General features: G+C 33.2%; 3 protein-coding genes, 1 non-coding gene and 1 pseudogene across 4 annotated transcripts; 2 read left to right on the top strand and 3 right to left on the bottom strand.

Moving 5' to 3' along the window:
- Positions 1-403: 403 nt before the first annotated feature.
- Positions 404-8,379, bottom strand: LOC120277776 (annotated as a pseudogene).
- An 18,186-nt stretch (positions 8,380-26,565) lies between these two features.
- Positions 26,566-26,704, top strand: LOC120278350. The gene has a single exon (XR_005541684.1). It is a non-coding gene; the product is annotated as a small nucleolar RNA Z247 (small nucleolar RNA).
- A 5,421-nt stretch (positions 26,705-32,125) lies between these two features.
- On the top strand, positions 32,126-35,814 carry LOC120277079 (DUF21 domain-containing protein At2g14520-like). Its single transcript, XM_039283824.1, has 11 exons — positions 32,126-32,509; positions 33,356-33,432; positions 33,520-33,603; positions 33,743-33,856; positions 33,938-34,024; positions 34,104-34,243; positions 34,338-34,425; positions 34,569-34,642; positions 35,094-35,215; positions 35,317-35,570; positions 35,646-35,814. Exons 1-11 carry the CDS (start codon positions 32,332-32,334, stop codon positions 35,688-35,690), a joined length of 1,263 nt encoding a protein of 420 aa, XP_039139758.1. The 5' UTR covers positions 32,126-32,331; the 3' UTR covers positions 35,691-35,814.
- A 19-nt stretch (positions 35,815-35,833) lies between these two features.
- LOC120277078 lies at positions 35,834-39,724 on the bottom strand. Its single transcript, XM_039283823.1, has 2 exons — positions 39,494-39,724; positions 35,834-37,848 (listed from the first exon to the last, which is right to left on the bottom strand). The coding sequence occupies exon 2, from the start codon at positions 37,768-37,770 to the stop codon at positions 35,968-35,970; it is 1,803 nt and encodes a 600-aa protein (XP_039139757.1). The 5' UTR covers positions 37,771-37,848; positions 39,494-39,724; the 3' UTR covers positions 35,834-35,967.
- Positions 39,725-41,971: 2,247 nt separating this feature from the next.
- On the bottom strand, positions 41,972-45,934 carry LOC120277524 (squalene monooxygenase SE1-like). Its single transcript, XM_039284385.1, has 8 exons — positions 45,577-45,934; positions 45,253-45,364; positions 44,884-45,058; positions 43,801-43,969; positions 43,342-43,560; positions 42,918-43,193; positions 42,503-42,781; positions 41,972-42,311 (listed from the first exon to the last, which is right to left on the bottom strand). The coding sequence occupies exons 1-8, from the start codon at positions 45,772-45,774 to the stop codon at positions 42,207-42,209; spliced, it is 1,533 nt and encodes a 510-aa protein (XP_039140319.1). The 5' UTR covers positions 45,775-45,934; the 3' UTR covers positions 41,972-42,206.
- Between the last annotated feature and the right edge of the window lie 15,014 nt (positions 45,935-60,948).

Consider the following 60,948-nt stretch of genomic DNA (forward strand, 5'->3'; position numbering starts at 1 on the left):
ACAGGGTTGCAAAAGACATACCTGCCTGCAAACTTGCACATGAGCGCACAAACAGAAGCACATCAACATAACTCTATTCAAGACAGAGGAAGAAAGTTCATAGTAATTTGTTTCTTTTAAACAAAAACAAATTTCTGAAACTTGAATACAATGACAAAATTACTGAACAATTGAAAAAGCAGTGCTAGATTAATACCTGTCTTCTTGAACTTCAAATCATCACCTTCTTATGAACACACGGATGCATGCCAGACCGGCCCTGATCCTGCACCTATCATCGTGTTTCCATTCATTAGCTTTTAAAGGTAAAGCTTATATAGATGAAAAACATCAACCTCGATACCTCTAGAAGGTAAACCATACATAAGAAAGAAACATCAGCCAACTTGGCAGTGACACCATGGAATAAATTTCCTCTGGATTCATATGTTATATTGTTAACATAATTTTCACAAATAGATAGACTAGGTTCATAAAGGAAGAAAAATAAAGCAAAGTAAAATAAAATAAATCAGGCTTTCTGGCAATCTATCTAGGTTAATGGCTCAATTGCAAGGCCACTGATTTCATCATAACTTAAAAAAGGGAGCTAAACAACAAAACTGATCCTGCTCAAGCAAAATTATCCTTGTACACATTCGAGAAATTCCATGCCTTCGTCAACATATCTAAGGTGATTTTCTTCCTGAATCACCACGAGCTGAACTTAAAAGGTTTCTTCATCTAATAAAAACAGTTTTCAATTTCTCTGATCAAGTATAGTTTGTCGGCAATCAGCATCCTCGAGTGACTAATAAACAAAATTTAAAAAAAAAACATTATGAGCGGATTGAGTAGAGAAAAAAAAAATGTAACAAGCAAATAGAAGTAAATGATCAGGCAGGAGGCCACCTTCTAATGGCATGTGCACATTGTGCAGAATCAGCCAGAAATCAATCTGTATTGGACTAGTAATGCCAAAGAACCGCAAAAATAGCAACAAATATGACTTTGAATAACCACTTGGCCCCCGGTTTAGATGATGCAGTCGAGCCTGACGAGGATTGGTGTGATTCTAGAGTCCGTCCTTTCAACTTAGACAATAATCTGGGTATAAGCCCAACCTGCTTGGAGTCTGTAACAAGCATTAAGACAATAAGAATCACAAACAACATAATACGGCTGTTCACAAAACTAAGAAATTGAATATTCAAGATGACACCATCACTTCTTCCCAGTGTCAACTGTATGGCACAAATTGGAAATTATAGCATTTCCACCAGCAAACAGAAAAAGTATTAGGAACAAGGTTATCATTATGGTACTAAGATCCAATTGTCAACAAACTGAACCAAGGTAACGAGAGTAGCTCTTGGCAACAACAAATTAATCCCACAAAAATCTCAATAAATAGTGTTCATGACTGCCTTGAAAGGAATGCCATCATAATGAAATAAAGTAGGTCACATTTTTTTTAAATTGTTTTATATTGCTCAGCAAGCTTAGTCATGGTTTATATCACCAGTATATCATATGCATTTATCAACAAATTACACCTTCCTAAATCAACATCAAGGTTGGCAATTGATAGCACTTTATGCCTACCTAGTGTCATATAATTTATACACCTTATATTAGAAATACAAATCCGTATTGTATTTACTCAAGAATGCAAACTATTGAAGCAAAATAGCCGCATGTGTAATATCAACTACTAAAATTCACCAAGTGCTCATGTATCTATAGCAATGACATGTCCAATTAGCACAAAGTTGTGTGTTTTTCTTTGCCACATCAAACATCACTCTAATAGAAATATCTTCCAATTTTCATTTATGATATTTATGACTTACATAGAAGTGTATTAGGCACCTCAAACAAATAGAGGTAGCAACAAGAGAACGATAGAGACTAAGTAAATCGACCAAATCAGTTGTCTCTCACATTATATTCATTTTTGAAATTTCCTTAGCATCCAACCCAAAAATAATTACAATAGATTTGTGTTTATGTCTTAAAGCTTTACAGTTTTACTAGTTTGGCGAGGTATTTAAATGATATCACAAGTCATCAATACGGTATCATTGGTATGAAGAACCATCTTTCACTTTTGAAGATGAACTTACACATTGCAAATGTTGTGAGTTTTATTCTGATTCCAAATGGTGAAAAATTAACTATCAACATTCCAATTAGAAAAGGTTACAAGTAAAGAACCAAAACTTTAAACCAAAAATTTTCAGTTATGATCTTTTCTCTTGAAATCATTACATAAGACATATGTCTGATTTGAAGGAGGCCTCAGGATTCACTTTCATAGATGTACATGGTACTAATAAGGGATGTTAATCAACAAAAGAGCACAAAATCCACTAGATCATCAGGATGCAGAATTACCTTTGCTTTTTAGCAATCGCTCTTCCTCACCAATCCTTCTCCGCAAGGCATTGAGCAATGATCCAAAATATAATGCCAATACAGTGCATGTGAAGGTGATCACATTATAAGGCATGCCAAAATCAGGAGTGGTCAAAGGCACAAGCAGAACTTCAGTGTAGGACTATAAGACAGTTCTCTTCTGCAGATAAGAAATTCAAAATTATAAAGAATTGACATTAATGGGGTATGAAATTAATAAAAAATTATTAGTCTTTATGCAGGCTTTCAAAAAGATAACAAAATCAATATTTTTTTCTCTTGAGCAGCAAAAATGTCAATGAGATACCTGAAGTTTAAGGAGCAGAGGGGGGTGTTTTAAGCAGTTGCCTTCAAGATAGCTTCTGCTTGAATAGAAATCAGGAAAACTAACTACAGCTGATGGAATGTCAAATCCCTGATTAGCATCTGGTGGATACTCATCAATGTGCAAGAATCCCTGTGACAAAAGCCAGTTCAGAAAAGTTGCATTATCAATCTTGCATTACAAATGTAAGAGGCTGTGAGTCAACAAAAATTAAAAAAACTGAAATGAGTGCAAATCACTAGAGGATTAGCCAAACAATGACCATTTATCCAATGCGTTTGTGGGCATGAAGGGGCTGGGACATACAATCTAATCAAATAATCATACCTTGTCAAAGTCCATTGCCAATGCAGCTGAGTTCATATCACAAGGGAATCTAAGCATCATTTGCAATGACCCAGGAGAAACCTTGTCTTCAGAAGGGGATACACTTATCTTCTCAAGCACATCCGCAACGGGCACATACCTCCCATCTATAAAAATTTGAAGTGTATGATAGTAAACTTTAATATACCAGCCCAGGGGACGACCTGAAAAATAACAGCCCAAACTGTACATTTGTGTGAATCACTTAAGAACTGGTCACGAGATTGAGTTGGCTGCAATGAGATAGCAATGGAGCCCCTCTCATTTCCACTTCCCATTAGAAACCTCCTTGCATGGAATGGTGCCTCGGGGCATGACCAGACTAAAGGAATCTTCCACTTAATCCCCACATCAAGAGGTTCATACTTGCTGTATTTCACAACTTTGAACTCATACAGTATTGAACTGCTTTTACCTTCCACAGAATTGTGCTCTTTAATCACCCTGTCTGGTGCAACAGACAGGTCGAAAGCTAAATTATTCCATGATTCTCCAGCTCCCAGTTTCTCAAGTTCAGTAGCCAAACCATCTTCTAGTTCAATGAATATTGAACTAGCTTTAGCAAGCACACATTGTCCAGTAACCTTCTTTTTAAACATTGACATAATAGACCAATTTGGTTGAAGGGATCTATCATAAGAATTAGGCATACCATTCCTTTGCACATTGGGTTGGAGAACTACGTCCAGTGAGCGTTTGATCAAGAATTATACCACTTGCGGCAGATGAAAACAACTGCAATCTTTGAGAGTGGTAATAACCTTTATAAATAGAAGGCCAGTCTAACAAAGAAGCTAAACCAGCTTTGTCTCGGCAAGGAAGTAGTTTTAACCAAGGAGTCAAATTCTCCGTACAAACTGCTTCACGGGGCAATGCCCCATAACGCATGGAACTTGAATTCGTATGCAGCCCCCAATGTGGTGCAGAAAATGCTGTTGAAGACTCAAGAAAATTGACAGAAGAGCAGAAGATGCCTGATAGAGCATGGGTAAGACCTTTCCAGTTCTCATCAATATCATTTACTGGAAGATCAAAGACAGCCCACATCTCAACTCCAGGGGGCTTGGCATTAATGTTTGACATGGGATCAGATCCAACCCAACTTTCATAGTTCTAATGACCCTGGGTGAAAGACAACTCAAGTTCTCTGATATGGAACTTCTTTACCTGTTTCAGCATCAAATATGTTGCATATCAAACATTGTTTGTTTTATAGCAGATAAGAAGTAACAGAAGAACATGCATAGTACCAAAAAAATAAACTTTACTGTAAGAGCTATTAACTACCGATTATCAACAGCATCATTACAAAAATGAAAAAAAAGTCTCAGATGCCTGAGTGTATGGGCGCAGATTTCAATACGCAGAATAACATACACCAAAAAAAGATAGCAATTAGCATATGCACTCAATCCATATATCACTAGGGAATTGTTAATCAAAGCATGTCAAAGTGCACCCGGTTAGATTAAGATAAGCACAACAACAACTTTCTGTGCCTATTCTTTTTTATGGTTTCCCATACATAATTTTTACACATCTCCAAATATACAAACTATGTATGCCTCAATCTATTTTCAAGAATTCTCAAATTGGTAAATATTTTTTCCAAGTAGTTCAGACTTTAAATAAGGGCATCAATACTTGCACCATAGTAGCCCTAAGAACTTGAAAGTTGAAACATAGTATGTATTCATTTATTTTGGTTTAAGGTACCAACCATGAGGAATTATTGGTTGTCAAAGTGAATGTTTTGCAAGTGAAATTTTGTATGCATAAAAATCCTCTAATGAAGTTCAGTTTGCCCATCCAACACTAAAAGGATTGCTTAATCATATTCATGTGGCAAAAAACTTTTAACTCTTAATGGCATGCCAGTTTTGTGCAAGTACAGTAGAGATTATTGAAACAATGACTACCATCTAAACTAAAATCTGATAACCAAGAGAACTGACTTGCAAATCTATGTAGTTTTACATAAAAAGCTCCTCTGAGAATTTGTTAAGCTGGGCAGCAACAAGTATGTGCAGACTCTAATCAAATAAAAAGAACAAATTTAGACAAAAGAAAGAGAGAAGATAGTCTCTACTTAAATTTCTAGTTAAGCAAAAATTAATTCCTCTAGAATTTTAAACAAAAAGAAAATAAACCATCAATGGAAATCCACACCAAGAAATCAGAACAAAAGCCATAGAATTAACTATCAAAAATCTGAAACTCACCTCAAATTACTACTAATTTCTAACCTAAAGATCAACGTAAATCCAATAAAACCACAGAAAATTGAATCAATTAAACCCTAAAAGAAAATTTAGGAAAAGAAATAGGGAAGTGTACCAGCTGTGCGATAGCCTTGGGGAAGAGATGATGGTGGTCGCCAATGGAGTCAGAAGGGGGGACTGTGCTCTGGAAGTGGAAATGGCACAGGATCTTCTTGTCCAGCAATGGCTTCAGCAACAGCTCCTCGGTGAACTCTTCTTCCCTTACCTCTCCTGCAGAAGCGATGATCCGGTCGAAGAGATCGCAGGACAAGAGGATTACAAGTAGGAGGAGAAGGGCAGGGGCGTGGATGGTCGCGGGCTCCCTAGCGGGCACCGTCGCCGGCTCGCCGCCATTGTTGGCCGAGCTCGAGGTCGAGCTCGGCCAACAATATTTAAAACTTTAATTTTGGTTTTTTTTTAATTTTTCATTTAATATTATTAATTTAAAAGTATTTCAAGTTGTATTTATTTATTTATATATTATATTATTTTAGTTTTTCAAAAAATATCAAATTATAGTGACAACAATCAACAAATATTAGTAAGCCGGCCCGCACTTACGCTGCGGTTTTATATAAATATATTAATAATTGGTTTTTATAAATATATAAATAATTATTTTTTAAAATTAATTAAATTAAAGATAGATAAGGTCAGTAATATTTAACATGAATTTTATTTTTAAATAAACATACACAGTTTTTACATAAATAGCAGTGATTAAATATTATGTGTAAATATTTTATTTCCTTCACAGATGTCACCTGAAACCACTAAATCATAATAATTATACTCTAAAATATAACCTATAATTATTTTATGTGGAAATTGCCAAAAACACCCTCTTAGTTTGCATTATTACCAAAAACACCCTCTAGCTTTTAGACTCCCTCAAAAACCCCTTCCTTTTTATTTCCATGCTTTTCAACCCCCAAAGCATGTAAATCGGATGTCAACCCGTGTTATTTTTAAAAATTTTATGAACAAAAAATGCCCTTGCATGTGGGAGTCGTGACTCAGTACCATTTTCGGCAGATGAGAGGAAGTGGGGGTTTTTCCAGTAGGGTAACCCCAAGAGAGGAATTTCATCTGGAGCCTTTTTAGCTATTTTTTTCTCAACTAGAGTCTTCGCTAAAACCATTTTCGTCGCCTCCGAGTTGTCTCTCACCGCACGAGCCTTTTGTAATCTGCAGCTTTTTCCCTTTCCACCAAAGATCTCGAAGGAGAAGTCCCCTCGCGAAATAGTTGGCATTTCATCGGGCTTTGTAAACTAAGGTATTGAGTATGGTTTTATGTTAACTGCTCATATAAAAGAAAGATTTTTTTCGGTTTTGTTTTGTGCTCCCTGCTTTTTGTTGGAAGATATCAAGTCTCGATGGGATTTCTCTCGGGGTTTTGTTAGTCCGATGGGAGATTTCTGCTAGGGTTTTGTGTTGTTTTTGCGCTTTCGTCTCAGATACACTATCTGAATAGTTTTTTTCGATTGTTATGATTTGTGTAATATTTATAATGTACAATTCCCCTTTTCATTTGATATGGTTTCAGCTTTTAAAAATGAGGTTTACGCTTTAACAAATGAGATGTTACAGTTTAAATGTTGTTGTCTATGTTTAAGTATTGTTGTCTCTGTTTAATAAACTAGTTCTCTGTTTAACAAATGATATCTCCATTTATTAACTGAATGTTACCGCTTTAAAAATCTTATATTTCCGCTTAATGTGTTGTTATTGTCGCAGGCTTTTGACTATGGCGGTCAACCTAGTTAATGGGCGATGCTATTTGACACCCTAGAGTGGAGACCTTAGTCGAATTGAAAGATAACATGACCCCTCGACATCGGGAGATCATCCCGAAGGACACCGCTTTGCAGACTGCATCGAACTCGAAGCTATCTACCAAGAGAGGGCCCTTCTTGATTCTCTATTGCAAAGGTACGATGGCCGCACTAATAAATTCGGGATCGGGGAAAGCTTCATCGAGTTTCAGTGCCTCAAGATGTGGCCCTCGCTCTTGGTCTACGCCGTGATGGCGACGCAGCTTGTGTTTAAGAAGAATAAAAATCCGATCGTTGTTCAAGGTAGGTATTTATCAAAAACCTATGAGAGACATACAGACTCCATCAAGAGCGCTCTTGTCCAACTTGTTCGACAGATGGGGGAAGAAGAAAATTTTGTCAAACTCCCCGATGGTGTACCTCATGGGGTACAGCCCTCTTCCCAAATACATCATGCTCGGTTCGAACTTGATCGCTGATTATGTCGATGATCTACCCGCCATGGGGCGATACGCACGGGGCGCAGCGACGCATCAAGTGGTCGATGGAGGACATTCCACAAGCAACCGCTCGAGTGCAAGATAGATACGCCGGGAAGAAGACCAACACAGGATATATTAAGGGGTGCTCGGTCGCGCTTAACGTATGGTTTTACGAGCTGACCGGAACGGGAAAGAAAGTCCGATTCGGCAAGATCCCAAGGATGCTGTGCTACGGTGAAAGTAGTTACCGGAAGCAAGTGACGGTAGAAACCAACTTGTCATCCCTCGAAGGAAAAGAGGTAATAAATCATGGACAATGTTTAACATAAGTCTTTAATGTTTAAACATTTTATTTAGCGTTTAAATGTGTTATTTACTGTGTAAAACTTATTAATAAAGGTTTAAACATTGTGTTTTCCGTTTAAATAAATTCGATAATGTTTAATATATAAAAACTATGTTTAACTTTAAATGTTATAGTTGAAACTGAATGATTTCGCTGAAATTGTTTGGTTTACATATGTTAGTTTCCGAGATGGGTTCCGTGAGTGTCAAGAAGAAATATATGTTGGGGCCAACCAACGGATGGATGCTATTGCTCCCGAACCACTTGCTCAAGGCGTGATGAGAGGGCGACCTCATCGTGCGCGCTCAACCCCCGCTCTCGTACTTTCCACCCCACCATGTGCACGCATTCCTCGACGCCGAGAAGCCCTCCCCACCACGCCAGATCGCAACGCCCCCTACCACGACAACGACAGTTCCCTCGACCATGGCGCACTCGCATCGCGGGCAGCTCCCACCGGCGACATTAGGCGAAGATGTCACTGCAACTCTTATGCATGCGTGCCAGATATTGATGACCGAGTTTCCTCGGCTTGTCGCTCGTATTGAGGCTTTGGAAGGACGTTCACAATCGACTGCGCCGTCCCTCCAAACAACTGAAGCACCCGGGACGAACGAGGCACCGGAATTTGACGATGACGACATCATCGGGGTGGTCATTCCAAGACGGCCACATTCGAAGATACTTGCGAAAAAAAGGAGAACAATACTGCCTCTGTCTCCACCGCCGGCTAACGATAAAATAATAGCAAAACCATCGGTGGCTGATGCTGTTACTGAGTCTGTCGCCGTTGATGACATGGCCATGACGGTGGAGGACATCGTAGATGATGTGGTCGTCGCCGCGGTGGAAAAGATCATCAACTCTCTTGTTAACGAAATCCCCGACCCGGTGGAACAGGCTGCCGAGATTGCGGCATCAAAGACGGACACAATCCCTGAAGAATAAGAACAAGCTAAGGATTTGTCTCCCGATGATGATGTTGCCGTGGCCACGGCTGAGAAGATAGTTAATTCTATTACCGTGGTCGTGGCCGTGGCCGACTGTACCGCATCAAAGCAGGACACAATCCCACAACAACAAAAACCATGTAAGGATGTGTCTGCGGTTGATGTTGTCACCGTCGTCCCCGCATCGAAGCCAGACACAATCCCATAACAAGAACAACCACGTAAGGATGTGTCCGTGGTTGATGTTGTCGCCGTCGTCCCCGCATCGAAGGAAGATGCGGCTGGTGCTGAACACCTTCAAGGCTCAACGACAGTGCTCCATGAAGACCCCGACCGATCAACGCGAGAGATGATCAAGGCCAATCAACAATGGGACAAGACGGCTCGGCAAGTCTTCGTTCCGAAGAAGAAAAAATGGGTTGGTCAATCTCGTCTTAACAAGTACGAGCAGGAGTTGATGAGGATCTTCCTTAATTGCCGTATGGACAGGTAAGTTTAAAGTTTTCATGATAGTGTTTAAATTTTGTTTATAGTGTTTAACTTTCTATTGATATTGTTTAAATCTTTATATGTTATCGTTTAAGTTTTCTACTTAACGTTTAATTATTTATAATATCATTTAACTATTTAGAATATGGTCTAATTATATCTGTTATCATTTAATCTCAGCACTGTCGTGTGGAAGAATGATGTTGTCAGCACCACACGGGCCAATTTATACACTCTGCTTGAGGGGAAGGAGATGGTCACAGATGATGTGATGGACGCTTTTTTATGCATAATACAAAAGTCGATGAGCAAAGTGCCATATCCCTACAAGAAGCGCGCCTCCATCATAAGACCGTTTGCGCTGTTTATGTCAAAACATGACGACGCACATGAGACAACTATGGCTATGATCGGAGATGTTGTGCGCAGCTTGCATAAAGTTCAAATTGTCATCCTCCCGATAATAATGAATGGCCACTTCCATATCGTCGTCCTTGACAATGACAAACAAGAATACAAGCATTATTCTTCATGCGCGGGGTACGAAAAAGACGCGTCGGACATGGTAAGTTCTTTAATTATTCCGACTGATAGTGTTTGTTATTTAATTCGGTATGTCAATCTCAACTTGCATATCTCGACAGCGGAATCTATTCGACACGGCTGTCGATATGGAGTTCGGCGAGTCGGCGACCGCAAAGTACCCACTCCTGTACGACATGGAAACCCCACGGCAAAAACAAGGAAGCGTCGATTGCGCCGTCTATGTCATGCGGTTTATAGAGCAATTACTTTGGGGTGAGAAGCTACGGCTACCGCAAACAGACGTTCCTTACCTGAGATTAAAGTATGTTACCCGCATACTTAAGAAGGGGAGGGCAGCCGGTATCCATGAGAAAGGGGGGTCGTCCGAAGCGGGTTAAATTTTGTTTTCGCAGAACAGGACTTGTATTCAATTCATTGTTTTCATTTTTCGTTGAACATGACTTGTACATGTCAATGTAAATTTTGTTTGTTTTCAATTGTAAAGCATGTTAAATTCCATTCAGTTTCATTTCATTGTTTAATCTACAGTGTGATTGTTTACATTTCAGTTTAATTATTTAACTTTACCATATATCGTTTAAATATCAGTTTGAAACAGTTAAAATTACAGGTTCTCTGTTTAACATAACACTAGCTCTATTTAAATAACTGATAACACTGTCAAGAATAAGAGTTTAAATATATGAAAAATTGGCAGTCAATTCAAATTGTTTCTCTTTAGAAGTCAGCTTTCCACAATCACCGTCTCTTTCAACGATCGCAACGCTGCCGGGATTTGTCTCAGCCACCTTATCCACATACCAAAGCAAACAACATGAGTGGAGATGTCACTGCGCCGAGGACCACCCGGGCATGCTCTTTTTCACAACCAAGCCTCGCTTGTATGGTATGTGGACACCATGTTCCCGCAACATGTCCTTCCCGAATGTCGATGGCCTTGCATAAGGGCGGGTCCTTGAGCTTCGAATCACTCGTGCGCTTACCCATTTTTTTGGACGCTTTTCGGATGTGCACGAACCTATGCCACCACCGCAAGTGTGTGACGGGTTGATTGTCTTGATTCTGAAAGTATTTTTATTATACTCTTTTGAAGCATGAAGGCGCCAATGACAACCATCGGCAGCGCATTCCACAGTCACCCGATGTTTCTCGTTCTTTATGAATTTGAAGTCAAAATTCCGTTTGATTGCATGATTTCGAAGTACGTCCCTGAAATGTTCCACACCGTCAAAACGTTGTCCAATATCCAACGTTAGCACTTCAGAATGGTCTGACGAGGATGGAAGACATCCCACACCGTCAGGGTCACCATGGGATTGAACGGGAGCACTCGCAGAATCTGAATTCCTGCCAACACTTCAGTCAAATGAAAAGATCAATATATTAAGCGGAGAATATAATATTTAAGGGATAATGCCAATATTTAAACCGTTATCAATTAACGTAAACGAATAGTCTAATATGTTAAGCAGTAACTGACATGTTTAAACAATAATGAACCCATACAACTGGATCAAATAAAAGAGAAGGAACTTACAACGAGTAAAACTCGTTTTCATTAGGATTCCGCAATGGCACATTGTCTGTCTCGACAACAAGATCAACTACACCGCATTTGAAGATGGAGTGCACGTGACACATTCGCTGGAAGTCAACATCGTTTTCTATTGGACAAACCGTTTTATATCCATCTGGTGTGATAAACTTCACCCTGACAAGGGAAACTTCGAGACCCCATCGCTCACATATCTCAGCTAACACCAACTCCCAAGAAGTCTGAGCCGTGAACATTAGCACTCTTCCCTCCCCGTTGAATCTAGCAATACCGCAAAAATTCTCCATAATATACCAGCCGAAAACCAAATCGTACGAACCAAATGAAATGAAGAACAAAAAGAAGACGAAGAAGAAGAAAAAGAAGATGTAAACAACAAACAGCAGTCAGATAGGCAAACAAAAAAGTGCACAGTTGTATACATAGAGGATAGACTAGACGTGATGTGATGTGATTGGGCGGTATTTTTCCCTCCATCCCAAGGGCAAAAAGAGAAATATATGTCAATGTCGCGGGGAAGACATATTGTCATCGCTCGAATGAAAGTTCTCACCTCAACATGAGTCTCGTTTTAAACGTCAAGCTTTTTTTATGTTTAAACAGATACATATAGTGTTTAAAAATAACAGTTTTACTTTTTTTAACTAAAAGTCTATATAATGTAAATAATATGTAAAAATTTTTAAACATCTTTATGTATGTGATTAAACACCGTTGTCATTGTTTAAAGAGTAAATCGATTATTGTATAACTCGTTTGTATTGTTTACAATGCCGTTCTTTGTTATGTCTCTGCTTTAAATTTGAAAAATACAAATCTCGATAACATTCTTATTCAATATTAACTTTATTTTTGCCCTGTTTAAATTTCATTTTTATCGCGTTTAACATTTTTCTTATGAAGTATCAACGTAATTACAATGAAATATACTTAAAAATCCAAATCTCGATAAAAAAATACATTTAATACTAATACAATACAGACATTCATTTTATTATTAAATATCGGTAGAATTACAAAATGACCATCACTTAAAAATACAAATCTCGATAAAAAAATAGAATGTAAGACAATACAAAAAAATTCTCGTTTAAGCTTCAAACTCTCCGTTTAACGCACGACGTAACCATCACGGGACGATCATTACTTTTATAGATCAAGTACACCTTTGAATACGGTGTCCACAACACTCGCTCCAGCCAGACCACATTTTTTTATTGATCAAGTTCTTTTTAAAGGATATGTGATGAACCTTCTTCTGGTAATCATCCGCAATCAACTTGTAGGTGAAACTTTTTCTTCTTGACCCAAGGCGAAACGCACTTCCGTCATTGCTTACCCGTAGAGTAGAGCAAGAAGGCGAGCATTTCGACTTGGGCAAGAAAAAAAAGTTTTCACCTACAGGCTGTTTAGGGATGACAAGAGGAAAACAATCATGACACATCCTGTAAAAAGTCTATGATCTTAAAAATGTGGTTTGAATGGAGCGAATGTCGTGAACACCAAATGTTCGACTCGACAGGATGACCATCACACAAGAAGAAGAGGAAGAGGAAGAGGAGTGGTTGCGCCAGTAGAGTATGTTCAACGAAATGGTTCTTCCTTCCCATTTATACTGCGAAATCCAACAGCCTGCTGCCGCTTCGGCTTCCGATTTTTATGTGCGACGGCAGTGGAAACGCTTGGGTAACCGAGCGTGCATTAATTACGCTTGGAGACCGCTACCACCATCGCGTTGTATATTTTAAGCGGATAAAAATACAGTTTAAACGATAAAAGAACAAATTTAAACATAGAAGCCAATATTTAAACCATAACAGATATATTTAAATCTAAAGTTCAATATTTAAACAATACTAAGAAGTATATACACAATGCCTACTCGTGACAATGATTCATTCAGCGATCTGCGATTGTGACCCGGGAGCGTGGTAATGGCTACAACACAACTTGCGGACGGGGAAGGGTGGCAATGGCTAAAACGCAACTCACCGTCCCCGGGACGCTTACGACTCGATCCTTTTTGTATCTAGCAACAGAGACAAAAAAACTCTCCATAATTTAATCGGAAGAGCTAAAAATTGAGTACACCAAATGAGAAGAAGAAAAAGAAGAACAAGAATAAGGACAAGAACAAGAAGAACAAGATATGAGCACCCTAAACTTTGTTTGAGAAAAAGCAAGCAGGAGGCATTGGAAAACTATGCATAAAGTTCGGACATGATGTGATTGGGCGTCATTTTTCACTCCTTTTGCAAGGGGAAAAAAGGAATTTCATATCATGGACCCACTTCAACTTACCGGCGGGGGGTTAAATGGAATGTAAAATATAACGGAGGGATGTCCGGGGTGTGCAAAAGTTGGAGGGGGTTTTTGGGAAGTTTTGAAAATGACAAGGGATGAACAGTAATTTTCCCTTATTTTATTAATTTTCTAATTATTTATATTATATATTTCATTAAAACATATTTATTTCATAAAATGTTAAATATAATTATTTAAAATAATTAAATCATATATTTTTAAAACTGTATTTCAAAATAAATATTTTTAAAAATTTATAATATATGAATAATAATAATACATTATTATATTAAAATTAATAAAATAATTAAATAATATGTTTTTTAATGGGAGATAGTAACCCGCCATTAAACTATCTTTCATAATAATTATTCTATAAAATATTACCCATAATTATTTTATTAATTTTTTAACTATTTATATTATATATTTCATTAAAACATATTTATTTAATAAAATGTTAAATATAATTATTAAAACTAATTAAATAATATATTTTTAAAACTATATTACAAAATAAATATTTTAAAAAATAATAATATATGAATAATTATAAATTATTATATTAAAATTAATAAAATAATTAAATAATATGTTTTTTTAGTGGGAGATAATAACCTCGGCATCGGGTTAGTTTAATGGGAGATAGTAACCCTGGCATCGGGGTTGCCGGGGTTATCAACCCCTCCCATATATTATTAACCCCAATGCCGCGATTATCAACCCTTCCACTATACATTTTTTTTTATTTCTTATTAGTTAAATTCTGGTATATGGGTTATTAAATTTTTAAAATTTTCTTATATATATTTTTTAATGTAATGTGGTGATTATAATTCTTATCTCAAAATAATATTATCTTAGGTATAGTAATTTATAATTTTATTTTGTGAAATAGAAGATATTTCTTATTTAAATTTAATGTTAAAAATTATTTTTTAATTTTGGGTTAAATTAACTTTTAAACATAATATTTAAATAATTAGTAAAAACTTTTTGTTTAAAAAATCCTTGATAATTTAAAATCTTTTAAAATAAAAATTTTAAATGAGTTAACATTTGAATTAAAAAATTAAATTAAATGTTTATGTGTGTATTTATATATATATATATATATATATAAATGGAGAGCATTTATTAAAAGAGAGGACAAACAGCTTTTTTATTTTTATTTAACACATGAAGACATTTAAGCAAAACCAGGAGGAAAGTCACAAATCACAAGTGTTCAATTTTGTAGGATGATTCATAACTAAATCTTCATTGCCCCCTAATTGTTCAGAAATATCTTTTTTCATCTTAATCTTCAACTCCTCCAGCTCATCAGTAATTTTAAAAAGTTTAGCAGCCAAATTCTCATTTGCATCTTTCAAATCCTGAATTTCATATTTAAGGTCATATAATTCTCTTTCACTAACATCTTTAATGGCAATATTATAAATATTCTGAAGATGTCTTATAGCCCGCAAAGTTGCTTCATTTTATGCTTCTTTTTTTTAAATACCCAGATTGCTCATGTTTTCCAAGTTTGTCTTCAAATTTCACCTTCATGACAAAACTTGGTCCATGATCTAACCCACTTTTTTTACATTCATAGCTTGCTGGTGGTAATTTTAATTTCTGGAGTATTTCCATCAACATTACTTTAAATTGCGTGGTAACAATAATAACTTCTTGATTTTCCATTTGTAAAAAAAAGTATCTACAAATAAATTCAATTATCATATTGTAATAAATAAATATTAATAAAAAAACCTAATGATAATAAAATTGAATTTTTTTACGTATAAAAAATAATATATTTACTTTTACACTACTTGTTTTTAAATAAATAACACATTATTCTTTAAAAAATATCCAAATATAAACTTAAGTTTAGAAAAAAAAAAAACAGTTTTTTTTTATGTAAGTGTTGAAGAAAATTGACACAGGGGACGTTAATTTATTAAATAAATTTTGGTTTAGAAATTGGTCTGATTTTAATTATTTTAAAATTAAATTATTCTGAAAAATGAATATGAAATTAGGTGGTTGAAGTTGGAAAGCATATACTTGATTTTCAATATAATATTGGAGTATATTTAATTTAGGCTATTTACTGGTTTATTTTAAATCAGAATGTAAAAGAAGTTAAATGTAAATATAGATATTATATGTTAAATTATAGCAGAATTATTTAGCCTTTTATGAGAAAAATGTTGCATTTAATTTTAGATTATCTAGTTTGCTGTAACTTTAAAGATCTATATACATGAATGGTTATGAATTTTAAAAATATATAAATAGCTTATTGTTAATGTCTTAACTATATATAATTTTAAAAAATATATATAATAAGATATTATAAAAGCAAAATTTTAACTGATGGTTCCGGTGGGGGTGTGTGTGTTAAGTTTACTCAAAAACTCACTCAAAGATTAAACACTCACACACAATCAAAGTAAGATAAAGGAGACAAGCAAATTGGTAACCCAGTTCGGCACAACCTTGCCTACATCTAGGGGGCCAGGCCCGGAGAAACAATCCACTAAAAGAAGTATAAGAACAAGGAGTACAACACTCACTCACTCTCTCAATACAAAGAATATCCTCTCAAGATTGCCCGACGGCCACACACTCAACTCTCACCGAAGAGTCTCTCACTTGTTGGCTCCATCCTAAATCTTCGAGCAGGATGTCTTATATAGACGCACCGACGTCTACAAAGTTACCTCTTTTAGAATTCTCCGCGGCTTCCTAACTTGGACACCTTCCAAAGTTAGATGTTGCAACACCCAGTTGCAACATGACCCACCTTACTGAACATGACTGAGTTCTAGCCAGATGCACCCGAATCTGCGACCTTCAACCTCCCGGTTCCTTCAGTCCGCCTCGTAGCAGTTGACTCGACCCGAGCTCCTCCTTCTTGCAGCTGCTTCCTTCCTCACATCACTTCAGAAGGTCTCCCTCTCCCGAGGGACGTGCTCACCCAGGCACACGTGACCATCTCACCAAAGATAGCCACCGAAGATCTCTCGATCTTCCTTTCCAAACTTGGCCCAAGTTTGGTCTTCCAAATGATCTTCGTTTGACTCATGGAAATATTGTTACTAAACTTGATCTTGTCTTCATCCAAGTTTAGTCTTCAATATCTTCAAGCATGATCTTCAATCATCAATGCTTGGATCTCCAAATCTCTAATCATATCACATGCAATCTTCAATCAATCTCCTCATATAACTAGTCTCCATGAATAGTTCCGCCCATAGATAGCTCTTGGATCTTCCTTTAATATAGTAATGCTAAATATGGTCTTGATGATCTCATTGGTATGTCTTTACCTTATTTAGTTTGTGTCTTCAAATAGCTTCACACCAAACTAAATCTTTGTGTCTTCAAATAGCTTCATACCTAGTTTAACTTGTGTCTTCTAATAGCTTCACATAATCTTTATGATCTTGAACTCTTGCCAATAATAGAATATTCCTCTCTCTTCAAATAGATCTTTCTAAAAAGGAGCTCTATCAAAGATATGAATAATCAGTCCGGATATTACCAAGGATAGATAATCACATCAAAAATAAAACTTGTCTTTCTAGAAAAGACCCTATAGTCTTGATGCACTTTCCAAAAATAGTTTATCATCACATGATTGTATTGAGAGAAATATCTTCAATATAGATCTTAATCAAATCTCCACCTTGATCTCCATTAAATGTCATGATAACATCTTTTGCCACATCATCATCCTAGTCATCTTTTCCTTTGATGAGTCACCACATGCCACGTCATCATCCTCTTGCCATGTCACCACTTGGCTTGTCATATAATGCCAATCCTACGTCATCAGACTTAACATTAACAAAAGAAATCCACACATACCTGGCTATTGTTGAAATTGGTTGCATGAAAAATCTTTAACTCTGTGTGTGTGTATATATATAAAGGACTCAACTGTTTTAAAATTATTACTAAATAAAGGAAAGTAAACTGTTTTATCACGGGTTTAATTGCATGCTTAATAATTTATATATGTTTTGACTTTTCAAACACCCTACTAATTTTTATCAATGCATAATGCATTGATTGTTAGCAACTTAGCATGTGGGTGAAATTAGATTAAAGCCAACTGATATGAAAGCAAATCTTTATTTGTATTGAAAAAAGAACCGTCTTTATTTGTATGGCTATCTATGGTTAAAATTGATGTTAGATAGCATACATGTGTTTGTTTTTTTTTTTTTGTCAAAAAAAAATTATTATTAAAAAATTGTTTTTGTTAGTATCTCCTAAAAACTAGAAAGTGAAAGGTTTTGATTATTTATTTTTATTTGACTTATAAAATAATATAAAATTACTTTTTAATATAAATTAATATATAAAATATGAAATAATATTGTTCTAAAGTATTGGGTACATCTTACATAACTAACAAAATAAAGAGATTTATGATTAAATAACTACTACTAAAAATAAATAATGCTTTAGCAAAGATATAGATTTTTCTTTTTATGCATCGAAAGTTCAAGGCCACCTTAGTTTTTTATTTTTTTTAATATTATTTTTTGTTAAAAATAAATCAATAAAATAAGCCAACTTTTGGCAATTGAAGAGTTGTAGCAAGTGGGCATAAAAAGTAACTGAAGTGGATATAAACATATTTCAAGTACAATTATATTGATTTTAATCATATTAGAATCATCAGTGAAAATTTTTTTTGGTGACAATTTAAAAAAAAAAACTTTGTTATTATTTAAAATTAGTATCATTATGAAATTATTTGGACACCGAATTTTTTTAAAATATTTTAATTTATTCGAGAAACTATATTGAGATTATAAAATAAAATTAATATGTTAGTAATTATGGATGATTTATGTTTTGTAATTAAAATAAAAGTTTTTTTCCTATGTATTGTTTATTCATGTTGAACATATATATCCAAATTTGAAAATTTGTTTTAAATTACTATGGTATAAAAACACTAAAGGGGCCATTTGGTTCGCTGTAATGTAGAAAGATTACCGCATGTTATGCAGTAATCTAAAAATATTATCACGTTTGGCATTGTACAGGTGGTAATATAGATAGTAATAGCACATTACCAACTTATAAATATTACCAAAAAAGTTGGTAATCCTATTACCACCAAATTTGGTGTTTATCTTGGATTGCCGTGGTAATCTTATAACTTTATATTTTAGCATATTGATTATCATGGCAACCAAACACAGTAATAAACTATGTTAATCTTGTTATGTGGTAATATGTCATTACCACAAACCAAACGGCCCCTAAACTCAAAATAGGGGTAGGAATTGATTTTCTTTTTAAAAAAAATAAATAAATAAATTTTCATTCATTAATTTCATGACTATTTTTTATGTATATTTGAAGAGATGATTATTAAAACGAAAAGAAAATCAAGTAGATCATCAAATAATAAAAATATGAGAAAGTATATCTAAAAAATAACTTACAATTACATTGAAAAAATTTCAGGGGATAATAAATAAATTAAACAAATAAAAACTTTCTCATTAGTTTTGTCATTCAAAGTAGAAAAAGTTAAAAAAAAATTAAAATTAAATAAAAGATATTTAAATGAAAAAAATGGTCTTAGCAATCTTTTCCTATCCAATCTAATAATTGTAAACAAAAATATAAAACAAACAAAATAAAATATTGTATTCAACTTTAAAAAAATAAAAAAAAAATGGGAAAAATTGGTAGTACTGGACATGGAGTCGAGACGAACATCTTCAGAGACTCTAGAAGAAACTCCTCTTCATACGATTCAAGAAGTTGGTGGCCTCCATCTTTTGCACCATCTTCATTCTTCACACAAAGCTACCCTCTCACCAAACTTTTTAATCTTATCCTCAACTTCAAAAAACAAAAAACCAAAATCCAACAAACTCAAATCTTAATTCAAAATTCAAACAAAAAAATATTTAAATGAAAAAATGATCTTAGCAATTATTTTTTAGCTATTTTTTGTTAATATTCTGCCCCAGTATACCAAAAAAAAATTAAAACAAAAAACTTTAAATTCAAATCAAAATTTAAACAAAAAAATGAAGAAGAAAAATAATACCTTGCTTTATAATATTTTCTCCATAATTTTATACCTATAGAATAAATGTTATTTAAAACAACAAATTCTATATTTGAAATTTGAATTAACCATTGGAGATACTTTGACTTAAAATTAATATTATTTAATTTTAATTATGATACCTCTTAAAACTTAGGCTCCTCAATACATCTCGCAGTTGTTGCTCCCCGTGACTACGACAGTGAGTGGAGTGTTGACGTTCCTGTTTGGGGTAGTCGCAGAAGCGGGTGAAGAAAAGGGAGCTCGTAGTAATGATAGTAGCATGAAGAGTGCAAGCATCAAGGATTTAGTTGACATGTGAGGAGGCAAGGGCAGAGGAGATAATGCAATGGGCGAGGGAGCGGAGAGCGAGGGTGTCATCCGTCGAGAGGGCGAGCAGCAAGCAAACGATGCAAATGGAGTCGGAGAAAAGGGTTGGGTTAGCAAAAGAGACGAAGGGGTGATGGAGGTGGAGGTGGAGGTGGAGGCAGAGGCGGACTCAGAGCCTGCGAGTGGTTTGACAGTAGGGCGTGAGGAGATACGGTCAAGGCGATCAATTGTGAAGGTGTCATTGTTGTTTGGGATGTGATTATAGATAGGCATTTACCGGTGGAGAGAGAGAGAGAGAGAGAGAGAGGCGGCGTTAATTATTAAGAGAGAGAGAGGGAAGGAGAAAGAGAGATGAAGATTAGGGTTTGGAAAGAGTTCTACGGTGTATAAGAAAAAAAGCAAATAAATTGTTCTTGCATGACACCACATCTCTTCCTAAGAATGCACCATGTGTCATTTAATAAAAACATTAGGGGATGAAATTAATATAGAATATAGATTAACTCAATTTCTAAACTGGCAACAATTTGATATATTGTTATCAGGTTCTCTACTACGAGGAGTGATTGGTTTAAATCCTAACACGCTCAGGTGGAGGGTATAAGCATTATAAAACTTAACTCTTCGCTTGTCCCAATCCTTGTCACGTGGTTACTGGTGTATTCAAATTTATCCATAAAAAAAATTGTAAATGGATCTTTTGTTAAGTAAAAATAAAATTAAAAAATAAATAGATTAAATAAATATTAATATTTTTAAATAAAAAATATAAGGGTAATTATTATATTTCTTGATGATGAATATAATTTTCACTCAATTATATTCACTTTTTTTAACTCATGATTAATGAAATGTGAATTATTTTGAACTAATTTTACTCTTAATGTTAATGTTATTGCATTGTAAGAATTTAAAAGAAGAATATATCAAAAGCACACAAATTAGAAAAGAAATGAGCAAATTCTAATAAAGAGTAAATAAATAAAACAAAAGTCTAGCGCCTAGGCGCTAGTATATAGTGTGTAGTTACTATAATATTAAGAGGTACAAAATAGAAAGTATAGCGTTTAGGCACTACACTCTTGGTTTCCTCAATATTCAACTTATAAAAAGAACTATGGTTTGATATGAACGGAGGAGGAGAATTTTGGAGAACAAAAGGCTGAGAGTTAAGATTCTATGAAGATTCATTACCAAACTTTAGTTTTTAGTAATTCTTTGTTTATTTGATTATGAACTTTGATAATATGTCGAGCTTTGCATTTATCATGTTCTAAATACTTTTTCCTAAGGCTACTATGTAGCCAAACTATGAAAACCTAAATTCATTTTTGTTTAATTTAATTGATTTTTGTTTCAAAGTTATGTTGGATATTTTAATCTACATGTGCATTTGGTTCGGAAGTAGTCCACCGAGGTGGTGAAAGTCTTGAAGTGCCACTTCGGTTAAAGAAAAAGTTTCAATTGAAGTGTTCAATTCCATGTGTTTAGTTGAAAAGAGACGCCACTTCTTTTGTTTGGTTAGTAGAAGTGAAAAATTAGAAAATGATGGAAATCACATTCTACTCACCATTTCATCATGGGGTGAGATTACCTCTTTGTACTTGTTGGGTTAAGCTTATAATTATTTAATATGATAATTTTAAAAAATATATTTTAAATAACAATAAAAGAGAAAAAAGGAAAAAGAATTAAAAAATTAAAAAAGAAACCATAAAAGATAAAAAAGAAATAACAATAAAAGATAAAAAATAAAAAATAATAAAAGATAAAAAAATGATAAAAACAATAATAGATAAAAAATTTAAAATAAAAATAAAAACAATAAAACATAAATTAAATAAATAAATAAATAAAAATGGGTGATTTTAATCACCCACATAAAACTGCGTGACCGAAGTGGGATACCAAAGTCCCACTTCAACTAAAATTTTCTCGAAGTCAAAGAGCGAAATGAAAGATTTTGAAATTGGTCACTTCCGCATTTCGGCCTCCACTTCAGTGAACCAAACAAGTAAGAGTGTCACATCAACTCCCACTTCCGTCACTTCGGCCTCCACTACAGCGAACTAAACATGTTGTTGATTGTTTTATCAACAATTGCATGATTGATAATTCGATTTGAGACCAAACGATGATAATTGAATTAGGTCTTGATTGAAATATCATATAATCATCATAAGTCAGAGATATTTATGAAATTGTATACATTATAATAAATTTTTAGAGTTTAATGAGTTCTTTAGATCCATGGTTATCTCAAAGATGATATTAACTTATCTATTGGAATATGTTGTTGATGCTGGAGACAGGACAAACTAGGATTATTTGCATCAAATGTTTCTTCTTTTATCAATAATGTGAATGTTGTTACGAATAATTAGGGAGTATGGCATATGACATCTAAGCATGCCAATATCATATTATAAAATCAAAGTAAGACATTTAATATGTCACTGTAATTAATCAATTAACAAATAGTGAAAACATGATCATTTACCTCTAGCTATAGCAAATTAAACAGGACAAATAAAAGGAATAAGATCAACTCTCAAAGTAACTAAAGGCTCGTCTAACCTATCATGTTCTCTCCCATGGGATATTTTAAAAAACGTTAGATAGGGGACTCTGGTTCATATATAATCTTTTTCATCAAAGAATTAACTCACTTTAAAATTTAAAGAAAATCACTGTTAAAAATATGATTAATATAGGATTTAAATGGTAATGTTGTGTACCACTATAGTATAGTTATTTAAATCTGTTTAATTTTAAATTATCATGAAGATTATTTAAATCAAAATTAAATTTAAACTAACGAATATTAAAAACTTGAATCAATTGTTAAATCCATGTTTGTTTGTTTACAAGAACATGTTGTATCTTTAGCCATATTTTAAATTATATCGATTGTGAATATCAAAAACTAAAATCAATTGTTAAATGCAAGTGTGCCAAATAAACTCAATACAAAACAATGAAAAATGGAATTCATGTGAAATTTCCCATTACTTAAACATGAAACACATGTACACATGCTCATTCACAATACTATCAACAGAGTGTATAGTTAACTAAAAACTATTATCATCTACAAAATAGCATCAAATAAAAAAAAAGCATTAGTCATTCTTTATTTATCATTTATTATTGAAAGCCTTAATGCTTATGCTCTAAGTTAGATGTCATTTTTTGTTTATCATCTATTCACAGTTCAAAAGCCTTGAAAGAGTGGGATGAATTGCAGCCTCTAATGCTCTTGGTCTTCTACATCTTACAGCAGCAACAGTCTTCAACATCAATTACAACAGCAACACCAGTTGTGTGATGAAGAACACTAACTCAGTGAAAGTTGTATAAATGTTGAAAAAGGTCTCCCATTGCTGGCAGGGGACTCAAATAACTCCAAAACAGTGTTAGGGGCTACAGCACTTCACTAACGTTGAGATATAGAAGATGGGAACTTAAGAGAGAAAATCTAGTGGGTTATTGATTTCAAGCTATGGAATTGCATCCAGATTATTGAATTCATTTCTAGCAAATGCTTCAAATATTTATTTAGCTTTTTTAAGCTTAACTCAATGATCAATTTAGAGCTAGAGAATTTGATTTGTATAACCTTCAATTTCCTCCATTAGCCCAATGAAAATTTTTTTTCATTGAATTATTAATTTGTTTGGGTTGAATTCAATTCTATTATGATTTTAATTTCGTCAACATTTAAAATATTTAAAATTAAAGACAATGGAAAGACACTCAAACATTTTAAACCAAAAAACAAAAACCATGTAGTTGTTCATGCAATACTTATTTTTGTTCATTTCCCTCATACTTTATTTCATGAGATTTTGTTGGATGTACTATTTATCAAAATTATAGATTTAATATATTTACACACAAAAAAAACTAGATTTGATCCAATAATATTCACCAATTAAGTTTATTTTATAAATTTATATTATATAAAAAACCATGGGTTAGCCCACTGGTAACTACCCATACTTGTATTGAGAGGTATTAAGTTCAAACCTCTCAAATTACAACTTAGGATATTTGTTTGTCCTTTATTTTGTCACGTGTGGACTTTATCAAAAATAAGTTTATATTATATAAATTTTTATAAGTAAACATAATATTTACCACTTATTTTTGTTTTTAATCTAACATAATTGGTAAAAGATTAAATAATTTTGGGTCTTGTGCTTTTTTTTTTTTAAGGAATTCTAAATTTATGTACATATATTAAACCAATATTAATACTATTAAATAAAAATATGAGCATATTCATTATATTTCTTGGTAAGCTTAGAAGGATAATAGGTGGATTTTTATTCTAATTTCATTTAAATTTTAAGGGTTTTAATAAATAAACTCAATAACACGTGCTTTTTAAAAAAAATCTAGATTTGAACATGTAATATTCACCAATTGTTTAAAGTAAGTTTTGTTTTACCAGCTTATACCATAAATATATCGTTATATAATTAAATATGATATTTATTTTTTTAATCAAATATAGTTAGCAAAAAAAATTTACAATGTAATTTATTTGAAGGGTACTAATAAATAAAGACAATAACAGTGTTTTTATTAAAAAAAAAAATCTATATCTGAACATTAAAATTATCCAACTGTTTAAAATAAGATCTTATAAAAGCTTATACCATAAAAATATTATTATAAAATTGAATATAAAATTGGACGTGTTTAAGGTAATAGATTAAATCATTTTGAGCCTCCAACTTATTTATATTTTAAAATTAGTAAATGTATCATATCTCAAAATATTTAGCAAAAGATTAAATTATTTTGCATCTCTTTCTTATATTTAAAAATAAATAATGTATCATAAACTACATGTCAAAGTCCAAATGCTTCAAATGCCCATATAGTTTTTTTTTTCAATCCTCCATATAACCCCCAACAACCCTACTTTACATATAATCTTGGATCCAAGTAAGGGTTGGTCAATAACATTCCTTTACAAAACCTTCATTTACCCATTCCCAAGCAAGCCCTTAATTTTGTTGGAAACAATCCCACCTAGGATGTTGATGAAAAAATATATAAATAAAACAAAACTTTATATAAGAAGTGAGAATACCCGATCGAAGATGGAACTGAGGCATGTAAATCACACAGTTTAGAACGGATTCTTTAGTCTCCTGTGCTTGGGTTTGAAGTAACGTCTATCTTCCATAATACAACGGTCTCCAGTTGCAAAGTAACACCATTTTATAACTCCGGCGAACAAAATTATATGAGCTCTATTACACTAAACCTAGAACTTAGGTTTTTTAAAAAAAAAAGTGGAAGAGAAAAGAAAAAAAAACTTCTCTTGTCCTAAAATTAAAGAATGAATTTTCTAATAAAAGCATAAGAAAAAGAGTTAGTAAATCATTGAAACTCCAAACTTAAATTCTAGAGTTTTTATACTTATATACTTTTCAAAATCCAAATTAATCGTAAAATTTAAAAGATTTGAAACCTTTAATTTGTTCTTTTAGAATTGTAAAAGAATTCTAATAGTGGAAGGAGTTTCAAATCCTATAATAATTATTTAATTTGTTGAAATATTTTTTAATTCTGTTGTAACTTATTTGCCTAGTCTTCAGTTTTGACCGAGTATTCAGGTGTAGTGGATAGCTAATGTTGTGTAGATCCGATTTTGTTGGTTGTACTGTTACACGTTCAGCAGTCTTGCTGGGTAATATAAGGAATGAATCGTGCGCTGTGTTTTGCGTGGGTTCTCTTCCAAACTTCTCTTCTCATATCTTCATTTTCTTTATGGTATCAGAGACAGGCTCTCTAATCACGAATCCATCAATACAAAACCAAGATGTCCACCACAAGCGCGACGACGAATGCCATCTCCACTACAACATGCTCATCAGCACCTGGCCTACTACCCACACTTTCATTTGGCCATCTCATCAACCTGAAGCTCACGGAAGACAATTATCTACTGTGGAGAGCACAGTTCCTCCCTTACCTCCGAGGACAACAACTATTGGGCTATGTGGATGGCTCCATTCAATGTCCACTGTCGATCATCACCCAAGTTTCAGAAGGCGGCCCCACTCAAGTTCAGAATCTGGCATATCTGCAATGAATCCAGCAGGATCAAATGGTGTTGAGTGCTCTTCTATCCTCTCTGTCAGAAGGAGTGCTCGGTCGTGTTCTCTTCTTCACAACCTCTCAAGAAGTTTGGATTTCACTGGAACATATGTTTATATCTGATTCTAGGGCTTGAACGATGCAGATCCGGGTTCAATTGGCAAATATCAAAAAGAATGACTCATCAATGAGTGAATACTTCAACAAGGTAAAGAAACTTGCTAATACTCTGGCTTCTATAGGGCACCATCTTCAGGATGAAGAAGTTACCACGTACATGTTGGCCGGACTGGGTCCGGACTATGATTCACTGGTCACCTCCATCACAACCCGAGTTGAACCGGTGTCTCTCACTGATCTCTATGCCCACATGCTAGGTTTTGAGATGAGAAAGGAACAACAGAGCAATACCCTACAGATTTCTGATCCATCTGGGAACTTGATTGTCTGCAATGGTGGATGTGGAGGAAAATTTTCTTCTCATGGTGGCAAGGGAAGACAACAGAGCAATTCATTCATACTTCTACTAGACCTCTTACACTTCGCAATATTTTGCATGTTCCAAAAGTTTCTAAAAACCTTATCTCTGTACATCGTTTTGCTGCTGATAACAAAGTTTTTCTGGAGTTTCATCCGTCCCATTTCTTTGTCAAGGATCAGGCCACAATGAGCATTCTTCTTCAAGGCAAATGTGAAGGTGGGTTATACCCACTGCCTTTTGCGAGCTTTCCCTTGAGAAAGAACGCTTGGTCCAGCGTCAAGGTTCCTCAAGATGTGTGGCATTGCAGGCTTGACCACCCATCCCCTTCTATTATCCAACGTGTTCTACAAAATAATAATCTTCCTTTCTCCACAAATAATTGTGACATTTTCGTCTGTAATGCTTGTCAACAAGAGAAATGTCATCAATTGCCATTTTCTTTATCTACCAGTGTTTCCTCTACTCCACTGCAACTTGTATTCTCTTATGTCTGGGGACCAGCTATAACCTCAATTGGGGGATATAATTATTATATTAGTTTCATAGACGATTTCAACAAATTCACTTGGATTTACCCTTTAAAATACAAGTCTGATGTTTTCTCTGTCTTTCTTCGTTTCCAAAAGCATGTTGAACGTCTACTTAATACTAAGATAGTCAGTTTTCAATTGGATTGGGATGGAGAGTATCACAAACTAAACAAATACTTTCAGGAGAATGGTGTTAAATATTTAGTGTCTTGTCCCTATACTCATCAGCAAAACGGATCTGCCGAGAGAAAGCATCGCCATATTGTATAAGTGGGTTTGTCTCTCCTTGCTCAATCTTCTGTTCCTCTAAAATTCTAGGATGAGGCCTTTACAACTGTGTGTTTTCTCATTAACAGAACACCTAGTCGAGTTATAGGATTCTCACCTCCCTTAGAAAAACTTTTGGGAACAAAACCTGATTATAACATGTTTAAAACTTTTGGATGTATTTGCTGGCCAAACCTCCGACCATACAACAAACATAAACTTCAATTTCGTTCTCTGCCTTGTGTTTTTATTGGCTACAATTCACTGCACAAAGGGTATAAATGCCTACATCGTTTGACAGGGCGTGTATATATATCCAGGGATGTGATTTTTTATGAAAATGTATTCCCCTTTGCACAAGGCATCAACATTTCTTCTACAATTCCAATAAATTAAAGCCTCTTGAATCATCAATTCTTCTTCCTGTAGTCACCATTCAAACAACCCCTCCTTGTTCAATGAGTAACTGTGTTAGGGAAGGTAATCACACTGATTCTGCACGTACTATTCTTGTATCTACTGTTCTTGTGCCCGCTGTTTCTGAGGATACTTTGAGTCATGAACCTGCAGCTACTACTAAAGCTACTACTGAACCTGCACTTGGTGATTAATCTGGTCCAACCGGAGGAACTGCTGCAATAGGAAATAAAGAACAAGTACAACTTGGAGTACGTACAAGGTTGAGGGATAACATTCACATGCCTAAAGTGTTCATTGATGGCAAGGTTCGGTACAATCCTTATGGCCGTAAGGCGTTTGTTATTAATATTTTATCTGTTACAGAACCAACAAATTAAGTTGAGGTAATGACAATGAAAATCAGCTCAAGGCTATGCATGAAGAGTATTCTGTTTTGCTCAAGAATGATACATGGAGGCTTGTTACTCCCAGACCTGGTGCAAATCTTATTGATTGTAAATGGGTTTTTAAGTTGAAGAGGAAACAAGATGGCTCCATTGATCGGTTCAAGGCCTGATTAGTTGCCAAAGGCTTCAAGCAACGTTTTGGTATTGATTACGAGGATACCTTTAGCCCTGTAGTCAAACCAGCAATGGTGCGTCTTATTCTTGCTCTTGCGATTTCTCGCGGCTGGAGTCTTCGACATATGGATGTCCAAAATGCTTTCTTGCACGGGGTGCCACCAAGCTTTGTAGATTCCAAGCGGCCACAGATAGTTTGCAAGCTTAACAAGGCTATCTATGGCCTTAAATAAGCACCCCGCACCTGGTACTCTCATCTTAGTCAAAAGCTACAAGATCTTGGTTTCACTTCTTCAAAGGCAGATACTTCATTATTTATATTCAATTATGATGGTGACACAATTTATGTGTTAATTTATGTTGATGACATCATAGTGGCCTATTCATCTAATGAAGCCACTGGTCGGTTACTAATTCAGCTTCAAAAGCATTTTGCCATCAAAGATCTAGGGGAGTTACATTACTTCCTTGGCATAGAAGTGACCAAGAAAGGAGGAGATATCAGCTTGTCACAGTCCAAGTATGTTCATGATATTCTGAAGAAAGCAAATATGCAGCTATGTAAACCAATCTCAACACCAATGAGTATTTCAAATAAATTGTCAAAAACAGTTGGTAAGCCTCTTTCATCAGCAGAAGCAACTTTATATCGAAGTACAGTATGAGCATTGCATTATGTTACTATTACTCTGACAGATATTTCTTTTGCTGTCTGCAAAGTATGTTAATATATGCAATCTCTAACTACTGAACATTGCCCAGCTGTGAAACGTATTTTACGTTATCTCAAGTATTCTGCTCAAGCTGGACTTCAGATTCATCGATCAAGCTCAACTTATCTCAGCGCCTTTTCCGGTGTGCTCCGACAACCGCAGATCCACTAGGGGTTTTGCTATGTATTTTGGAACTAATTTAGTCTCTTGGAGTTCTCACAAACAAGCAACTGTATCGAGATCTAGCACTGAGTCAGAGGACAAGACCTTGGAAAATGCAATAGCTGAACTTATTTGGCTTCAATCAATACTTGGTGAGTTGTGCATTTCTCAGATGAGAGCACCTACATTATGGTGTGACAATTTAGATGTAACTTACCTCTCTGCAAATCCAGTTTTCCATGCCCGAACAAAACACATAAAAGTGGACTTTCATTTTGTAAGAGAGCGGGTTGCTTGTAAGATGTTGGACATAGAGTTCATCTCTTCTTAAGATCAGACTGATGACATATTTACCAAACCATTGGCAGCAACAGTGTTTTCTAGACTTCGGCGCAATCTCAACTTGGTGTTACCAGCTGAGATTGAGGAAGGATGTTGAAATATTTTTTAATTCTGTTGTAACTTATTTGCCTAGTCTTCAGTTTGACCGAGTATTCAGGTGTAGTGGATAGCTAATGTTGTGTAGATCCAATTTTGTTGGTTGTACTGTTACACGTTCAGCAGTCTTGCTAGGTAATATAAAGAATGAATCATGAGTTGTGTTTTGTGTGGGTTCTCTTCCAAACTTCTCTTCTCCTATCTTCATTTTCTTTATAATTTACATTCACTATTAAATTTTCTAACAAATTTTATGATAAATTTAGATAAATTTAGGGTTTGAGAATTTGATTTCCATAACCTTCAATTTCCTCCATTATGTCAATGAATTATGTTTGGGTTGAATTCAATTTTAATAATAATTTTGTTTTATTTAACATTTAAAATATATAAACTTAAAGTGAGAGTTAAAAAGACAAGAAGAGGGGGAAAAAAAGAAACAAAAAGAACAAATACAATGAAAAGAAGCACTCAGATATTTAAAAACCAAAAAACCATGTATTGGTTTATGCAATATGTATTTCTGTTCATGCCTTACACATTATGTCATGAGATTTTGTTGGATGTGCTATTCATTAAAATTATAAATTTAAAATATATATATATATATATAATTAAAAAGAAATTATAACTAATTATATTGAATAAGTTTTTAATGGATTGGTAAGTATCAGAGTTTTTGTATGCTTTAGATAGAGGTCTTCTCATGCCTTACTATTCCTGCTTCTCTTTTTATGTTTTCACATTAAAATGGATTTTAAATTAAATTTATTTTAATAATATGTAAAGAATCAACAATCTTATAAAAACCATAACAATAGAAATGAAACTCTTTCATTATAAATTTAATGTGTGTATATATAAGATATAATTAAAAAGAAATTATAACTAATTATATTTATATTATAATAATGCATTGAGTAAGTTTTTAAAGGATTGGTACAAGTATCAGAATTTTTGTTGGCTTGAGAAAGAGGTCTTCTTCTCATGCCTCATCCCTCTTAAGTTAAGAATAATACATTGTAAGGTTGCCTCATCCATCTTGGTGGAAGTCAAGTGAGAATTATATTATTGTGTTGGATAAGTTTTTAATGGATTGGTAGAATTATCAAAGCTTTTGTTGCCTTGAGAAGAAGATTTGAGTTCTTCCCACTTCTGATTTTTTTTTTTTTTGGATTGAAATGAATTTGAATTGAACTTTTGAGTGATTTTCTAATTGATATAAGTCAATCATTCTATAAAAACTCACTCTTTTTTATAAAATTTTATCTAATGTCAGAACTCTCAGACTCCATTCTTAGAATTCACTCACGTTATAGAATTCCACCTAACGTCTGAACTCTTTAATTTCATTCTTATTTTTTGACAAATGAACTTTAGAAATATTGGGAGTGATATCACTTCTCCTATTTTAAAAAAATAGCACTTACCCTACTTTAATATGAGAGCTAAACATGTGCCTAGTATAAGGTCAAAAAAATTAATGACCTGATGACAAGATAGCCGAGGTCATTATTACTGAAATGAACATCTCTAAATAAGAGTTGAGAAAAAATAAATAAATATTTTTAAATTATAAATTTTGTGAAAAATAATTTAAATTTAAAAAAAAAAATTAACAAAAACAACAACGATCTCAAACTTCAGTTCACACATGACAAAAAAAAAATAGATGCGCCGAAACAGTAATTTTATGTTCGTGCTTATTTCCATCTGGTTGTTACATATTTCATTAAAAATAAAAAACAAAAACTCAAAACACATAAATAAACAAAGGTGGACACACGTGGTTTTGTACACATTTGATAAAATAAAAATAAACCAAAAAAAAAAAAACTCTGAAATAAATAAACAAAACAAACGTTGGAGCCTGGAGGCTTTGGAGCACATGAAACTGAAAAAAAGAAACAGCTGGCCACGCAACCCTTTGCTGGCACTAGGTACGATTGACACGTGGTAACCGTCATACCAGATCTCGAGGACCCACAATCAAGTGTGATCAAAGAATCACAACCGTTTATAAAATCTGAAAATCACACCACACTACACGCATCAATCTCTATCCAAATCCCCTCTGGGCCCCACCTCAGGACGTTTCCAGAGTCCCACGTCTTCATTATAATAAACTCCTCTCCCATCCCCACCACAACTCACAACCCGCCACGCGTACAAAACGACAAAGAGAACATTTTCGTAATTTCAATCACTAGTCCCACATAAAAACCCCAAACTCCACCATCCACCGCCGTCTCACCGCCAGCCTCTGCTGCAGCTCGCCGGAAAGAATGGCGACGACGACGAGCTCCGCCGTGACTGCCTATTTCCATCTATCCCCTTCTCGCCTTCTTCGCATTGAGAGGAGAGGTAAAGGTTGCTTATAGAGGAAGCAATCGCCGCGAGAGAGAGAGAAAGAGTACGTGAGAGTTTTGTTGGTGTTTTGCGATGGCGGTGGAGTATCGCTGTTGTGAAGCTAAGTTTTTCCTGAACATCGGAGTGATCGTCCTGCTGGTGATATTCGCTGGGCTGATGTCTGGGCTCACGCTTGGTCTCATGTCTCTTAGTCTTGTTGATCTAGAGGTCCTTGCCAAGTCCGGCACTCCTCAGGACCGGAAGCATGCTGGTAAATCTAATTCAACAGTTAAATCCTTTGTGTTTCTTGTTTTCAATGCTCGCATTCATAGAAAGTTTGGATTTTTGGAACTACGGTTGAATGATCCTAGATTTTTCAGTTAATTATATATTTTGAGTTTGCTAATGATGTTTGTGTTATTCTTTGGACTATGGGCTTCTCAGAGTTCTGATGCTGGAGTATAGGTTTACTGAGAAAGATTAGTTTTTGGCAGATTGGGGTTGGATCTTTTGGACCTAGCCTTGATTTTGTGTGTGTGTGTGTGTGTGTGTGTGTGTGTGTGTGTGTGTGAGTGAGAGAGAGAGAGAGAGAGAGAGAGAGTGAGAGAGCTGTGAATGTTGAAGCTAATCATGCATATATTTTGAGGTTGCTGATGATGCTTCTACTCTTTGGACTATGTGTTTTGATGTTTGAGGACAATGAGGAGTTTATTTGTGGATGATGTGGACAATCATTTTAAGAATTTGTCAATTCCTTGCCTTTGTTGTGGATTAGAACTTACTTCCTTCCCTTAGTTTTCTGTCTTTTGTTTCACTGTGTTTTTGTCTGCCTTGTCTGTCTGTAAATGGAAAGGAAGTTTGGTTATAGTAGATAACCAACTGACTACTAAACTTTATCTTTATGGTATATTGAATGCAAGTTTTTCCTTCTTAATTGTTAAAATATGAAGTTACTAGGTATCTGTACATGAAGGGGAAAAGGTCAATTCTTCATTCTTTTTTTTTTTTTGTTTAAAAAGAAGAGTTTTTCTAGCTCCATGTTTTGATTAGACTTGTATTTGAATGGTCATCGGTCATACATGTCTACTAATATATGTATTTTTCTTTATTTTGGCAGCTAAGATACTGCCAGTGGTGAAGAAACAGCATTTGCTATTGTGCACGCTTCTTATCTGCAATGCTGCAGCCATGGAGGTATCCTTCTTCGAACATATTTTTGATGTGGAGCTTACAACAGTTGTCTGGTTTATGACTTCATATAAATTTTGTTTTCTGTTGCAGGCCCTCCCAATTTTTCTTGACAGTTTGGTAACAGCGTGGGGTGCAATTTTGATTTCGGTTACATTGATACTTTTGTTTGGAGAGGTTGATTGTGATGCTTCTGAGTAGTGCAAACTTCTTACTTTCTATTGGCATAAAAACATTTGAAGATGTACACACTCTGTAGCCATTTTCAAATTCCATGCACGCACTAATAATGCTTTCTTACTTCTCTTGCTAGCAGATAATTCCACAATCAGTATGTTCTCGATATGGTTTAGCAATTGGTGCAGCTGTTGCACCATTTGTTCGGATACTTGTATGGTTCTGCTTTCCTGTCGCTTATCCAATAAGCAAGGTAATATGTTGTCTGACTACTTAGTTATTTTAGAATTATTGGAAGTTGTACAGTTAGAACTGTGGGGTTCGAAAATTTCAGTTATTGGACTGCTTGCTGGGAGAAGGCCATGTAGCTCTTTTCCGCAGAGCTGAGTTAAAAACACTCGTTAATTTGCATGGAAATGAGGTAAGTCCTTCCAGTATCCAATTTGCTGATCCTTCAGTCTCTTACAATGTCTTACACTAATCTAACAAACATTAAGCAGGCTGGGAAAGGTGGAGAATTAACACATGATGAAACAACTATCATTGCGGGAGCACTTGAACTCACTGAGAAAAAAGCCAAAGATGCCATGACTCCTCTGTCTGAAACCTTTGCGATTGATATAAATGCAAAACTTGACAGGTTCATTATCTTTTGTAGTTCTTACTTAAACACAAGAGTGGTAGAAGTTTTATCCCAAATGTACCATCAAATATCAATTTTGTTTACTTGATAGGACGCTAATGCAGTCAATCTTAGACAAAGGGCATAGCAGAGTACCGGTTTACTATGACCATCCAACAAATATAATCGGCCTAATCTTGGTATCGTTGTGCATTGATTTATACTTCTATTTCCTGATTTTGCACATTAATTATGAACTTTTCTAAGTTTTCATGACAATTTTTTTTTTTTTTTTGTTTACTTTGTCTATGTTCCAAACTCTTAATATGCCCCTAAATTGTAGGTGAAGAATTTATTAACTATACACCCTTCCGACGAGGTGCCTGTTAAGAATGTCACAATTCGCAAAATGCCAAGGTATGCACACTACCAAAGTCAGACCTGACTCATGAGAACCGGCTTGTGATGCATGCATTAGTAAAAACTTTTCTTCATTTGATGGGAAGTTACATTCACATCATTTTCTGTTAGTTGAAAATTATTAGAAATATTAGGAAATTGAATTCCTTCCTTATACCAAATATCTATTTTACAAGAAGTGACCGAGATTTGTAATATAGATTCGATGGTAAAAGTGCATGTTTCTGTAACTGGATATGTCATATTGACATGGCATTTACTGCAAAACAAGATTGTAGTGGATACGTGATATTGATGAAAGTTTTTGCAGTAGCCTACTTCAGTTGCTCAGGAAGAACTGGAAATTTTCTTATAGTATAAGGTCTTGGAAATTGCGGATGTGCATTACAAAGTGATATATTTGTTTTAGATGTATCAAGTGTCTGAATTGGGTCATTTTGATTGTCAGAGTTCCAGAAGACATGCCTCTTTATGATATTTTGAATGAGTTTCAAGAAGGTCATAGCCATATGGCAGTTGTTGTGAAACAAAGAACACCGATTGAACAGCCAAGCGGGGACAAACAGGGTGGTTAGTTCCTGCTTCAAAGCCTTTCATGCTTGATCAATTATTGATATGAAATTGATCATAACAACTACTTTTGGTTTTTATTGCCGGGGGAACACAAATAGAGGACTTGAAGTTGGACATTGCTATCGAAAAGCCTGCTGAAAAAAGTGTGAAGGGCAGCAAACCTATACAAAGATGGAAAAGTTTTCCTGCAAATTCACAGGGATCAAGCAGGGGCACCCTGAAAAGCAAGAAATGGGCAAGAGATTCTGCCGATGTTTTACAAATCAACGATAAGCCTCTGCCGAAGCTGAACGAGGATGAAGAAGCCATCGGAATAATAACCATGGAAGATCTGATCGAAGAGCTCTTACAGGTACAGACTTGCGCAAACCAATCCAAATTCTTTATACTTTGTCAACTGGTTCAAATCATTTCGTAATGCATGCAGGAGGAAATCTTTGATGAGACTGATTACCATGAGGATCAAAGCTAATGTCCTACATCAACCATCAAGAAATCTTCTTGTTCAAGTGCATGTGTCTTTGTTGTTGGACATAAATTTGCTACTCTTATAATATTTCCAGACTATCATATTTTATGGATTCTAGTTTGACGTCTGAAGAGCATATAATCAAGTTGTAAAAGAAGTTCAATTTGCAAATGTGATCATTTATATAAAGATGAAAGAAGATACACTGAGAAACAGCTGGGAAAATCTCAACTAATATATTACAAATGAAGAGATTGATCTAAAGAAAACTATAAAGATCTCAAAGTTCTATTCTCTGGACAATCTCTGCTTTGCATGTTCTCTTGTAATGTCCAGTTTGGTTGCAACGGCTGCAATGCACAGTATGTTTTTCTCGGTTCGACTCCTCGAGGCAGTTTCTTTTCTTTTCAGGCCGTCCTGGTGGTCGACGAAACTTTGGTGGGCGGACAATCCTGGTCTCATCTTCGGTGGCACCTTCATTCATCTTGTTCCATTCGCTTTTATCTGGGATTGGGTGCAACACATGAGAATATGCCTCACGGTAGTTGGTGACGGTGAAATGCTTTTCTGTGTATTCATATACATTTTTCCGACATGATAACAGGGCCGCAATAGCATGTGAGCAAGGTATTCCATGTAACTGCCAGTTTCGACATGAACATGACCGAGTGCCGATGTTTACTATGTTAGAATGGTCAACAGATAAAACCTCGAATTCAACATCATCGGAACGAAGAACTTGATAGACACCAGCACAATGCGCAGCTTCAGAGAACAGCTTATCTGCGGATGGAGCAAGTATCATTGTCCATGCCATACTCTTTTCTCGACGTTCATCAAACTCGGCCATCAGTTTATTATGAATGCGCTCAATGACTTGAATTATAGGAAGCTCCCAAGCATCAAGGATCCATCTGTTAAATTCATCAATGTTTGAAGAAAGATGACCAAACCGTGAACCTTCAAAATACACTAAAGCCCACTGTGATGGTGGAAATTGTTCGATCCATCTTGCTGCATCCACACATACTTCTTCGATCTCCGCCATTCGTTCTCTGAAGCCACCAGTGGTAATAGAATAAGCTGCCTTCCAGAGAAGATGGGTGAGCCTCGTGTTTTTGAACTCTTTGCCAATGCTTTCAGCTAAATGGCGCACACATACCCCATGGTGTGCGGTAGAGAACTTTCTCTTCACTGCATCTGCAATGTTCTTTCGCCCATCTGTTAAAATTGTAAGTTGAGGCATTCTCTCAGTGCTACCTTCAAGTAGCTTATGGAACTCCGATAAAAACCACATCCAATTTTCATCTGATTCCACATCAACGATACCAAAAGCAACTGGAAACAACCCACCATCAGCATCGAATGATGTCACAGACATTAAAGTACCAAGATACTTGCTCTTTAGTTCAAACCCACCAATGCTGATAATTGGTAAACATCCATTCAGAAAACCATGTATCGACGCATTGAAAGAAACAAAAAGCCGCTGGAAACGATGATCCAACCCAGTAGTAAATACTTGAGCAACACTTCCCGGGTTGCTTTGCTTTATCTGTTCACAGTATGCAGGAAGCAGACCATAACCTTCCTCTGAAGATCCATATATAGCGGCAAGTCCCCGTTCTTTCGCTCTCCAAGCTTGTTTGTATGGTATAGTGATACCATATTGTTTCTGAATGTCTTGCAGGATGTCTTTTGGTTTGTAATTCACATTGTCCCTTAACCTCTCCTCTATCAAGTTAACTATCCAATCAACCGATGCCTGGTGATGACCAAGCTGTGCATCTTTCCCACAAGTATGCGTCCCCTCGATGCTCCTTATAGTGAAGGTAGGAGAATCCGGAAGCTTTACAGCACGTATGCGCCATGGACAATCTTCTTTAGCACACCTAGCAAAGTAACGAATCAAGTCACTCTTTATAATTTTAAGCTCAAAGTGTTGTGCAATAGCAGCCTCTTTTATTGTCCTTCGGAAAGTCTTGACGTCAGGGAACTGTTGTCCAACAGCAAAATTAAAATCCTCATTCTGAGAACCAGCAACAGGGACCACTGATTTCTCCATGTTCTCTGAAATTTTCATCCTATAAGAATAATATCCTCTGCTGAATTCTGTGCACCAATCATCCAACACTTAAACACAATGAATGACCTGGTGAACCTAAAAAAGAAAGAAACATGCACACAAAATTAATCCAGTATGATCATAGTGCAAACGCTCCATTCACTAAAGTTAATCTTGAGAGAAAGGAAAATGAATATTACACACACACATGCACATATACATCCATATCACTGATATATAAGACTTGTGAGTTGTTAGTAAAACCTTGCAACCGTGACAAAACAGAAAATGGAACAAATGACTTCATCAGACCATGCATGTTTTTTTCTGTTTTTGAGGGTAAAAATGCAGAATGAGAAGTGTCACATAATAAACAAACTCTGGCTACTTGTAGACGGCAAACAATGCTAAGTTGGTGAGAATCATCACATGCTAAGGGATGAAATGGCATAGTTTTGTCAAATTCAACTCCATGCAGTAACTGTGCATTGATGATATGAGAAGAAACACATGCTACAAATTCACTTGATAAATAAAATAACAAATTTTAAGAAGCCAATAAGCACATCAAAATCAATAAAACACCAAAATGGCATCTTATAAGTCTTTGATTATTTATGCAATTGGCAAAAAAATGGAGCAATATCAGTTCTTTTCCCTTGCACAACATACAAATATATATCTAATCAACACAAGTAACAAAACCATTGTCTATTGCTGGAAGACAAACCATGCAAAGAATAGCAACAGCAATCAAATGCTACCGAAGGTTTGCAAGAAGAGGCAAAATCACATAGCTTTGTCACATTCCAACATATGCTCAAGTGATGATATGAGAATGAGCACTTACTACAACTTCACTAAAAAAACTCAAGAAACAAATATAAGAATTCAAGGAACAAATATGTAGAAGCATACAAGCACATCATATACAATTGAACCGATATCAGTTATTTTTTCTTCTACAACAAGGCATGTATATCCCAAATTAACAAATAAGCAACAAAATATTTGTCTATTTGTGGAAGACATGCCATACAAAAATGGTGAGAATTATCAAATGCTAAGGGATGAAATCACATAGTTTTTTTCACATTCAACCACAAAAAGTAACCGTCAAGAGATGATATGCAAATAAGAGTAATGCAAGGAACAAATACTTAAGATGCATACAAGCACAACAAATCCAATTATTTTTATTAGTAACAAATTAGTTCTTTTTCTCTCATACAACAAGCAAGTATATCATAATTAACACACAAAATACTCACAACAAGAAACAAGTCCTCCTAAGCCACTTAAATCTCCAAATAAAACAACGAAAACACTTGAATAAAGAAGAGATTACTCAGCAAATTACTTTTCAAAATTCATCTAATTACCAAAAGGAAAAACAAAGTAAATAACAAACAAAGCAGGTTGCAATAGAACATATACAAAGCAAACAACAAACAATTAAACAACACCAAAAACTATTTAAACAAAAAAAGTAAAAACAAAAAAGGAGATGACAGTACGAAAAAGACAAAGAAAGTATCAAACTTAACCTATTCATCAAAAAATAAAAAATTTAAAAAAAAAAACCATCTTTCCCCTTATGATCAAAGAAATAACCCATCGAAATACTGAATTCTCAAGGACAACAAACTAATTATAAAAGACAAAAAGTAAGCAATTTTCACAGATAACAGCATTCATAGATCATAAGAATGGAATTTTCAATTCAGGAATAAGAGTTTACCGAATCGGATGGGCGTGGATGGGAGACGAGGCTCCTGATCAGCACTGGGACTTCAAATCTCTCCAAGACTCCTTTTTGAAGCGAGATTACAAGCGGACTCGAGTAGAGAGATGACACCAAAGAGAGAAATTGAAAGATTAGAAGCAGAGTTTAATGGAATCAAGGTCTAGGGTTTCGCCTTTTTGATGGAGTTCGCGGAGAGAAAACTCGGTTTGGGATTCTGACGAAAGATTGGGGACGATAAGACGATTAGACCTTCTACGTTTGCACTGAGGGTATTTTTGACATTTTGTAAATTATTTTTATTTTAATATTTAAATTTAACGATTAAATCTTCATTTTAAAATATATATATATATATTATGAATTCACTCACAAATGTTTAGCTTTTTTATTAGCCAAGATGTGTTTATATATAGAATTCACTCACAAATGTTTAGCTTTTTTATTAGCCAAAATGTGTTTATATACATATATATATATATATATATATATATATATATATATATATATGTCTTATTTTTGATGCGTTTTATATTTATATTTATTTATATATTTATTTATTTTTTAAATCATGTTAAAAAAAATTATTCGATGTTTTTTCCATTTTTTTCCTATTTTATATTATTATTATTATTATTATTTAAATGTGGATAAACCATTTCAATTAAAACAGAAGGAGAACAGAGCTACAAATGGAGCGCAAGCCCCTACAAAAGCCACCACAGTACACCACGAGAAGTGGCACAGAACACAACAAAAAATACACCAAAATACCCCAAAACAACAGACAACCACAAAATGAGGACCAAAGTGGAATCCTCAGCACACCTCCAGAATCAGACTAGCCCGTGAGATGTACATGATCTGCCCCTGGAGATGGATCGCCACCAACCTCCACCACACGGGTCCCAAGGGCCTCCATACTCTGCCGAATCTCAGAAATAGGTTCTTCCATCTTCTCCCGCACACCCTCGGCAACTGAAGAGAACTAGGACATCAGCACACGGTCAATTTTCAAAATGAGAGCATGCGCAAATAAGCAATTGGCATTAAAAATACAATCATTTCTAGCAAACCACATATTCTACACAATTGCTTTTGCAACTAAGTCCCCTACATCCCTAATGTTCGCTCGCACCGAAGTTCTCCAGACCCCCCAGACCTCCTGCAAGGACCCAGGCGGTTCCGGTAGACACAAAAGTCTCACAAAATACTCCCACACCTATCTAGCACCGAGCATTGCAAGAAGAGATGATCCGCCGTCTCAATTGCAGTATTACACAGGACACAAGTAGCAGTTGGGAGACGATTATAACTCCTATTGGTGAGAACATCCTTAGTGAGGATCCTACTTTTCCAAGCTAACCAATTAAACAAATTAACTTTCATCGGGCACGGCTTCCGCCAAAAGAACCTCGCAATAGGGCAACGCAAGGCACCATCTATGAGAAAATTGTAGAAGGATTTCACCGTGAAAAATCCATTTTCGGACAACCTCCATCTTTTTTTATCTCCCAACTCCCTCGCATAATCCCTGAATCTTTCCCAGTAGCTTAGGCTATCCCCCTCCGTAGTGAAAGTGCCCTGACCTAAAAGTTAGCTCAGCTCGTGAATCGTACCATTGGGCTCGTTTGTCCTCCTGAATTCCTCCGGCCAAATGTACATAGGTGCACGCCCGGCAAACCAGTTGTCCTTCCATAAAAGTGTCTCCATACCTGAGACGACCTCATGCAGTACGCATCCCCTAAGAGCCGGCAGGCAGCTCAACACTCCTTTCCAGAAAAAGGATATTCTACCCGTCTGCCTAGGAAACATATTCCAACAGAAAGTTCCGTAATTAAACTGGATGATGTCAGCTCCATACCATGCGGAGTCCGTAGATTATAATTTATATTTTTTAAATTTTTCAGATAAATAAATTTTAAACTATGTTGATAATAATTTCACATCATCATGTCCCAAAAAAATTGAAGGATAAAAAGAATTAAAATCAGGAATAAATCCAATATATTTTCATTTATCTTAAAATAAATTACAAAATAACTAAATGTGAATAAAAACATAATAAATTATTCCCACTTTATTCTCACATGATTAATAAATTTATTTTGAGTTTATTTTTTAAAATTACAAATAATAAATGTTATAAAATTCACTGTTGTACATTAATTTATTTGGACAAATTATCAAACAACAAAATTTAGATAAATAAATAAGAAGTTTTTCTATCCATGGATATCCATGGACAAACAACCAAACAACAAAATAAAGATAATTTTATCATAAAATAAAATCTTGAACTTAAATCTAAAAATTTAATTAGTCAAACCTGTGAAATAAAAATTCTAGAAAAATATGAATCGTTCATTCATCCATGAACATTGCATGTTTGAGTTGTTTCAGTTCACTTCAGCTACCAACAATATATATATATATATATGTATACTTTTTTATATTTAAAAAAAGGCAGTTAGAGAGTAGCTAATTTGCTCAGAGACAAAATCCTTTTATTATATGGAACAAGCATTACAAAACACAAAAAGGAAGTGCACATTACTGCTAAGCAATTTTGGCACACCAAACGTCTACAATCAGCCAAGAATTCAATCTAACACAGTACAAGCCTCAGTAAATCTTATACTATTGTCGAAATTGTTTCTGATAAGCTCCACCGTCAATGACATCGCTGATCGGTTCCTTTTTCAAGCTTTCAATCACTCGGTGGAGCTCTGTAATATGCGGGAATGGTTGCAGGAAAGAACATCTGCCGGAAACCTTCAGCTCTCATTATCGGGAAGATGATGCCGGATGCACTCTGCAGACATAATTAAGAAAATAAATATGTTTTGGTCAAAAATGTCCAACTGCATAAATTTATTTTTATCGTCGAATTCTCAGTGAAAGCATGCAGGAAACTAGAGATTTGATGGTTATCAATGGCATAACTGCGAAAATAATACCAGCAAAATAAGCAACATAAAGAGAAACAGGTGCATGCCAACTTACCGAAATCAGCCTAGCACCAATCCACAGCCGCTTGGGAGAAGGAAATGGAACTAGTAATCGACCAACACCATAGATGGCAACAGCAAAGAAATGAGCAACCAAACTGAACGGCCGAGGGTTAAGGCCAGAGAGCAATGCGACAGGGCCAGTCGAAAAAACTCCTCCAAGGCTCAAATAGTCAAAGCAGGCTTGCCGCATTTCATTTCTAGCCTGATCAGGTGAAGCACAGAAGACCTTGTACAATGCACCAGCCAATGTGTTTATTGTAGAAGCAACTGGCTGTAAATTCATCAAAATGTCCGACGAAATAATCAGTATTGAGAGGTAACCAAGTGTATGAAACAGCAATTGATTATTAGCACTTCAGCCTAGGTTGCTCTTTCGACCATAGCTTAGAATACAAAAGAAAGCTGACCTTGCGCAAGGTGTAGAAGGCTTCCAAATATTTGCAAAGAGCAGATGCATCGTGTAAATTGCGCAAAGGCTTGAAAAGATTGCGAAGGACGACAATATCAGCCAATGCCACAGTCATTCCTCCACCAGTTAAAGGATGGCGCATATTGAATGCATCTCCCATTAAAAGAGCTCCAGGAGTGGGGTGAGGATTAGCTGGCATGCTCTTGTTTGGCATAGTTCTCATGCTTCCCTTGTCAATCGCTGCTATAAAAGAATCATACAATTCTTTGGGGATCTAAAATAAAACAATAGAATGAATAGAGATCAGTTATCTATCACCATACCTGTAATGCCTTCCAAGTAAATCAGAAAAATATCATATAAAGTGGGACAAACTAGCATTTAATTAAATGGCAAGTGAATGCATATGCTATGTGTTGTACCTGAGGCGCCACCACAGTTTTCAGATAGTCAGCCATTTCTCCATTAGCTATAGAAGGCACCTTCTGACCAGGCACATCAACCAAACAGCGAACCTCTGTGCTACTTATAGGATAGAACAGGATTGGCGAAGGATCTGCCAACACAACATGCCCGTGATTTGGGAAAGGTAGCTCGCAGTTTTCCAGAACCAATCCAACAAAGCATGATGGTACATCCACCTGATGCAATGAAATAGTCATGAATTAAAATCATCCTGTTAAAGAGAATAAAGACTTATGCCATAAATGAAAAGATTCAAAACCTAAATTAGAATATCAAGCTATATTTGACACTTTTTGAGAAGACTTTCTCAGATCAACTATATAAATGGAGCAATGAATTAGTTCAGTGGCTATAAGCAGGCATTCATGCATTAATTAGAGAACAACAAACTTTGCAATTTCAGTCATTTGCATTACCTTGGGAGAACAGAGACTGCGGCGCAAGTTTGAAAAGCATCCATCACATACTATTGTCAAGGGTGCATAAGCTTTCAGTTCTTCACCTGCTCGAGTCTTGTATGCTACCCCCTTTACAATTCCATTTTCTTCGAGCAATGCGTTCACAGTTCCTTGCTCCAACCGAACGCTAGAGACAATCATGTTGCAGTTAGAAGTCCAATTTTATATAAATGCACAAACAGAGCTAACTCAGAAGGAAAGTATTTAAGAAGGGCATGATGATTTAGAGCATATACAACATAGATAAAGACCATATTTTCATTCACCATGAAGATTGTAAGTGCAAATGAAAATACAAACATCTGCAATTATCCAGCACTCCTCTCACTCAACAAATCAAGCCAATGTGAAAATTTACTGCCAAACAGCAACAAATAGGAAATTTAACTTACACCAATTCATTCTACTGGAACATTATGGTGGTATATACACATTATAGCATCTTAATAATAACATTTTTTTTTTAATAGTGACATAAATATAAGTGATTAAACCTAGCACTGTATTTCACCACCAATAAACTTCAGAGCACCCCATGCCAATTAAAAGTGTAAAACAACAGAAATTAACAATACAGCAGAAAGCTACAGATGTGACAACACATTTTAAATTAATAGTGAAAATGGCATCACTTGGTTTTATCACTGTAAACCCTAGGATGATAATTATAAAACTTCACAAAGTATATATGTCCAACATGCAGAGAATATACTGTAACAAGAAGTAAAGTTGATAAAGAATTAACACACTCAAGTCTTGATTCTGTTTATATGGATAGAGTTTATGATCCATAGATGGAAAAGGCTCACAGAATTTGTTCTACTTTGTTTTCTCATATTTCACTGTATTAGATGTTTTAAATTTATTTCGAGTGTGAAAAAAACTAGGTTGCTTAAAATGAAATGTTATTTACTAGTTCAGAAAGCAAGACATGCAAATGTGAGCCTATTTTCAAGTTCCCCTGAAAAAGGATAAGTAAGATGAAAAGACCACCAATTATGAAAGCAATAATAAACAAGAACTCATAGTAGATGAGCTTACTTGGGCAAAGTTGCAGCCTTTTCTCTCATCCTTTGGATAAACCGGCCATTGTGAAAGCTCCTTCCAGCAACATCAGAATGGTACTTCTCCAGTGGATAAGAGAGTTTGGTATTCTTGCCATCTTTAAAAAGAGCATAGCCAAGGACTCGTTGAGCATCAATTTCCTCCACACAATCTTTTTTACCAATAAATGACAATATTTTCACCATCCCAAGTACTAATAAAAAGATTCCAACCCAGCTATCAATCAATTTGTTTAACAAGAAATGGAGCAACATCTGAACTTTTCTACATATGAGAAAAGTCTAAAAGGAAACAAATCTTTCAGCATTCTTTGCTAGATAGAAAATGACAACCTTCGCATCTTACCATCAAGGCCTAGCTCAATCAATTTGAGGTAACCACCAGGTTGTAAAAGCTCCCCCACAATTCTATCCGGCTCACTCAAATCTCTCTCAATGACATGCACACGACGCCCATCCTGCACCCATTAACACAGAAAAAAAAATCCACAATTAGGTCACGCAACGCAATAATAAGCAATGGAAACAAACCTAAAAGAAACCACTGAACAAATCAAGATGCAAATGGAGACTTTTTGCTCATAAACAATCAATCAAACAAAAACAGAAACCCTAGTTCTCAAAATCCATCAAAAGATCCCACCGATATTATGGCATCTCAAAATCCCACCTTTCCAAGGGTGTAAGCCAGAGCAGAGCCAGCAACACCAGCACCGACGATTATCACATCCGTTCCCCGATCAACAGACGCATCAAGGACATCAGGAATCTCAGCCAAAGATCCCGCATTCCGCTCTTTGCTCTTCCTGCTGAGGAGAAACCATAGCAAAACGGCGACGATTCCTCCGAAGAGACACTCGGCAAGCATCGTCTTCTCAGGATTCGAAGCCTTCCTTCTCACTATGGATCTCTCGATCTCTCGACGAGGGTTTGGTTCGCTTTGGTTCTCCAAAGTTCCGGTTTTTGGGAAGTGAACTTTCAAAAGGAAGTGGTTTTCCGTGTTTATCTCAGAGCTCCGGTTTCATCGCTGACGACGAATTAAAATGAATGGGATAGCTATTTTTCCGGGTTTTTTTTTTGCATTTCAGTCCTTTTAAAAATAATTAATGATTTTTTTCAAAAAGACACCTGTATTATTTGTTTATTTATTTTACAGACAAAACCTCAGAATTATGCTATATTATTTTGAATGTGTTTTTCTTTGATAAATCCGTGATTTTTTTTAGTTTGAATTTTTTTTTGCTTTTTTTTTTATATTCGTTTATATTTTTATTTGCTTTGGATTTTGAGTAGGTTTGGTGAAGTGCATCTTTCACATGCTGATCCAAAAAATCTCAAAAAAAAATAATAATATAAATAAATTTAAAGAAAAAATACTTCAAACAAATATTTACCCTAATTTAGGTTTTTTTTATAATAAAAATAAGGGTATAATTTTGTAATTTAATAAAACTAATATTGGGTAAAAATAATAAAAAGGGTTTGGGTGGATTTTGTTATAAACTAAACTCTATTATATTTTTAAGTACATTTAACGAAACATGAATAAGAACCAGAAAAATATTCACTCTCACATAAAGTTACTAAAAAGTTAACAATACTTTCCTCTGATATAACCTTCTATGAATTTTTTTTTTAAGAATATGAAGAAATCCTCTGACTTTCATGCAACTCAAAATCACAGAACTTGTAAAGTATGAACTCCAAAACTATTTAATACATGGAAATTTAAAGTATAATACAGCATAACTTTTTTTTATTATCAACTTATTTTGCAAATAAAATGAAAGTGCAATAAAAAAAATGATCAAGTACAACTAAACTTCATAAATTTTTTATACCAAAAACTATAATAGAAAAAAAAAATTTAAGTTATAACCCAATTATTTTTTGTTGTAATAAAAATTGTTTATATTATTTTAATCTATTTGATCTCAGTGAAATGTAATAATAATTTTGTTTTATTCATTGAATATGAAACGTAAAATAGTACATATATTAGTACTATAACTCAACCACTTATTCTGTGTTCTTATATTTCAAACAAACTCAAATTATATCATTTGAAGCTTATTCGGGAGATTCATAATTTTCTAAACATTTCTTCAAAAAAAGTTCTGATTACTTGAAATTATCCACTAAAAATCAATTGTTGTTTCATAAATCATTATGACACTTCATATTGCATCATTTGATTATAATCCTTTTATTATTGATAATGTGTTTTGATGAGAATCTTGCATGAATCATTGCACCCTTTGTTTTCATTTTTATCTTTCAAATATTTAAAAAAAGTATTTAATTTGTAAAATACATAACAGATTATGTATTAAAAAAAAAAGAATTTACTTAAGCTTATTTCTCATTGATAAAATTATATAAAACTTCTATATTCATGCTAATTAGAATTAAAAAAATTTATAACTTATAATTGTAGAATAATAAATTAAGAATTCCATAGACACAGTTCCACGGTAGTTACTATAGAACAAAGACATGATTCATCTAAAACCAGAGGTTTATAAGTTCTAGTATTTGTTTTAATATATAATATAGAGATAATTTGGTCATTAGGTGAAAAAATTGCTACTTTTTTACTCCATAATCTGCAAAATTACATAGAGATGATGCTATGGTTCCATGGTATTTATTATAAAACCAAGGTGTGATTTATTTTTACCCGTTTGATTGTCTCAATTTAATAACTTCTAGCCAGTAATACTTTAAAGTAATTACTAACCTAACCTATCACTATATTATATGATAAATAAACAATAAAATTTGTAAAGTGTGGTTAAGACTGAGCCATATATTGATTCTGTGATCTAGATTATTATAATAATTTTCAAATGGTTAGATAACGGGGATAATGCATATCTTGATTTTATGGTAGTTATAGTGGAACCGTGTCCATGAAATATATCACTCATAATCTATACATATTAAAGTAGATGTATAAGCTGCTATGAGAATGATCCAAGGAATAATTTTAAATATTTTTATTATATTCAAATTTTTATTTATATTAAATATGATAGATATATAAACTGCTCCGAGAGTGGTTTAAGAGATAATTTTAAATATTTTATAAATATGGTATTAATGATTGAAAAAAAAATAATTGCTTAATAAATATGGACCTTTCAAAAAAGTATAGCAACATTTTTTATTTAATGGGTTATTTAATTATAACATTATAGTTTTTATTTTTATATAATAAAAAATTGGTTTAAAACCTAAAAATATTGTAACATCCCGACGAGACTAATGATTTATATAATATAGAGAAAAGTCTTTAGATTTTTTGTATTTTTGAGTAAACTTGCCTTTTTAGGAAATTTAATGCTTTAGTACTTTTCATAATTAGTATTATTGGTGGAGAGTATCAGATCTGAATTTATTTCATGTGATTATGACTGTATGAGACAGTTCAGCATCACAGTGCCCATCCCTATTATGTATTATTTACTTGTTTATTTCAAATTATTATATGGTAAAATTGTTGATATATTTGATTGTTAAAATTAAGGACCGTTTGGATGGGGGTAATGGATCCCTAGATATGGGAAACATTACCCCCATCCATCTATATCCATGTTTGGGTATCTTTAGGTATGTTTAGAATTCCAAATCATTGGGCATGTGATGGGGTCAAGTGGTCAACTAGATTTTGTCATTACCCCCAAAATTGGGGGTAATGCTTGGATTGAAGGTGGGAATAACATATTTGGCCTTGCTTTATCATCCAACCCAAAATTGGGGGTAATTAAATACTTTTATTAATTATTAAATAAAATAATTAATAAAAGTATTTAATTATAATAAGTAAAGTGAAATGACATTTTTGCCCATACTTAAGATTTAATTAAATAATAATTATTAATTTAAATAACTAATTATAATATTAAAAGTAAATAATAATTAATATAAATTGAGTCATTTAAATATTATAATAATTAAAGTGAAATGACAGTTTTGCCCCTACATAGATTTAATTAAATAAAATAATTAATAAAATTATTTAATTATGATAAGCAAAGTGAAATGATATTTTTGCCCCTACTTAAGACTTAATTAAATAATAATAATTAATTTAAATAACTAATTATAATAATTAAATTAAATTATAATAAACATAAATTTAGCCATTTAAATATTATAATAATTACAGTGAAATGACAGTTTTGCCCCCACATAGATTTAATTAAATAAAATAATTAATAAAAATTATTTAATTATGATAAATAAAGTGAAATGACATTTTTCCCCCTACTTAAGACTTAATTAAATAATAATAATAATAATTAATTTAAATAACTAATTATATTAATTAAATTAAATTATAATAAACATAAATTGTGCCATTTAAATATTATAATAATTAAATTAAATTGGTTAATGATAAAAAAATATTTATTCTAAATATTTAATTATAATAATTATAGAGACTAAATATTTATTTATATGTAATTATTTTATATATTAAAGGCATTAAAGTAATTTACATACAATTCTCTATGTCACTTTTTCTATTCCTAATATTTATTCCTTCCAACCAAACATCTTTTTCATTCCCATTACCATTACTTTTCCAATTCCCATTACCATTACCGCTCCTATTCCGTGATCCAAACGGACCCTAAAATTTTCGAGGTTATTTTAAAAATAAAATCTTTAAAGTATTAAAAAAAATTTGAAATTTATTTGATGTGGATCAAATCGTTCCACTTACACTGAGATACCTTCCAAAATGTAAACATCAAACATAATCATATATATATATATATATAATAACTAATTTGTTCATAATACATATTATAATGAATTAAAATTGAGAAAGAAAATAACGAACAATAATTAAAAAAATACATGAATTAACGTGGAAAATTTTAAAAATAATTTCACTATATTAAAAAATTATGTATATTGGTAGTGGTTTAGTTTACCAAAATTATTAAATCATAACAAAATTATCATATATGTTTAACTAAATTACAAGTTAACCTCTAATTATGTTGCTCATTAGAGGGTCTATAATCCGCGCAATCTTTCGGTTTTCATAACACATCTTTAAATAAATTTAATAATTTTAAAAAATAACATAAATTGTACAGGTGATTATTCATGAAAAATCAAAGAGTGTCTAGGTCACAAAGATTAATAAATTAATCAATAATAAAGAATTAAGCGGTAAATAAATTTGATTTGTTAACCATCAGAGGCTGAAAATGAATTTTCATGTGAGAGTTTGACACTTAGTTTGGGGTTGAAAGCAATAATAATAATCTAATGGATTAAGCTTCAATCAAGATATGACTCGGTTTTAACCATATGTATATAAATTTTGGTATTTATTTTATTATATAATATAGAGATAAATTTCTCATTTTAGAAGTCACTAAATTAAGGCAATCAAATAAATAAGAATAGGTAACATCTTACCACAAAACCATATCCGTGAAATCATCTTATTGAAAGCAAAAAATCACATGATGTGAGGTGCCTTATATCCTAGTCTTTATAATCAACTTTGTCGAACATGCATCTTGAAATTTTTACAACAATTAATTAGTCATATTTATTATTTAATTTTAAAAATGATTAATATTAATAAAATCAAAGTTAGTCAACCATTGGATAGCCCAATGGTATGACATCAAAGTGTAAAGGGGAGGTCATGGGTTCAAATCTCTCCTCCAACAGTACTGTTCCCTGTACTGTTCATAGTACATATACTATATATCCGAGTTTTAATACTGTTTAGTACTGTTTATATTCATAAAAAAAACGCTTGTCGCCTATTATTCAAAAAAAAAATAAAATAAAATAAAATAAAATCAAAGTTATTGAAATGACAACTTCAAATAAAAACAATACCACAAAATTAAAACATTTGACTCATGCGTGAAATCAAAAGTTTGACTCCCTACATTGTTAAGATGTAAATAGAGACCCTGTAATGGTTTATCTCATTAGCTTTTCTTGAAATATATATACAATAATAAAATAAAGAAAAAATTGAAAAAAAATGTCATTAAAAAAAGTTAAAAAAAACAATAATTAATACTTAATTTTTCTAAATTTGGCAAGAGTAAAATTGTCAATTCATATAAATTTGACCGTTCTATTTGATATAAAAACATATATATATATTTTTCTTAATTAATCCTTCCCAAAATTTCATAAAAAAACTCAAATTTAAAACAAATAAAATTATATTGGAAATCATGTTTTCCATGTTACATAGCAGATTTTTAGATTTAATAGATTTTTAAATAAATTAATGATTTTGGCCCTATAAAAAAGAAAAATTACCACTGTTAACTTTTTTTTTTCTCTTGTTGTTAACTGAAAAAATCACGTATCTTTAAAATAAAAAAATTCTGAAAAATCACATATCTTTAAAATAAAAAAAGAAAAAATTCTGTTCACAAATACATGAAATCACAACATTTTTGTTTTAATTTTTTCCTAAAATAAATTAAACTGAGCCCATATCTGACATTTTAATTTTGATCAAGCCCACAGATTCAGTGGGCCATGACTAGAGCTAGAGGAGGCCACAAAGTTTAAGCACGTCAATTTTTATTTATTTATTTATTATTATTATTATTATTATTTTTGTGAAAAGGAGGTAAGCACGTCATTTTCAATCATTAAAACAAAAAAAATTTAAAGAGTGTGTCCTTCACATTTATATTTTGTACATTTAATTGGAAGCTAGTGGGAAGCATTAACTTGAATAAATGAAATGGACTCAATTCTAAATATTCTCAAAACAAAGGGCTAATCAGCAAATTTTCATGAAATATTTGCAGAAAAACCCAACTTTTTTCTAGAAATTTCTCGAAATGGGAATCAGCCAGCTCATCTCTCGCACAGAGCGGTAAGATGTTCCTCCCGAGCAGCTTAAGATTAGGGTTTACCGTCTCTAGATCAGCGCCTGATGGCAAGTTCCGAGATGGCAATCGGACCCAGACTCAATAGATACCGTAAAAAATATTCATAATACGATAAGGTAAATACCTGCTTGATATTTACCTGCTTGATAGGTTTTGGGTTTAGCCGTTTAAATATGGGTAAATACCAAGAATTGTATAGGTATGGATATGATAGTACCTATACTCGTATCCATGTACACATACATTATATATATATATATATATGGCAAAACATTCTATAGATGTCCAATCATTAACCGTTGGATCACGATCTAACGGACGATATTGATAAACAGTAATAGTATGTTGTATTGTTCTAAATAATAATTATTGTTAATATATTAACTACAGTTCATCAATATTGAGTGTTGAATCAAAATCCAACCGCTTATCTATAGACGCTTATAGATGAATGGTATTTATATATATATATATATATATATATATATATTAATTAATTATTTATTTAAAACTTAGAAGGGTTTGAAATTATTTACACGGATTCTTTGATAAATATTTTGTTGTTTATTTATTCAATTAAATTTGTTGTTTATTACTTAATTTGATAGTCTAATTTTTAATTTTCTTGTTACATTATAGTTATTGGATCAAAATAATATTTGAACTTGAAAAGATAAGCAATTGTAAATTTTTGGAGACTTTGGTTCGGATGATGAGATAAAAATTACTTATTATATGTGTTAATTTAACTTTACAATATTATAACTAATTATAGTTATTATATTTTTTTGTTTTTTTGTTTTTTTTGTTTTGAGCCCGTAGAAGTGCTACCACTGGATTTCCAACTCAATAGATTAGTTGTGTTTGTGTTCAATATTTTACTATTATATAAAAAATATAATATTATGTTTTAATTTAGGAGTAATGCTATATAAAATGAAATGATTGCATGACTACCATGAATTCTATTCTCTCTTCTAATTATCATTATTAAAAAAATATCACATGTTTCTCATTTGTCCGAAATTTGATCATAATTTCTCTTTTTCAACGAATCCCATCATTAACACTGACATTGACACTAAAATCCTTCATTTTTGAACTTCTCTTTTTCAGTGTCATCTAAGTTTTGTCAATGTCAACCTCATTACGGATGTCAATGTTTTATTCGTCAGTGATGAGATTGGTGTCCGCAAGACTTGAATAACACTGGAGAAGAAAGATTCGGAGACAACAAAGAGCGTTGACATCAGTGTCTATAATAGGGTTTGTCAAAAAAAAAAAATTAGGGCCAAATTTTGAACAAGTAAAAAACAGATGAATTTTATTTTTAAAAATATTAATCAGGAGAGAGAATAGGAACCACGTGCAATCATTTCGGACAACCTTTACTTCTAATTTTATACTTTTTTTTTTGTTTAACTGTAGCAATTTAGTTGAATATTCCTAATTATATTTTTGAATCTTGTTGGATATATTTATAATGAATAGTAGTTATATATTTATTAGTTTATAAGAATAAAGTGCTAGATAAAATTATATTTCTATTAATTAACTTCGGGTGATGGGAATGAGTATGAGGATATAAGTACCCAATGACAGTGATTATATGTATGCAGATTAAACTTGTTACTGAGAGAGTGTGAAGACAATTATGAGTAATTTTTTAAAATATGGGTAAAACAATGAGCACTATATTATAATAATATCCGAATCCTACCCATGTGCATGAAGTGAATTTTAACCATTCATTGAGATATGGGCAAGAGATTTCCACGTGGCACTGTTTGCTTGCTCATAGGGATGATCTAGTGGTTGAGGAGAGTAAGGACATCATTTAAAACGAAATAATTATTTATTTATTAAATTATTAAAAACTTGCACATTGGACCACCAATATAGCAAGTGTTCTGATTAATCTAATTATTAAAAATATAAAATATTAATAAATATAAGTAGCAAGGGGATGGCAGTAACTAGTGTTTGCTGTGAAGTGCTACTCTTGATTAAATTTAATGTACATGATAAAATCAATTACACTTTAAATATATGCAAAAAATAAATAAATTAAATCTTCCTTAAAACCCTCTCCAATTAGATTATCATTATTAGAATATTCTATATTTAATATAAAACCAATTTAATGCTCATGATGAAAATCAATGCCTATTATGCAATTAAAATTTTCAATTATTAATATCATATTTAATATAAATAAAAATATTAAAATTAATCTTTGAATCACTCTTAGAGAAGTTTATACATTTACTTTAATAGTATGTATAGATATTGAAATCCCATGTGGAGCTCTCCTGAAAAACAAGGGTGAAATCCAAAAAAAATAAAAATTTAGAAACCCGAAAAAATTTTATTTGAGGATAAATAAACATAAAAGAGGCAAACAATACACTTTTACAAATACTTTTTAAAAAAAATATATTCTTTTATATAATATATACTAATTTTTAAAAAAAACCAAGAAATCAAGTAATAATTTTTTTAAAAAAATTTGTTACCATGTAACTCAATTTATAACGTCAAGAGCTAAAAAATAAAATGTTATAAATATTTTCTTTCTAATACTTTATTTATTTTTAGAATATATAAACTAATTTGGGAAAAAAAACTAAGTAGTACTATATAAATCAATTTGTAAAATTTTTTAAAAAAACAAACAATATATTTTCACAAATATTTTTTTTCAAAAGTATAATTTTTTTAGATTATTTGTATCAATTTGTAAAAATATAAATTTTCTAAAAATATAATTTTCTTTTACATTATAAATATCAATTATAAAAAATTAATTAATATTGAAAAAAGAAAAAGAAAAAGAAAATTTGGACCAGTGAAGGCCAAATGTCTAAAATTATTGGAGAATATTGGACATTCTAAATTCCAACAAACCAAAACTATGACGCCAAACTTGAGGCCCACAACATGGGCTTCTTATTAAATGAAACCAAAAAACAAAAAGGGCTTCTCTTAAAACGGAGGCCCAAGGGCTATTTCATAATTTGTCAGTATCTGATATTTTTGTTTTAAAACTTACGCGCAAATATATATATATATATATATATATATATATATATATATATATATATATTTATTTATTTATTTATTTTAGACTTTGAATTAAACAGCTACGTTTGTTTCAACCCTTCTAAGTAATACAAACTCATAATAATATAATATATGTTTGACATATCAATTATCATATTAGTTTATCTACTAAGAATAAATAAATTTATTTCATTCAAATATACCGTTTAAAATGAATGATTATCATATTTTATAGGAAAAATTGATATAAAGCTTGTATTTTTATATCACAACCATTTTATATGTGCCACGTGGTTATGCACTTTAAGACAAATGATTTAAATGTATTTTCATTACGATGTAAAGTATATTTTAAGATAAATGGTTTACATATATCTTTATTGCTATATGATGTTCATCCAACAGTTGTTGTGTAATGCACCACCATAAGTCATTTCTTTTAACTACTTGTGATTTTAAATTTTTTCTAATTTCGGTTTTAATTGTTATAACTACATACATTATCATTTCATATTAATTTTACAATTGATATTAATTATTTGAACTTCTATGTTTTATAGAGCTTTTAACAATTAAAGAAAACAGATGGATCACATTTGAAGAAATAGGCCACACACAAAATGGGCTCTCTTTCTGTGGAGACCCAAAGACTATTTCATAATATCTCAGTATTGAATATGAGCTTTTCTTTTTTAGCTCCTTGTGTAAAAAATAGAAATATTCATTCTAGATTTTGAACCAAACAGACATGTATTAATTATTTTAACCACTCTATAATGTAACATGTGTTTGACACATCTACTCTGTTGGTTTATGTGATAAAGAATGAATAAATTTTTTAAGTTTGATAATTTTAATTAAAATGAATAATTATCGTACTTCATAGAAAATTCTTATACTGACTTGTGTGTTGTGCAACAACCATTGGATATGTGCTATGTGATTATCTACTTTAATGTAAATGATTTGAATATATTTTTATTACCACATGATAATGTATTTCTTTATATAGAAAAAAAGTAGGGTTTTAATTCGAATAAAATTTTAATCATTATCTCTACTCTTGGATAAAAAATTAAATTTGAGTTTAAATAAAATTTGATGGATAATGATCCATGACATAAAGAAATTTTAGGGCTTCTCATGCCCAGGAAAAAAATTTTAAAAAAAAAGAAAAAAAATCAACTTAAATTAAATTAAATTTGATTTTTAAATAAAAAATTGATTGGATAATAATAAATAATAAAAATAATAAAATATAAAATATATGAAAAAAAGGATGTGTAAGGATTAAATAATTCAAAATTTTAAAATCAAAAAATTAGGAGAAGAAGAAATTAAAAAAAGAAGAAATTAAAAAGGAGAAGAAGAAAGCTCATTAAGGGGATCATCTCTTATGATGGTGAGACCTAGGAAAGATATCGGTTTCGATGCACTTAACCATGCATGAAAGGGAAGCATGTTTTTCATTTTTATCATATCAAGCCGGTCTCTTTCTCTCTCTTTTTTCTTCAAGCTCCATCCATGGACGACTCATCAGATCTAGACGACAAGGACGTTAGTGCTGAACCCTCCACTACCTGGATCTGTACTCCATCAACCATAAGCATCCACATCACAACTTTAGATGTCCTGGTCAACGTTAACTCCCTCTTCATGATTGTTGTCTTCATCGGCCTCTCCCTCACCACATCGGGGCAGCGAAACACTCTCTGATCCCACAATACCATGTTCAACCATCCATGTGCATCTTTCTCACAGTGGGACCTGGCCTTGTCTTTTACTTTATGAACCATCCATGTACATAGGGAAGGAGGGATGCATGATCTCCATCATTTTCCTTCTTTCCATCCTCTCTTTCTCATAGTATTCTCTCCGTCTCTCTCCAAGAATCCATGAATAGAACCGGTGTGGTGATGACCACGAAGTTGTCGGCGACCTTGCTTGCTACCTCAATATGCTATTCCTCGTTGCAGCCTCTTTGCATGCACGTAGGTTAGCCCACGTGCATGTTATTCACTCACTTTCCGCTTTCTCTTTCTTTCTCTGTGAACGCCATCATGAAAAAAAAAGTGAGACAAAGCTAAGGATACAGCGTGATGGTGACGATATATGGCTTCTGTCGCCGTCGCCATCCTGGCAGAACCCAAGAAGTCAAGCAAGCATCATTGGAGTCTGGTGATACCTTCTTCGGCTCCGATGGCTTCACTCACGGCAAGCAAAATGATGTTCATAACTCTAGCACAAATCTCGAGGCATGCCTTAAGAGGTTAGTCAAGTGCCTATAACTTCAAAGAGGTAGATATTCTTATGAAATTCCATGCAAGAAAATATGTTCTAATTGCATCCATGCAAGATATCTGGATTTTATTTTTACAAAACAAAAATCCTCATAACCCATGCTTTTATTTTAATTTATTTTATCTATTTATTTCCATGTTAATCTTTGTCATGGTGGAACAGGCCCATTGGATTGCTTTATGAACCATGTACTCCTTAATTAAATGAGTAATGAATTGTATATCATGGTAGCATGCCTTTGTGTATTACATGCCACATGTTTTCTCAATCAAAACCTCCATTTCATGCATTGGCCTTTAGATTTGGCTAATATTTCTATGTAATATGAGACAAAATGTTATCGTTCAATATTTGGATTCTTTGTTTAAAAAAAAAAGAAAAAAAAAAAGAAGGGGCTCCATTACAAAATTGGGCAAAAATTTTGTACAAAAATTGGGCTTCATTGCAAAATCTATGGAGAAATATAAAAAAAAAAGATATGAAATATTTGAGGACACATGTGCAAAATTGTGAAAATGTGAGAAAATATGACAGCTTGAGGTTTAATAGCAAAAGCCATGGAAAATATAAAAATATGAAAGTTCTGGGGGTTTATTTGCAAAATTTTATAAAATGTAAAAAAAAAGAAAATTTAGGGGGTCTAAATACAAAAAAGAGGGGAGAAAAAAGGGTTTTTAGTAAAAATGAGGGGTATTTTAGTAATTTCACAAAACTCCCTTTAAGCTCACCATGAGGTCCAATGCATGGTGATTGCTTTACTCGTGGAGGGTCTCTCAATTGTCTCTTGACAGTCACAGAAGCGGATGGACTATTAAATACTCTTGAAACTCTCTTTGAGCTTATGGACCGTGTTTGAGGACATTGACTCTCTTAGGAGTGATAAAAAAATTTCAAAACCCTTAAAACTCTGTTTGAGGACATTGACTCTCTTAGGAGTGATGAGGAAATTCTAAGATCTTTTTAAAACTCTCTTTGAGCTCATAGAGCCTGTTTGAGGCCATTGACTCTCTTAGGAGTGATGAGAAAATTCCAAAATCCTTTTTAAACTCTCTTTGAGCTCATGGATCCTGTTTGAGGCCATTGACTCTCTTAGAAGTGATGAGGAAATTCTAAGATCCTTTTAAACCCTCTTTGAGCTCATGGACCTTATTTGAGGCCATTGACTCTCTTAGGAGTGACGAGAAAATTTAAAAACCCTTGAAACTCTCTTTGAGCTCATAGAACCTATTTGAGGCAATTGACTCTCTTAGATTTGATGAGTAAATTTCAAGACCTTCAAAAGGAAAGCATTCTAAAACAAAAAAAAAAAATCATATTAAAATCAAGGTATTAATAAAATAATAATAAAAAATGAATCGACAAATGAGCTCAGCAGTCTCAAGACATCAGAAGACAAGACTTAAAGTATTCATAAGTCAAGACCTGAACAAAGTTTTACAATCAATGAAAGCAGAAGCTTTTGAAGATTAGAATCAAGTTTGTGATAGAGAATCCACAACTTAAAATCCAAATCAAATTTAAGGCAAACTCAAAATATCCAAGACTCAAGAGCTCAACAACCTCAAGGCTAAAGCGTTGAAGAATTTACAAGTTGCAAAAAGTTTCACAAGCATGAAAGCCGAAACTTATGAAAAGTCAAACCAAGTTCCAAATCAAATAAAAACAAAATGCAAATTCAAATGTCCAAGATACCAAGTTTCAAATAAATCAACAAATGAGCTCAACAACCTCAAGGTTAAAGCATTGAAGAATTCACAAGTTGCAAAAAACCTTCACAAGCATGACAGCCGAATCTTATGGAAAGTCAAGTCAAGCTTGTGATCTCTCAGCATAGAGAATCCACAGCTTCAAATCTAAATTAAATCTAAGATGCAAATCCAAATGTCCAAGTTTCAAATGAATCAACAAATTAGCTCAACAACCTCAAGGATAAAGCGTTGAAGAGTTCAAAAGTTGTAAAAAAGCTTCACAAGCATGAAAGCCGAAGCTTATGAAAAATCAAATCAAGTTCCAAATAAAATCAAAATTGTAAATTCAAATATCAAGATTTGAGTTTTAAATGAACTAACAAATGAGTTCAACAACCTCAAGGCTAAAGCGTTGAAGAGTTCACAAGTTGCAAAAAAGTTTCACAAGCATGAAAGCTGAAACTTATAAAAAAAATCAAATCATGTAAAATCAAGTTGATGATTCCTCAGCATAGAGAATCAACAACTCAACATCCCAATCAAATCCAAGATGCAAACAGAAAATATCCAAGACTGAAGTTTCAAACATATCAACAAATGAGCTCAACAATCTGAAGGTTATAGCGTTGAAGAGTTCAGAAGTTGTAAAAAAAGCTTCACAAGCATGATAGTCGAAGCTTATGGAAATTCAAACCAAGTTTGTGATTCATCAACATAGGAAATCCATAGCTTGAAATCCAAAGTAAATCTAAGATGCAAAATCAAATGTCCAAGTTTCAAAGTAATCAACAAATGAGCTTAACAACCATAAGGTTAAAAAAGTGTTGAAGAGTTCACAAGTTGCAAAAAGTTTTACAAACCTGAAAAGTCGAAGCTCATAAAAAATCAAATCAAGTTCCAAATAAACTCAAAATCATTAATTCAAATGTCCAAGATTCGAGTTTCAAATGTATCAACAAATGAGCTTAATAGCTTCAAGGCTAAAAGATTGAAGAGTTCACAAGTTGCAAAAAGTTTCACAAGCTTGAAAGCTGAAGCTTATGAAAAGTCAAATCAAGTTCCAAATCAAGTCCAAGACGCAAATTCAAATATCCAAGACATAACTTCACAAGTTTCTAAATTATGTTCAAGATGCATATTTCAATCATTGATCAAGAACAAAAGTCAACAAAAGTCAAAGTGCGCTTTTCGACGAAATAATTGGAAGGAGATAAAATGCACAATCATTGTCGCGTCAAGATGATTAAATTTCAAACTTCTTGTACTTTCAATGAAATCTATGAATTTATATTTATTGAAATGAATAAAATTTATTTGCCAGAATTTGTTTTCTAATTCACACTTATTTTTTTAATCGGAGGTTCCTGCGACAATGTCCAAGGTAATTAACATTAGGGGCTTACCCCTAATGGAAGTCATGAATCTACAATCCCTTAAAGTCTACAAAATATTAAAATTTGATTTATGATGCATAATTCTTAACCGGTCAATCCTAATTAAAATACCGGGTGAAAAGAAAGGAGCCCATAGTATTTTAAAATAAATGATTTAGATGTATCTTTATTATCACATGGTGTTTATTTAAATATTTTGTGGGTAATGCACCATTGCTTGTTATTGTTTTGAACTTTTTTTTTTCTTTTATTTTTAGTTTTTATGACAAAATAAAATATAATTTTAGATTAATTTTACTATGTCGGTTGATTATAAATTTCTATGTTGTTTGTAGCTTTGACTGTTATACATTACATATGAATCATAGTTGAAACTCATAAAAATTTTAAACAAAAGTCAACCTTGCATGTTGATGGGAATGAACCCCAAGTTTTATTTTGAAAAAAAAAAACACACTACAACAAAATAGAATTTTTGTGACTTTTTCATATGTTGTAAAATAGCAAAAAAACCATTGATAGTTCTATACCGATTTTTGTAACAACGTCAATTATATGTCACAATTGCCACAATCAATATAAATTTGTTGTGACGTTTCCAAGAAAGTTCTATACCTATATATTCCAACATTTATTGTGATATTTTCCTAGCATTTGTAAACTATCTCAATATAGATTTTATTCCAATATTTGT

This window comes from Dioscorea cayenensis, chromosome 15, assembly GCF_009730915.1.
Source record: "Dioscorea cayenensis subsp. rotundata cultivar TDr96_F1 chromosome 15, TDr96_F1_v2_PseudoChromosome.rev07_lg8_w22 25.fasta, whole genome shotgun sequence".
In the NCBI taxonomy this organism is placed as follows: domain Eukaryota; kingdom Viridiplantae; phylum Streptophyta; class Magnoliopsida; order Dioscoreales; family Dioscoreaceae; genus Dioscorea; species Dioscorea cayenensis.

Bases quoted from the DNA above. Each gene is read 5' to 3' on its own strand.
- LOC120277079 (XM_039283824.1), top strand. From the start codon at position 32,332: ATGGCGGTGGAGTATCGCTGTTGTGAAGCTAAGTTTTTCCTGAACATC. The intron at 33,433-33,519 runs GTATCCTTCTTC...TTTCTGTTGCAG, and splicing joins GCAATGCTGCAGCCATGGAG to GCCCTCCCAATTTTTCTTGA. The intron at 34,025-34,103 runs GTAAGTCCTTCC...AACATTAAGCAG, and splicing joins TTAATTTGCATGGAAATGAG to GCTGGGAAAGGTGGAGAATT.
- LOC120277078 (XM_039283823.1), bottom strand. From the start codon at position 37,770: ATGAAAATTTCAGAGAACATGGAGAAATCAGTGGTCCCTGTTGCTGGT.
- LOC120277524 (XM_039284385.1), bottom strand. From the start codon at position 45,774: ATGCTTGCCGAGTGTCTCTTCGGAGGAATCGTCGCCGTTTTGCTATGG. The intron at 43,561-43,800 runs GTAATGCAAATG...TCATTGCATCAG, and splicing joins GCAGTCTCTGTTCTCCCAAG to GTGGATGTACCATCATGCTT. The intron at 42,312-42,502 runs GTAAGTTGGCAT...TTATGTCTGCAG, and splicing joins TTGGTGCTAGGCTGATTTCG to AGTGCATCCGGCATCATCTT.